This window comes from Salvelinus fontinalis, chromosome 10 (genome assembly GCF_029448725.1).
Source record: "Salvelinus fontinalis isolate EN_2023a chromosome 10, ASM2944872v1, whole genome shotgun sequence".
In the NCBI taxonomy this organism is placed as follows: Eukaryota; Metazoa; Chordata; class Actinopteri; order Salmoniformes; family Salmonidae; genus Salvelinus; species Salvelinus fontinalis.
The window spans coordinates 38922269-38987531 of record NC_074674.1 but is presented as its reverse complement, the minus strand read 5'-3'; the positions used below and the strand labels follow the sequence as shown (position 1 = coordinate 38987531).

The 65263-nt window shown below is 45.5% G+C and overlaps 2 protein-coding genes across 4 annotated transcripts in view; both read right to left on the bottom strand.

Annotated features, from left to right (window-relative positions):
• Positions 1–7441: 7441 nt before the first annotated feature.
• On the bottom strand, positions 7442–30250 carry fhdc3 (FH2 domain containing 3; the record flags this gene model as incomplete). Its single annotated transcript, XM_055935177.1, has 11 exons — positions 7442–9146; positions 9789–9953; positions 11286–11403; positions 13315–13385; positions 14900–15007; positions 15471–15541; positions 15772–15872; positions 16396–16481; positions 17775–17877; positions 25979–26040; positions 29936–30250. Coding segments are annotated over 11 exons (2769 nt in total), but the record flags the coding sequence as incomplete, so codon positions are not given.
• A 21288-nt stretch (positions 30251–51538) lies between these two features.
• Positions 51539–65263, bottom strand: part of LOC129864132 (arfaptin-2-like) — a 71101-nt gene continuing 57376 nt past the window's right edge. For all 3 annotated transcript variants that reach the window (XM_055936781.1, XM_055936782.1, XM_055936783.1), the window contains 4 exons: positions 61138–61359; positions 60465–60622; positions 53452–53626; positions 51539–52720 (listed from right to left, as the gene is read on the bottom strand). In XM_055936781.1, the coding sequence (XP_055792756.1) occupies positions 52565–52720; positions 53452–53626; positions 60465–60622; positions 61138–61359 (711 nt within the window). In that variant the 3' untranslated portion in view covers positions 51539–52564. The remainder of the gene's footprint in view (positions 52721–53451; positions 53627–60464; positions 60623–61137; positions 61360–65263) is intronic.

Here is a 65263-nt window from a genome sequence, read left to right as displayed (position 1 = left end):
AGTGCTATGGTTGGCTGGCAGGTGAGATCAGGCTGGCCAACTCTTCTTTCTTTATCTCCTTTTAGCTGTTCCCTCCCGCTATCCTCCCTCTGTCCTCCCTCCTTCCACCCTATACTCTTCCTTTATCCTCCCTCTAGCCTCCTTCTGTCCTCCCTCTAGCCTCCTTCTGTCCTCCCTCTAGCCTCCTTCTGTCCTCCCTCTAGCCTCCTTCTGTCCTCCCTCTAGCCTCCTTCTGTCCTCCCTCTAGCCTCCTTCTGTCCTCCCTCTAGCCTCCTTCTGTCCTCCCTCTAGCCTCCATTTTATCCTCCCTCTATCCTCCTTCTGTCCTCCCTCTAGCCTCCTTCTGTCCTCCCTCTAGCCTCCTTCTGTCCTCCCTCTAGCCTCCATTTTATCCTCCCTCTATCCTGACTTTATCCTTCCTCTGTCCTACCTGTATCCTCCCCCTATCATCCATTTATTCTCCCTCTATCATCAATGTATCCTCCCTCTATCCTGCCTTTATCCTCCCTCTGTTCTCACTCTATCCCCTGGCATCTGGGTCTACAGCAGTTGTCTGACTGGCTCCCTAGCCGCAGTACTCCCCATAGACAGCCAGTGAGCCAGACAGTCAGTCAGTCAGCTAGATATCCAGCCAGCCAGTCAGCTAGACAACCAGCAAATAATCCTAACAGTCACGCAGCCAGCCAATCAGCTAGACACCCAGAGACAATCTGTCAGCCAGTCAATCAGCTAGACACCCAGAGACAATCTGTCAGCCAGCCAATCAGCTAGACACCCAGAGACAATCTGTCAGCCAGCCAATCAGCTAGACACCCAGCCAGCCAGTCAGCTAGACACCCAGTCAGCTAGACCCCCAGTCAGCTAGACACCCAGTCAGCTAGACACCCAGTCAGCTAAACACCCAGTCAGCTAGACACCCAGCCAGCCAGTCAGCTAGACACCCAGTCAGCTAGACACCCAGTCAGCTAGACACCCAGTCAGCTAGACACCCAGCCAGCTAAACACCCAGTCAGCTAGACACCCAGCCAGCTAGACACCCAGTCAGCTAGACACCCAGTCAGCTAGACACCCAGTCAGCCAGTCAGCTAGACACCCAGTCAGCTAGACACCCAGTCAGCTAGACACCCAGTCAGCTAAACACCCAGTCAGCTAGACACCCAGCCAGCTAGACACCCAGTCAGCTAGACACCCAGTCAGCTAGACACCCAGTCAGCTAGACACCCAGTCACCCAGTCAGCTAGACACCCAGTCAGCTAGACACCCAGTCAGCTAGACACCCAGACACCCAGACACCCAGTCAGCTAGACACCCAGTCAGCTAGACACCCAGTCAGCTAGACACCCAGTCAGCTAAACACCCAGCCAGCTAGACACCCAGTCAGCTAGACACCCAGTCAGCTAGACACCCAGTCAGCTAGACACCCAGCCAGCCAGTCAGCTAGACACCCAGTCAGCTAGACACCCAGTCAGCTAGACACCCAGTCAGCTAGACACCCAGCCAGCCAGTCAGCTAGACACCCAGTCAGCTAGACACCCAGTCAGCTAGACACCCAGCCAGCCAGTCAGTAACCTATCCAGCAAGCCAGTCAGGTAGCTAGACAACCAGTCTGTAATCTAGACAGTCAGTCAGTCAGCTAGACACCCAGCTAGCCAGTCAGTCAGTCAGCTAGACACCCAGCCAGTCAGTCAGACAGTCAGTCAGTCAGTCAGCTAGACACCCAGCCAATCAGTCGGGTAGACACCCAGCTAGCCAGTCAGTCAGTCAGTCAGCTAGACACCCAGCCAGTCAGTCAGTCAGCTAGACACCCAGCCAATCAGTCGGGTAGACACCCAGCTAGCCAGTCCGTCAGTCAGCTAGACACCCAGCCAGTCAGTCAGACAGTCAGTCAGTCAGCTAGACACCCAGCCAGGCAAACAACTCTAGGAATGAAATGACACACATACTCTCTCAGGGCATCTTGAAGGAGGACTGAAGGAGAAATCACATGTTCTATGTGTATGGGGGGCTATTAACCACACAGATGTAGTGAGTGGTCCTCTGTAGCTCAGTTGATGGAGCACGGTACTATTTTATTCACTTCAGGCTGTCAACCATGTTTAATCACCATCTCCATGTCCATGTTTCATAAGTCAATCATGGCTTATGAAACACTCAGTGGCTCCCGAGTGGCACAGTGGTCGAAGGCACTGCATCTCAGTGCTAGAGGCATCCCTACAGACCTTGGTTCGATTCCAGGCTGTATTACAACCAGCTGTGATTGGGAGTAACATAGGGCGGTGCAAAATTGCCCCAGCGTTGTTAGGGTTTGTCCGGGGTAGGCGCAGTGGTCTAAGGCACTGCATCTTAGTGCTAGAGGCATTACTACAGACCCTGGTTAAATTCCAAGTTGTATCACAGCGTCGTTAGGGTTTGGGCGGGGTAGGCCGTCATTGTAAATAAGAATTTGTTATTAACTGACTTGCCAAGTTAAATAAAAATTTATAGGTTCAAATTCACTGGAAGAAGGACACAGTCTATATCTTTCAAAATATGGAGGGGTGTGACGCTATTGGTTGACTCAGCCAACTTGTTTTCCAACAGCAGAATTGAACTTGTGGCTATCAATAGCTGTTGCTTAGCGTAGCTGCCTGGCTAGCTAGCAAGGTAATGCAAAAGTAAAGTTACAGTCTCCCTAGCATTCCTTTTCAATAGTTGCTGCTTAGCGTAGTTGCCTGGCTAGCTAGCTAGCTAGCATGGTAACGGTACTGTAAAGTTATAGTAGCCATAGCATTCATTTTCAATAGTTGCTGCTTAGCATAGTTGCCTGGCTAGCTAGTAGTAGTACTAGCATTAATTTTCATAGGTAAGACAACTGTCAAAGTTGGTAAGATCTAACAGATAATGCAATCTGCTAACGTTATAAAGTTATAAAGTTATAAAGTTACATTAGGACTCACTTTCAATGGGGGGAGCTGTCAGAGTTAATGTCACCTGGGTTTCTTTGGGCCTTTTTAGTAGCTATATTATTATGCCAGCTAAGTTAGGTAATGCATTGATTTTCAGACGACAAAGCTTTGTTTTAAACATGTCTAGCCACAGCTAGCATTACTTACAGCTGAAGTCAGAAATGTACATACACTTAGGTTGGAGTCATTAAAACTCATTTTTCAACCACTACACACATTTGTTGTTAACAAACGATAGTTTTGGCAAGTCGGATAGGACATCTACTTTGTACATGACACAATTTTTCCAACAATTGTTCACAGACAGATTATTTCACTGTATCACAATTCTAGTGGGTAAGAAGTTTACATACACTAAGTTGACTGTGCCTTTAAACAGCTTGGAAAATTCCAGAAAATGATGTCATGGATTTAAAAGCTTCTGATAGGCTAAGTGAACTTGTGGCCTCTTTGCTTGACATCATGGGAAAATCAGAAGAAATCAGCCAGGACCTCAGAAACAAAAACCTGGTTCATCCTTGGGAGCAATTTCCAAAAGCCTGAATGTACCATGTTCATCTGTACAAACAATAGTACGCAAGTATGAACACCATGGGACCACGCAGCCGTCATACCGTTCAGGAAGGAGACGCGTTCTGTCTCCTAGAGATGAACATACTTTGGTGCGAAAAGTGCAAATCAATCCCAGAACATCAGCAAAGGACCTTGTGGCGATGCTAGAGGAAACAGGTACAAAAGTATCTATATCCACAGTAAAACGAGTCCTATATCGACATAATCTGAAAGGCCACTCAGCAAGGAAGAGGCCACTGATCCAAAACCGCCATACAAAAGCCAGACTACGGTTTGCAACTGCACATGGAGACAAAGATTGTACTTTTTGGAGAAATGTCCTCTGGTCTGATGAAACAAAAATATAACTGTTTGGCCATAAAGACCATCGTTATGTTTGGAGGAAAAAGGGGGAGGCTTGCAAGCCGAAGAACACCATCCCAACCGTGAAGCACGGGGGTGGCAGCATCATGTTGTGGGGGTGCTTTGCTGCAGGAGGGACTGGTGCACTTCACAAAATAGATGGCATCATGAGGAAGAACATTTATGTGGATATATTGAAGCAACATCTCAAGACATCAGTCAGGAAGTTAAAGCTTGGTTGCAAATGGGTCTTCCAAATGGACAATCACCCCAAGCATACTTCCAAAGTTGGCTTAAGGACAACAAAGTCAAGCTATTGGAGTGGCCATCACAAAGCCCTGACCTCAATCCTATACAACATTTGTGGTCAGAACTGAAAAAGCGTGTGCGAGCAAGGAGGCCTATAACCCTGACTCGGTTACACCAGCTCTGTCAGGAGGAATGGGCCAAAATTCACTCAACTTATTGTGGGAAGCTTGTGGAAGGCTACCCGAAACGTTTGACCCAAGTTAAACAATTTAAAGGCAGTGCTACCAAATGATACTAGAGTGTATGTAAGCTTCTGACCCACTGGGAATGTGATGAAAGAAATAAAAGCTGAAATAAATCATTCTCTCTACTATTATTCTGTCATTTCACATTCTCAAAATAAAGTGGTGATCCTAACTGACCGAAGACAGGGAATTTTTACTAGGATTAAATGTCAGGAATTGGGAAAAACTGAGTTTAAATGTATTTCGCTATGGTGTATGTAAACTTCCGACTTCAACTGTATGTACCGAGGTATTAGATGTTAGAAGTTCAAAACAGCGATAGAAAGTGCAGGCTATTGAATCATTTTCATGTTATTTTGGATGGTGGGGGATTTAAAGACTATCAGTCTAATCAGGTGTAGGGCCTATAGCCTACAATAGAACATCAGTGTTTGAACTTGTAAAGAGACTGCGTGGGGATTTGTCGGATATAAAGTCAGGTGGTTTCTTTGCATCCAATGGCAGTGTAGGCAATAAGGTAACAGAGGGAGCTGCTTGTGGATGACAGCTCTAACACAGTTCCCACCTCCGACGTCACCAACACAACCGCTGTGCAGGTGTCGACCAATGCTAATCTGATTGATGGATCGTGGCAGATGATTGGATCCTGTTGTGTCAATCACTCAGAATCCATCTGTTTGCAGTAGTGGGAAAAAGTACCCATTTTGTCATACTTGAGTAAAAGTAAAGATAACTTGATAGAAATTTACTCAAGTAAAAGTCACCCAGTAAAATACTACCTGAGTAAAAGTCTTTGGTTTGAGATGGAGTTCATTTTTATTTTTACAGGGACAGTGCACATTAATCAACGTTTCAGTAAAAGGGCCGGTTTTAGCCAGCCGGCTAATTTTCAACCTCAGTCCCTAGGCAGATATACTTGAGACTCGAAAGTCAAATGAATTGCCAAAATATACTTAAGCATCAAAAGTTAAAGTATAAATAATTTCAAATTCCTTATATTAAGCAAACCAGACAGCACCTTTTTTATTTTAAATGTATCTTATTTATGGATGGCCAGGGACACGCTCCAACACTCAGACATCATTTACGAACAAAGCATTTGTGTTTAGTGAGTCCGCCAGATTAGAAGCAGAGGATGACCAGGGATGTTCTCTTGATAAGTGTGCGATTTGGACCATTTTCCTGTCCTGCTAAGCATAAAAAAATGTAACTAGTACTTTTGGGTGTCAGTGAAAATATATGAAAAAGTACATTATTTTAGGAACGTAGTGAAGAAAAGTAAAACTTGTCAAAAATATAAATAGTAAAGTAGATAGTAAAAAAAGCCTACTTAAGTATTAAAAGTATTTTTACTTAGTACATCACACCATTGGTCAATTGCCATACCCACTCATTACCTTGGGCCTCTTGAGGCTGTGTGTGTGTAACATTTCACAACAGGTTCCTTATATTTCAACTGATTGCTTGAATAACTTCTGATTGGTTAATCATTCTTCACTTTTAATGACTAGTATACAGTGTGTCTCGGAGTACATTTTCATACATCCCACTGGTTGAATCAACATGGTTTCCACGTCATTTCCATGAATTACGTTGAACCAACGTGTAATAGACGTTGGATTGATGCCTGTGTCCAGTGGGACGTGATGTATTTATAATTATGCCCAGTAAAATGCAGTCCACAAGAAACGGCAACAGATACTTTAAGATGCTAATGGCATAAACAAGATAATGGGAGAATAGTACAGTAATAAACCAACCTCATTAGAACACTTTATGTTATGGTTATGCTACCATTATCCCTGCCGTTAACTCGGGCCCATTATCCCTGCCGTTAACTCGGGCCCATTATCCCTCCCGTTAACTCAGGTGATTTTAAATTCAATGTGAAAAATAATAACCCTTGGAGACTATAGCGGTTTAGAAATGTTATTTCTGGCCGAGGTTCAAACTGTGGACCCTGGATCCACTCTTCACCTTCCTCAAAAAAAAAAAATATTTTTTTTCAGCTGAATATAAATTAACACATTATTTAGAAGTCTTCCTTCCCTCATTTCTCCTAATGTTTTCCCGCCTTTTCTCCCCGACCTTAACATACTATTGTTCCACAGCGCTGGTGCTTGCAACAGGATAGTGGGTTCAATTCCCGGGAGTAGTCCTATATTAAAACGCATGCACAACTGTCAGTCACTTTGGATAAAAGCATCTTGTTAATGGTATATATTATTATATTAACTGTGAGTGAGACCAAAAAGACAAAGGCTGGAGGTAGAAAAACCCGTTTATTACATAAAAATGACACTTAAGATAACAAATTAAAAATATGTTTTTCAAGTGTGACGGTAGTATATTCTCTTGCACGGTATGTGTTCCACACTATACCTGAGATCATGTACACATAAAAAAAAAAGGAGAACTGTGTTTCGTCTTGTACAAAGACCATTTTTTATCTGGATCTATGAATAATTAAAGTAGTATGATGTGCATACGTGGTTCACTTACTATGCCTCTCAAATGGCACCCTATTCCCTTTGAAGTGCACTACTTTTAACCAGGGCCTACAAGGCTTTGGTCAAAAGTAGTGCACTACGTAGGGAATAGGGTACGATCTGGAACAGTTTTAAAACAAATAAGCCTTTTTTCTCCCAGCCCCTTCAGAGACAAAGGTCTCCCATCCAAGGTAAGTGCATGTTCACCTTGGGCTGTTCATTAAAAGAGCTGTCACTCTCAAATTAGGAGTAGCTCACTTTAAATAAGCTCAACACAAATACTTTAAAAAAAATAAGACAAACCCTCCATCCTCGCCTCTATCCTCGCCTCTATCCTCGCCTCTATCCTCGCCTCTATCCTCGCCTCTATCCTCGCCTCTATCCTCGCCTCTATCCTCGCCTCTATCCTCGCCTCTATCCTCGCCTCTATCCTCGCCTCTATCCTCGCCTCTATCCTCGCCTCTATCCTCGCCTCTATCCTCGCCTCTATCCTCGCCTCTATCCTCGCCTCTATCCTCGCCTCTATCCTCGCCTCTATCCTCGCCTCTATCCTCGCCTCTATCCTCGCCTCTATCCTCGCCTCTATCCTCGCCTCTATCCTCGCCTCTATCCTCGCCTCTATCCTCGCCTCTATCCTCGCCTCTATCCTCGCCTCTATCCTCGCCTCTATCCTCGCCTCTATCCTCGCCTCGTTAAGCATATGTTCTTCGGAAGTCCTGTTCCGCCAAGCTGGCTCATCTCCTCTCCCCAAAGCGTCTGAAGAAAGACCCAATCCCAGAGCTACTGTTCTGCCTCTCCAAGGGTTGCTGAGCCTCTGTCTCAGCCCCAGCTGGGGCCCACAGCGCACTGCGTCTCTGGAACAGGTCCCCGAGGCGGAATCTGAATCCTGGAGCCTGGCTCCCTCCAGTCTCATCCAGGGAGAGAGAGCGAAGCAGGTGGCCCTGAGACAGAGCTCTCTGACTGGGGCAGTCAGGCAGGGACAAGGACCCCCTCCCTGCCTCTCCATGGAGGTCTGAGGGTCCAGGGTGTCCCTCCATAGCCCTCATCCTCCCCAGCAGCACCAGAGGGGGGCAGGTGGCGGTGGAATGGTGGGTGGCGGTGGAATGGTGGGTGGCGGTGGAAGGGCGGGTGGGGGTGGGGGGCAATGACCAGACACCATCGTCAAGGCCATCGTCGGCGCTGGGTGCGAAGAAGGAGTTTCGTCGGTGGGGGGTGTGGTTTTGGGGTGAGATGTGGGGGCTGAGGATGGTCCAAGGAGAGCCCAGGTTCCCCATGCTGTTACAGAGAGCCAGGTCTACCTCTCTCATCTCCCTGGGGCGAGGGGTAGAGGGCTGGGGGGTAGAGTGGGGGCGATGACCTGGGGTGGAGGGTTGAGAGATAGGGTGGGGGTGGAGAGGGTGAGGTGTGGAGTGTTGGGGGGTGTGGTTTTGGGGGACGAGGCTCGCTTTGTCGCGCAACTCTGGCAGTTCAGGATGTTCTAGGTCACCAGATAGCATGCCTCGGTCAGTCTGGTAGCGAAGCATCTTCCTGGACACGACACGCATCCTCTGCACCTCCTTCTCCTCCTTCTTGCCCGCGCTCTTCTCCTCCTTCTGGGTGGGGGGTGTGTGTTTGCGAGGGGACAGGCTGCGGCGGCCAGAGCTCTTAGTGGTCCGTTTCTGGTCGATGGACGACAGGCTGCGGCGGCCACAGCTCTTAGGGGTCCGTTTCTGGTTGATGGAAGAGGCTCTATTTGACCCAAAACATCTCCACTGGTCCTCTGGGGTCGCTGTCTCCCCCTCGTTTTTCTTCTCCTCTTTCTGCTCTGAAGGGGGGTCCAGATCGGAGTCCTCCTCCTCCACCCCCCCATCCAACCTCTCCACCACCGCATCAGGGCTACCCAGCTCCCTGGGCCAGCCCTCCCCCCTCTTCTCCTCCCTCTGCCCCTGGTCTTTCCGGGGTGTCAACACACCTGCCCTCCCACCCAGGGTGCTCCCTCCTGGTCTGGTGAACCGGCTAGGCCCTGGATCAGCTCTAGTCTCTGGCTCATCGGCCAGGGGGTTGTACTTGGGGCAGGGCTCGATGGGCGAGCCCCCGATGGGGGACAACATCACAGGCGGGAGGTGGTGTCTGCGCCTTGCCAGACCCCTGGGGCCCCTGGGTTGTATGGTGTTCAGGAAGCTGTGGAGGATAGACTCCATGGCAGAACCAGGCCCGGCGGGCTCCAGGTCAGAGCAGGTGGCAGTGGAGCGACGCTTGGCCACATTACAGAACCTCTCCCTCTGCCTGCGTCTCAGCTCGGCTGCCTCACGCTCACGGTTCTCCTGATTGAGAGGAGAGACACAGTGATGGGGGTCAGAGAGAGGAGCGAGAGAGAGACACAGTGATGAGGGTCAGAGAGAGGAGCGAGAGAGAGACACAGTGATGGGGGTCAGAGAGAGGAGCGAGAGAGAGACACAGTGATGGGGGTCAGAGAGAGGAGCGAGAGAGAGAAGATGGAAGTGTGCGATGCGTGAAATGTCTAAAACAGAGTTGGGGGGGGGGTTGTGTTTGAGTGACCTAATATTCAACTACATGTGGACAGATGGACAGTGAGCATTGCCTGTCACTGAAGAACACTGTATTCTTTAGGAAATTCAGACTGTCCCAGATTCTTCTTCATCATGTGTTAACACGTCACGTAGCAACATTAAGTTTTATTGTCACATCTACAGTGAGATTCCTTTCTTGCTCTTTCCCAACACTAATCGATATCAGTAGAACTATCAAAACAAATAAATAAAAAAGCCAAGTTAACGTTCCCCACTTTCCCAGAAATCCTGGTTGGAAGACTCCTGGATTTACAAAGGAATGAGCAGGAATCCTCCAACCTGGATTTCTAGAGGGGGGGGGGGGTGGGGGGGAATAGCATTGGGGGAAAGGTTAAGAATAATTTTCCAAACCTATTGTGTTCCGTCCAGTCTCACCTGAACAGCCCTGTTGAAGCGCTCACAGAACGAGTGGAATATGGAGCAGCAAACCTCCAGTTGAAACGTGGCCGGATCTTCACAGAAATACTCTGCTACAGCTTGGCTCAGGGAGTTGAGGTCCAACAGACAGGCACGAATGTCAGCCAGCCTGGCCTCCGCCCTCTGACGAGACACAGAGTTCTACAGTCAGATCACTAGCTTAGCGAGAGAGTAAATATATACAGGGAAACTACTGGGGTTGAAAACCGCATTAGAACAGTGTTTGAGATGAGTAACAGGAGAGTGGGAGAGAGACGACACAACAGGTACAACTCAGTTGCACGTGTTCGTTTTATGGTTAAAAATCTAAGTTCATTGCAACAAAATGTCCAGAAGACCAGTAATTATGTGAGATAGACTATTTGTGGCAGAAAAGTGCCTTCTCATTGATCCAGTGCTTTAACACTCAAGCAATATATTTATTTATTTAGGCAAGTCAGTTAAGAACAAATTCTTATTTACAATGACGGCCTACCGGGGAACAGTGGGTTAACTGCTTTGTTCAGGGGCAGAACGACAGATTTCTTACCTTGTCAGCTCTGAGATTCCATCCAGTAACCACTAGGCTACCTGCCGCCCCTCTAACCACTAGGCTACCTGCCGCCCCTCTAACCACTAGGCTACCTGCCGCCCCTCTAACCACTAGGCTACCTGCCGCCCCTCTAACCACTAGGCTACCTGCCGCCCCTCTAACCACTAGGCTACCTGCCGCCCCTCTAACCACTAGGCTACCTGCCGCCCCTCTAACCACTAGGCTACCTGCCGCCCCTCTAACCACTAGGCTACCTGCCGCCCCTCTAACCACTAGGCTACCTGCCGCCCCTCTAACCACTAGGCTACCTGCCGCCCCTCTAACCACTAGGCTACCTGCCGCCCCTCTAACCACTAGGCTACCTGCCGCCCCTCTAACCACTAGGCTACCTGCCGCCCCTCTAACCACTAGGCTACCTGCCGCCCCTCTAACCACTAGGCTACCTGCCGCCCCTCTAACCACTAGGCTACCTGCCGCCCCTCTAACCACTAGGCTACCTGCCGCCCCTCTAACCACTAGGCTACCTGCCGCCCCTCTAACCACTAGGCTACCTGCCGCCCCTCTAACCACTAGGCTACCTGCCGCCCCTCTAACCACTAGGCTACCTGCCGCCCCTCTAACCACTAGGCTACCTGCCGCCCCTCTAACCACTAGGCTACCTGCCGCCCCTCTAACCACTAGGCTACCTGCCGCCCCTCTAACCACTAGGCTACCTGCCGCCCCTCTAACCACTAGGCTACCTGCCGCCCCTCTAACCACTAGGCTACCTGCCGCCCCATATTATAAAATATAAAACGAACAAATGGTCACCAATAACGTTTCAAAATGTCCAGGATATTGACAGTGAGACTCACTGTAACACACTATACATCAGGGATGGACTTCTAAAGTAAACAGGTGTGTGTGTGTTGGTCATCTCTCACCATGAGGAAGGTCTCCATCTGTAACAGTAGCTCAGGCTGTGTGCTGGCGTCCATCTTGGCTACCTTCACCTTCGCTGCCTCCCTCTGAAAGTCTAACTCCACCTCCTGCTTCTGCACCCTGTGAAGACATTTACAGTAAATACGTTTTGTGTCCCATTTCATCAACATTACTACAGTAAATACATGTACAGTTGAAGTCAGAAGTTTACATACACTTTGGCTAATTACATTTAAACTCAGTTGGACAATTCCTGACATTTAATCCTAGTAAAAATACCCTGTCTTAGGTCAGATAAAATAAAGTGGTGATCCTAAGAATGAGAAATGTCTTTCATCACATTCCCAGTGGGTCAGAAGTTTACATACACTCAATTAGTATTTGGTAGCATTGCCTTTAAATTTTTTAACTTAGGTCAAACGTTTCAGGTAGCCTTCCACAAGCTTCCCACAATAAGTTGGGTGAATTTTGTCCCATTCCTCCTGGCAGAGCTGGTGTAACTGAGTCAGGTTTGTAGGCCTCCTTGCTCGCACATAATTTTTCAATTCTGCTCACAAATATTCTATAGGATGAGGTCAGGGCTTTGTGACGGCCACTCCAATACCTTGACTTTGTTGTCCTTAAGCCATTTTGTCACAGCTTTGGAAGTATGCTTGGGGACATTGTCCATTTGGAAGACCCATTTGCGTCCAAGCTTTAACTTAACGACCGATGTCTTGAGATGTTGCTTCAATATATCCACATTTCCCTTCCTCATGATGATCTATTTTGTGAAGTGTGCCAGTCCCTCCTGCAGCAAAGTACCCCCACAACATGATGCTGCCACCCCCACAACATGATGCTGCCACCCCCACAACATGATGCTGCCACCCCCGTGCTTCACAGTTGGGATGGTGTTCTTCGGCTTGCAAGCCTCCCCCTTTTTCCTCCAAACATAACGATGGTCTTTATGGCCAAACAGTTCTATTTCTATTTCATCAGACCAGAGGACATTTCTCCAAAAAGTACGATCTTTGTGCCCATGTGCAGTTGCAAACCGTAGTCTGTCTTCTTTATGGCGATTTTGGAGCAGTGGCTTCTTCCTTGCTGAGCGGCCTTTCAGGTTATGTCGGTAAAGGATTAGTTTTAATGTGGATATAGATACTTTTGTACCCGTTTCCTCCAGCATCTTCACAAGGTCCTTTGCTGTTGTTCTGGGATTGATTTGCACTTTTCGCACCAAAGTACGTTCATCTCTAGGAGACCGAACGTGTCTCCTTCCTGATTGGTATAGCTGTGTGGTCCGATGGTGTTCATACTTGCGTATTATTGGTTGTACAGATGAATGTGGTACCTTCAGGCATTTGGGAATTCCTCCCAAGGATGAACCAGACTTGTGGAGGTCTACAATTTTTTTTTTCTGAGATCTTGGCTGATTTCTATTGATTTTCCCATGATGTCAAGCAAAGAGGCACTGAGTTTGAAGGTAGGCCTTGAAATACATTCACAGGTACGCCTCCAATTGACTCAAATTATGTCAATTAGCCTATCAGAAGCTTCTAAAGCCATGACATCATTTTCGGGAATTTTTCAAGCTGTTTAAAGGCAGTCAACTTAGTGTATGTAAACTTCTGACCCACTGGAATTGTGATACAGTGAATTATAAGTGAAATAATCGGTCTATAAACAATTGTTGGACAAATGACTTGTGTCATGCACAAAGTAGATGTCCTAACCGACTTGCCAAAACTATAGTTTGTTAACAAGAAGTGTGGAGTGGTTGAAAAACGAGTTTTAATGACTCCAACCTAAGTGTATGTAAACTTCCAACAGAGAACAGATGTTATAAAGAATCCCCAAAACTAAATCAATAAGCAAACATTTCAAGACAATAATAATAAATAATCAAACATTTCATTTGTAGAGCACTTTTCATTTCCAGACAGAAATCGTGAAGCTCTTTACACATTGCGAGCAACCGTTGACAAACAACAATAAGCACATGAGTCTGAGTAAGACAGAAGGAGGTAACGGGTCATAATGATGGTCTACCTTGCAGCCATCCCAATGTGTTGAAGCTGCTCGGGGAAGTTCAACAGGGCAACGTCTATCTCCTGTGCTTGCTGTGGGTGGGGACAGAGAAAGGAGGACAAGTTAGTTTCCTTGCTGTAGAATGTTTTAAATGTTTTATCCTCGGAGCCTGGATGTGTACGTTCACTTTGTTTTCATTTATATTTTTCATATTAATCCCTTTCATCCCGTTCTCAACCTCATCTCTCTGCCTGCCAGCTTCCCCTGTCCTGCCAGCGCCCTCTCCAGCTCTCTCTCCCTCCCTCCCTCCCTCGCCTGCCAGCTCTCCCTCGCCTGCCAGCTCCCCTCGCCTGCCAGCTCTCCCTCCGTCCCATCCATGTCTCCCTCCCTCCCCTCCCCAGCTCTCTCTCCGTCCCATCCATGTCTCCCTCCCTCCCCTCCCCAGCTCTCTCTCCCTCCCTCCCCTCCCCAGCTCTCTCTCCCTCCCTCCCCTCCCCAGCTCTCTCTCCCTCCCTCCCCGGCCCAGCTCTCTCTCCCTCCCTCCCCGGCCCAGCTCTCTCTCCCTCCCTCCCCGGCCCAGCTCTCTCCCTCCCCGGCCCAGCTCTCTCCCAGCTCTCTCCCTCCCTCCCTCCCTGGCCCAGCTCTCCCTCCCTCCCTCCCTCCCCGGCCCAGCTCTCCCTCCCTCCCTCCCTCCCCGGCCCAGCTCTCCCTCCCTCCCTCCCTCCCTCCCCGGCCCAGCTCTCCCTCCCTCCCTCCCTCCCTCCCTCCCCGGCCCAGCTCTCCCTCCCTCCCTCCCTCCCCGGCCCAGCTCTCTCCCTCCCTCCCTCCCTCCCCGGCCCAGCTCTCCCTCCCTCCCTCCCTCCCCAGCTCTCCCTCCCTCCCTCCCTCCCTCCCTCCCTCCCCGGCCCAGCTCTCCCTCCCTCCCTCCCCGGCCCAGCTCTCCCTCCCTCCCTCCCTCCCCGGCCCAGCTCTCCCTCCCTCCCTCCCTCCCCGGCCCAGCTCTCCCTCCCTCCCTCCCTCCCCGGCCCAGCTCTCCCTCCCTCCCTCCCTCCCTCCCCGGCCCAGCTCTCCCTCCCTCCCTCCCTCCCCGGCCCAGCTCTCTCTCCCTCCCTCCCTCCCCGGCCCAGCTCTCCCTCCCTCCCTCCCCGGCCCAGCTCTCCCTCCCTCCCTCCCCGGCCCAGCTCTCCCTCCCTCCCTCCCCGGCCCAGCTCTCCCTCCCTCCCTCCCCGGCCCAGCTCTCCCTCCCTCCCTCCCCGGCCCAGCTCTCCCTCCCTCCCTCCCCGGCCCAGCTCTCCCTCCCTCCCCGGCCCAGCTCTCCCTCCCTCCCCGGCCCAGCTCTCCACATCTCTCCCTGCCATCCATGTCTCCCTGCCCTGCTACCTCCCTCTCCAGCTCTCCCTCCCTGCCAGCTCTCCCATCCATGTCTTCCCTGCCCAGCTCTCTCATCCATGTCTCCCCTGCCCAGCTCTCCCATCCATGTCTTCCCTGCCCAGCTCTCCCCATCTCCCATCCATGTCTTCCCTGCCCAGCTCTCCCCATCTCCCATCCATGTCTTCCCTGCCCAGCTCTCCCATCCATGTCTTCCCTGCCCAGCTCTCCCCCTCACCATGGTGACGTAGTGCAAGAGGTTCATGCCAGGTTTGTTGGCCTTGGTGTCCGCCAGCTTTAGTAGAGATGCCATCCTGAAACCGATGGCACTGCCAGCGTACCCACCCTAAAACAACAGTGTACTTTCACTGCCTACGTACATAGACTAAAAACAACCACACAATAACATATTCACTTTAGTCATTAAGCAGTCAGACACTAACGAATAGACGGCACATTAAAAAACAGTTTGAAAACAAGGCCCACGTACAGTACTATATGATAGTCGAGAATACACATGTATTGTAAGTCTCACATTTACATTTAGCAGACACTCTTATCCAGAGCGACTTACAAATTGGAAAGTTCATACATATTCATCCTGGTACCCCCGTGGGAATTGAACCCTGGTCCCCCCGTGGGAATTGAACCCACAACCCTGGCGTTGCAAGCGCCATGCTCTACCAACTGAGCCACACGGGACCGCAAAGTCTTTGTAATTCGAGAATACACATGTATTGTAAGTCCTTGATAGTAGAGAAAACACATGTATTGTAAGTCTTTGATAGTATATAAATTGTGTTACGTACAGCATTCATGTAGTTCCCAGCCTTCAACACCAGGCGGATGATTGAGTGGAGGTCGTCACAGACCAACAGCTCTGAGGGACAGAGAGAGAGCGAGCAACAGATATTTATTATTCACTTGTTTTGGCAATGTATATATATGTTTCCCCTGCCAATAAAGCCCTTTGAATTGAAAGACAGAGACAGACAGAAGAGAAGAGAGACAGAAGAGAAGAGAGACAGAGAAAATAGAGAGAGACAAAGACAGAGACAGAGAGAGAGAGAGAGAGAATTAACTAGTGGGACAGGAGGAGCAGTGTGTCACCATTTGCTGCTTTAGTCATGACAGCGATGGAGTGTTTCATCTCATCCATCAGAGGGAAGAATTCTTCTCTCAGCATCAGAGTCCTCAGACGCTCCTCATAGCTAGAGATAGACAACACCATCATCACAATGAACCCATTCTCACCCAGGTACTAACCTAGTAGCATCACAATGAACCCATTCTCACCCAGGTACTAAACTAGTACCCTCACAATGAACCCCTTCTCACCCAGGTACTAACCTAGTACCCTCACAATGAACCCTCTCTCACCCAGGTACTAACCTAGTACCCTCACAATGAACCCATTCTCACCCAGGTACTAACCAGCCCAAACTAGCGCCCTCACAATGAACCCATTCTCACCCAGGTACTAACCTAGTACCCTCACAATGAACCCATTCTCACCCAGGTACTAACCTGGTACCCTCACAATGAACCCATTCTCACCCAGGTACTAACCTAGTACCCTCACAATGAACCCATTCTCACCCAGGTACTAACCTAGTACCCTCACAATGAACCCTCTCTCACCCAGGTACTAACCTAGTACCCTCACAATGAACCCTTTCTCACCCAGGTACTAACCAGCCCAAACTAGTACCATCACAACAAACCCCTTCTCACCCAGGTACTTTAACTAGCAGCACCATGAAGAGATCGGGCTCACACAGCTGGGTCAGGTCTCCACTGAACGACCACAGCTTCTTCACCTGGTGGGAGGACAACACATCAGTCCCATCAGACAGACAGCACAAAGGAACACAAAGAAACACATGTAACGACAGTTCGCTGGTAATGTGATGGTTCAGCCCTGGCCTGGAGCTAACAACAGTTCACTGGTAATGTGATGGTTGAGCCCTGGGCTGGAGCTAAACGACAGTTCGCTGGTAATGTGATGGTTCAGCCCTGGCCTGGAGCTAACAACAGTTCACTGGTAATGTGATGGTTGAGCCCTGGGCTGGAGCTAACAACAGTTCACTGGTAATGTGATGGTTGAGCTCTGGCCTGGAGCTAACAGTTCACTGGTAATGTGATGGTTCAGCCCTGGCCTGGAGCTAACAACAGTTCACTGGTAATGTGATGGTTGAGCCCTGGCCTGGAGCTAACAACAGTTCACTGGTAATGTGATGGTTGAGCCCTGGGCTGGAGCTAACAACAGTTCACTGGTAATGTGATGGTTGAGCCCTGGGCTGGAGCTAACAACAGTTCACTGGTAATGTGATGGTTGAGCCCTGGGCTGGAGCTAACAACAGTTCACTGGTAATGTGATGGTTGAGCCCTGGGCTGGAGCTAACAACAGTTCACTGGTAATGTGATGGTTGAGCCCTGGGCTGGAGCTAACAACAGTTCACTGGTAATGTGATGGTTGAGCCCTGGGCTGGAGCTAACAACAGTTCACTGGTAATGTGATGGTTGAGCCCTGGGCTGGAGCTAACAACAGTTCACTGGTAATGTGATGGTTGAGCTCTGGGCTGGAGCTAACAACAGTTCACTGGTAATGTGATGGTTGAGCCCTGGGCTGGAGCTAACAACAGTTCACTGGTAATGTGATGGTTGATCCCTGGGCTGGAGCTAACAACAGTTCACTGGTAATGTGATGGTTGAGCCCTGGGCTGGAGCTAACAACAGTTCACTGGTAATGTGATGGTTGAGCCCTGGGCTGGAGCTAACAACAGTTCACTGGTAATGTGATGGTTGAGCCCTGGGCTGGAGCATGTGATGAAGTGAGAAAAGAGGGTGGTTAGGCTGCGTTTTACACAGGCAGCACAATTGTGATCTTTTTACACTAATTGGTATTTTGACCAATCAGATCAGCTCTGAAAATGATCAGATGTGAAAAGATCTCATGTGGTTGGCCAAAAGACCAAGTAGTGTGTGGGGGGGGGGGGGGGGGTATCAGAATTGTTTAAATGCAGCCCTTGTTACCTCTCCCTCCTCTGGTAGTAGTTTACAGTGTGATGGAGTGAGCATAAGAAGAGAGTTGTGGTTATCTAGTTACTTACCTCTCCCTCGTCTGGCAGTAGTTTACAGAGCTCCTTGAGTTTTCCTGCTCCAAACCTCAGCCAGTTGCCCCTTCTGACGTCATCCACCATGTCCCTCGCCGGCCTACAGCGGGAGAGAAAGAACCGCCCCGGTCACCCTAATCTCACTGCTCCATAGAGAAGTAGTCAGGTCGAAACACAGCGACTGCTTCAGTTATGTACATAAGGAAATATCCAAGCTTCCTCACACCAATAAAACAAGGATGCATTGTCACGCCAACGTCGTCAACCATTCTTGTCTGAACACAAATCTATATAGCATCGATTCCCATAGATTCCATTCGAGGGCAAGATGTCATTGAGAAACACAGAACCACAGTGACGTCTACAGTAGGTACATTTGTTAGTCAAAGTTTGGGCTGGCTGGACATTGAGTTAATGTTATGCATGTGGCAGAAATATAACGTTAAGAGTACAAGATACACTCCTATAGCCAGTTAACTAGGTGATAGACTGGATCAACTATAGCCAGGTAACTAGGTGATAGACTGGATCAACTATAGCCAGGTAACTAGGTGATAGACTGGATCAACTATAGCCAGGTAACTAGGTGATAGACTGGATCAACTATAGCCAGGTAACTAGGTGATAGACTGGATCAACTATAGCCAGGTAACTAGGTGATAGACTGGATCAACTATAGCCAGGTAACTAGGTGATAGACTGGATCAACTATAGCCAGGTAACTAGGTGATAGACTGGATCAACTATAGCCAGGTAACTAGGTGATAGACTGGATCAACTATAGCCAGGTAACTAGGTGATAGACTGGATCAACTATAGCCAGTTAAACTGGATCAACTATAGCCAGGTAACTAGGTGATAGACTGGATCAACTATAGCCAGGTAACTAGGTCAGACTGGATCAACTATAGCCAGGTAACTAGGTGATAGACTGGATCAACTATAGCCAGGTAACTAGGTGATAGACTGGATCAACTATAGCCAGGTAACTAGGTGATAGACTGGATCAACTATAGCCAGGTAACTAGGTGATAGACTGGATCAACTATAGCCAGGTAACTAGGTGATAGACTGGATCAACTATAGCCAGGTAACTAGGTGATAGACTGGATCAACTATAGCCAGGTAACTAGGGCAGACTGGATCAACTATAGCCAGGTAACTAGGTCATAGACTGGATCAACTATAGCCAGGTAACTAGGTGTTAAACTGGATCAACTATAGCCAGGTAACTAGGTCATAGACTGGATCAACTATAGCCAGGTAACTAGGTGATAGACTGGATCAACTATAGCCAGGTAACTAGGTCATAGACTGGATCAACTATAGCCAGGTAACTAGGTGATAGACTGGATCAACTATAGCCAGGTAACTAGGTGTTAAACTGGATCAACTATAGCCAGGTAACTAGGTGATAGACTGGATCAACTATAGCCAGGTAACTAGGTCATAGACTGGATCAACTATAGCCAGGTAACTAGGTCATTGACTGGATCAACTATAGCCAGGTAACTAGGTCATAGACTGGATCAACTATAGCCAGGTAACTAGGTCATAGACTGGATCAACTATAGCCAGGTAACTAGGTCATAGACTGGATCAACTATAGCCAGGTAACTAGGTCATAGACTGGATCAACTATAGCCAGGTAACTAGGTGTTAAACTGGATCAACTATAGCCAGGTAACTAGGTGATAGACTGGATCAACTATAGCCAGGTAACTAGGTCAGACTGGATCAACTATAGCCAGGTAACTAGGTCATAGACTGGATCAACTATAGCCAGTTAAACTGGATCAACTATAGCCAGGTAACTAGGTGATAGACTGGATCAACTATAGCCAGGTAACTAGGTGATAGACTGGATCAACTATAGCCAGGTAACTAGGTGATAGACTGGATCAACTATAGCCAGGTAACTAGGTGATAGACTGGATCAACTATAGCCAGGTAACTAGGTGATAGACTGGATCAACTATAGCCAGTTAAACTGGATCAACTATAGCCAGGTAACTAGGTGATAGACTGGATCAACTATAGCCAGGTAACTAGGTCAGACTGGATCAACTATAGCCAGGTAACTAGGTGATAGACTGGATCAACTATAGCCAGGTAACTAGGTGATAGACTGGATCAACTATAGCCAGGTAACTAGGTGATAGACTGGATCAACTATAGCCAGGTAACTAGGTGATAGACTGGATCAACTATAGCCAGGTAACTAGGTGATAGACTGGATCAACTATAGCCAGGTAACTAGGTGATAGACTGGATCAACTATAGCCAGTTAAACTGGATCAACTATAGCCAGGTAACTAGGTGATAGACTGGATCAACTATAGCCAGGTAACTAGGTGATAGACTGGATCAACTATAGCCAGGTAACTAGGTGATAGACTGGATCAACTATAGCCAGTTAAACTGGATCAACTATAGCCAGGTAACTAGGTGATAGACTGGATCAACTATAGCCAGGTAACTAGGTCAGACTGGATCAACTATAGCCAGGTAACTAGGTGATAGACTGGATCAACTATAGCCAGGTAACTAGGTGATAGACTGGATCAACTATAGCCAGGTAACTAGGTGATAGACTGGATCAACTATAGATAGGTAACTAGGTGATAGACTGGATCAACTATAGCCAGGTAACTAGGTGATGGACTGGATCAACTATAGCCAGGTAACTAGGGCAGACTGGATCAACTATAGCCAGGTAACTAGGTCATAGACTGGATCAACTATAGCCAGGTAACTAGGTGTTAAACTGGATCAACTATAGCCAGGTAACTAGGTCATAGACTGGATCAACTATAGCCAGGTAACTAGGTGATAGACTGGATCAACTATAGCCAGGTAACTAGGTCATAGACTGGATCAACTATAGCCAGGTAACTAGGTGATAGACTGGATCAACTATAGCCAGGTAACTAGGTGTTAAACTGGATCAACTATAGCCAGGTAACTAGGTGATAGACTGGATCAACTATAGCCAGGTAACTAGGTCATAGACTGGATCAACTATAGCCAGGTAACTAGGTCATTGACTGGATCAACTATAGCCAGGTAACTAGGTCATAGACTGGATCAACTATAGCCAGGTAACTAGGTCATAGACTGGATCAACTATAGCCAGGTAACTAGGTCATAGACTGGATCAACTATAGCCAGGTAACTAGGTCATAGACTGGATCAACTATAGCCAGGTAACTAGGTGTTAAACTGGATCAACTATAGCCAGGTAACTAGGTGATAGACTGGATCAACTATAGCCAGGTAACTAGGTCAGACTGGATCAACTATAGCCAGGTAACTAGGTCATAGACTGGATCAACTATAGCCAGTTAAACTGGATCAACTATAGCCAGGTAACTAGGTGATAGACTGGATCAACTATAGCCAGGTAACTAGGTGATAGACTGGATCAACTATAGCCAGGTAACTAGGTGATAGACTGGATCAACTATAGCCAGGTAACTAGGTGATAGACTGGATCAACTATAGCCAGGTAACTAGGGCAGACTGGATCAACTATAGCCAGGTAACTAGGTCATAGACTGGATCAACTATAGCCAGGTAACTAGGTGTTAAACTGGATCAACTATAGCCAGGTAACTAGGTCATAGACTGGATCAACTATAGCCAGGTAACTAGGTGATAGACTGGATCAACTATAGCCAGGTAACTAGGTCATAGACTGGATCAACTATAGCCAGGTAACTAGGTGATAGACTGGATCAACTATAGCCAGGTAACTAGGTGATAGACTGGTTCAACTATAGCCAGGTAACTAGGTCATAGACTGGATCAACTATAGCCAGGTAACTAGGTCATAGACTGGATCAACTATAGCCAGGTAACTAGGTGTTAAACTGGATCAACTATAGCCAGGTAACTAGGTGATAGACTGGATCAACTATAGCCAGGTAACTAGGTCATAGACTGGATCAACTATAGCCAGGTAACTAGGTCATAGACTGGATCAACTATAGCCAGGTAACTAGGTCATAGACTGGATCAACTATAGCCAGGTAACTAGGTCATAGACTGGATCAACTATAGCCAGGTAACTAGGTCATAGACTGGATCAACTATAGCCAGGTAACTAGGTCATAGACTGGATCAACTATAGCCAGGTAACTAGGTCATAGACTGGATCAACTATAGCCAGGTAACTAGGTCATAGACTGGATCAACTATAGCCAGGTAACTAGGTCATAGACTGGATCAACTATAGCCAGGTAACTAGGTCATAGACTGGATCAACTATAGCCAGGTAACTAGGTCATAGACTGGATCAACTATAGCCAGGTAACTAGGTGTTAAACTGGATCAACTATAGCCAGGTAACTAGGTCATAGACTGGATCAACTATAGCCAGGTAACTAGGTCATAGACTGGATCAACTATAGCCAGGTAACTAGGTCATAGACTGGATCAACTATAGCCAGGTAACTAGGTCATAGACTGGATCAACTATAGCCAGGTAACTAGGTCATAGACTGGATCAACTATAGCCAGGTAACTAGGTCATAGACTGGATCAACTATAGCCAGGTAACTAGGTCATAGACTGGATCAACTATAGCCAGGTAACTAGGTCATAGACTGGATCAACTATAGCCAGGTAACTAGGTCATAGACTGGATCAACTATAGCCAGGTAACTAGGTCATAGACTGGATCAACTATAGCCAGGTAAATAGGTCATAGACTGGATCAACTATAGCCAGGTAACTAGGTCATAGACTGGATCAACTATAGCCAGGTAACTAGGTCATAGACTGGATCAACTATAGCCAGGTAACTAGGTCATAGACTGGATCAACTATAGCCAGGTAACTAGGTGTTAAACTGGATCAACTATAGCCAGGTAACTAGGTGATAGACTGGATCAACTATAGCCAGGTAACTAGGTGTTAAACTGGATCAACTATAGCCAGGTAACTAGGTGATAGACTGGATCAACTATAGCCAGGTAACTAGGTCAGACTGGATCAACTATAGCCAGGTAACTAGGTCATAGACTGGATCAACTATAGCCAGTTAACTAGGTCATAGACTGGATCAACTATAGCCAGTTAACTAGGTCAGACTGGATCAACTATAGCCAGTTAAACTGGATCAACTATAGCCAGTTAAACTGGATCAACTATAGCCAGGTAACTAGGTGATAGACTGGATCAACTATAGCCAGGTAACTAGGTCATAGACTGGATCAACTATAGCCAGGTAACTAGGTCATAGACTGGATCAACTATAGCCAGGTAACTAGGTGATAGACTGGATCAACTATAGCCAGGTAACTAGGTCATAGACTGGATCAAGTAAAGAGAAAACACCTCTGAAGAGTGAATTAGTTCCATTGTCCAAGTATGAAGTTTAGTAAGAAAGGCATCGTTTCTCCTTTGTAACTAACAACTTGTCACATTAGCGATACAGTTGAATGCGTTTGAATATGCCCTAATAAGGTCAGTTGAGAAGTTGATGAACTGTGTGTTGGTTTAGTGGCGAGTCTGGAAGTAGACGAGGCCCGTTACGTCATGAGTGACTGATAATCTACAGTCGTGGCCAAAAGTTTTGAATGACAAATATTAAATTTCCACAAAGTTTGCTGCTTCAGTGTCTTTAGATATTTGTCAGATGTTACTAGGGAATACTGAAGTATAATTACAAGCATTTCATAAGTGTCAAAGGCTTTTGACAATTACATGAAGTTGATGCAAAGAGTCAATATTTGCAGTGTTGGACCTTTTTCCAGACCTCTGCAATCCGCCCTGGCATGCTGTCAATTAATTTCTGGGCCACATCCTGACTGATGGCAGCCCATTCTTGCATAATCAATGGGTTTTTGTTTGTCCACCCACCTCTTGAGGATTGACCACAAATTCTCAATGGGATTAAGGTCTGGGGAGTTTCCTGGCCATGGACCCAAAATATCAATGTTTTGTTCCCCGAGCCACTTAGTTATCACTTTTGCTTTATGGCAAGGTTCTCCATCATGCTGGAAAAGGCATTGTTCGTCTCCAAACTGTTCCTGGATGGTTTGGAGAAGTTGCTCTTGGAGGATGTGTTGGTACCATTATTTATTCATGGCTGTGTTCCTAGGCAAAATTGTGAGTGAGCCCACTCCTTTGGCTGAGAAGCAACCCCACACATGAATGGTCTCAGGATGCTTTACTGTTGGCATGACACAGGACTGATGGTAGCGCTCACCTCGTCTTCTCCGGACAAGCTTTTTTCCCAGATGCCCCAAACAATCGGAAAGGGGATTCAGAGAAAATGACTTTACCCAGTCCTCAGCAGTTCAATCCCTGTACCCTTTGCAGAATATCAGTCTGTCCCTGATGTTTATCCTGGAGAGAAGTGGCTTCTTTGCTGCCCTTCTTGACACCAGGCCATCCTCCAAAAGTCTTCACCTCACTTTGCGTGCAGATGCACTCACACCTGCCTGCTGCCATTCCTGAGAAAGATCTGTACTGGTGGTGCCCCGATCCCGCAGCTGAATCAACTTTAGGAGACGGTCCTGGCGCTTGCTGGACTTTCTTGGGCGCCCTGAAGCCTTCTTCACAACAATTGAACCGCTCTCCTTGAAGTTCTCGATGAGCCGATAAATGTTTTATTTGGGTGCAATCTTACTGGCAGCAATATCCTTGCCTGTGAAGCCCTTTTGTGCAAAGCAATGATGACGGCTCATGTTTCCTTCCAGGAAACCATGGTAGAGAGAGGAAGAACAATGATTCCAAGCACCACCCTCCTTTTGAAGCTTCCAGTCCGTTATTTGAACTCAATCAGCATGACAGAGTGATCTCCAGCCTTGTCCTCGTCAACACTCACACCTGTGTTAACGAGAGAATCACTGACATGATGCCAGCTGGTCCTTTTATGCCAGGGCTGAAATGCAGTGGAAATGTTTTTTGGGGATTCAGTTCATTTGCATGGCAAAGAGAGACTTTTCATCTGATCACTCTTCATAACATTCTGGAGTATATGCAAATTGCCATCATACAAACTGAGGTAGCAGACTGAAAATTAAAATTTGTGTCATTCTCAAAACTTTTGTCCACGACTGTACACTGAACAAAAATATTTAAAGAAATTCAACAAAATCGGTCAAATTAAATAAATTAGGCCCTAATCTACGGAGTTCACATTACTGGGAATACAGATATACATCGGTTAGTCACAGACACCTTAATTTAAAAAAAAAATATATATATATATATAAATGGTGCATGAGGCAAATATATGTATATATATATATATATATATATATATATATATTAAGTTAGGTACATGGATCAGAAAACCAGTAAGTATCTGGTGTGACCACCATTTGCCTCATGCACCATTTGTGACATCTCCTTCCCATCGAGTTGATCAGGCTGTTGATTGAGGCCTGTTGTCCCACTCATCTGCAATGGCTGTGTGAAGATGCTGGATATTGGCAGGAACTGGAACATGCTGTCGTACACGTCGATCCAGAGCATCCCAAACATGCTCAATGGGTGACATGTCTGGGGCATTTTCAGCTTCCAGGAATTGTGTACAGATCCTTGCGAGGTGATGGCAGCGGATGAACGGAACGACAATGGGCCTCAGGATCTCGTCACGGTATCTCTGACAGTTTGTGCAGACATTCTTTGGTTGTGCAAACCTACAGTTTCATCAGCTGTCATGGTGGCTGGCTGGTCTCAGACGACCTCGCAGGTGAAGAAAATGGAAATGGAGGTCCTGGGCTGGCATGGTTACACATGGTGTGGTCGTAAGGCCAGTTGGACGTACTGCCAAGTTCTATAAAATGACGCTGGAGGTGGCTTACGGTAAAGAAATTAAATTAACATTCCATTCTCTGGCAACAGCACTGTTGAACATTCCTGCAGTCAGCATGCCAATTGCCTACTCCCTAAACTTGAGACATCTGTGGCATTGTGTTGTGTGACAAAACTGCACATGTTAGAGTGGCCTTTTATTGTCCCCAGCACAAGGTACACCTGTGTAATGATCATGCTGTTTGATTAGCTTCTTGATATGCCACACCTGTCAGGTGTGACCTTGTTGCCCCGGGTCCATACCCTCCCACCCCTGGTCCTTGTTCCCATACCCTCCCACCTCTGGCCCTTGTTCCCCCGGGTCCATACCCTCCCACCCTTGGCCCTTGTTCCCCCGGGTCTATACCCTCCCACCCTTGGCCCCACTTTACCTCTTGAACTGCTTCAGGAAGATCCCAACATTCATACTCTTCTTAGAGTTGAGGATTAAGACCTACAGAGAGAAGATGAAACACAACCTAGTCAGACATAGAAACAACGGCACTACTAAAATCACGCTACTAAAATGAACCGGGGATCCAATTACCTGTTGACTCTTGGTGGTTCCCAAGTTAGAAATCTTAAGACTTTTAGGGGGGGGGGGTTCACATTGGTATTAGTGACACAGATTTCTAACACCAGTTAGCAATATGAGTTTGCAATTCAACAAATGGGATGAATTCTTAAGAAACCTTCCTACTATCTCTTTAATATGGGTGAAAATTGTGAAATTCCAATAAAAATACTGTTAAAAAAAAAGAAAAAAAGAAACCTTCCTACATAACCTTATAATCAAAGTAAGTTTAATAAGGACGCGCCATCAACACTCACACAGCACTGGGTATGAGTAACAGGGTTCGTAGAGAGAGGCAAGTCAAATTCAAGGACTTAAGTACTTTAAGCACTAATATTTATTTTCAGGGACCATCAATTTGTAATAGTTCCTATTATGCAATTGTTTCTAGTCGACACCAGATGGCAGTATATCGCCACAAACTAAAAAAAACTAACTTAGTATTCATCACTACCTCACAATTTCTACTCAATAATATGTTTCACTACTTAATTACTACATACAGTAAAATTGTTGCATTTTTATTTTTGTTCAGTGTATATAATATGATAACAAAATTGTCTTTATATTTCAAAGTTTTGATCCCACAGGCTGTCCCAACACACAATGACATGAAAGTGAATGCTGACAGTGTAAAAGGGACTTAGTTTGACTCTAAAATGTTGTTCTCTGTAACCATTTCAAGAGAAACAAGTTATTTACGTGTTTGATAAGATTAAAAGACTCTGAGGACTCAATTTAAATTTTAACGGACCCCAAGTTTGAGAACCAATGTACTACTAACCTCTCCCTGCTTGCTTCAATACTTCCTCCCGCTCTCTACATCTCCTTCATTGCAGCCTGACTCACCACTGTCTCTCACTACTCTCTATAAAGAAAAGGTATTTTGTAATGAGAACTTAAGAGTAGCCCATCTTTTGAATATAACTAGCTTAGTTATAACTAGCTACCCGGCTAACAGCCAGAGGTAGTTCATTTCACCGGTCCGTTGGACAGAGTGGTGAGTGAATGCCCTGCTAACAAGGAAAATCCATGGGAGCAAGCGAACATATCGAGCATACATGAATCAATCATGATTCCACTTGTTCTCAGTGGTAGGCGTGCTTAGAACTCAGATAATTATCTAAATAAAATAAAAAAAGAGTCAATAACATTTCACAAATAAAATGTTGCGTAAAGCAGTGGCAATGTAAATAGTCCGGGTGACCATTTGATTAGTTGTTCGGCAGTCTTATGGCTCGGGGGTAGAAGCTGTCAAGGGGACTTTTGGAGCTAGACGTGGCCGCTCTGGTACCACTTGCGGTAGTAGAGATTACTGTCCGACTTGGGCGACTGGAGTTTGACAATTCTTTGGTCCTTCCTCTGACACCGCCTGGCATAGAGGTAATGGATGACAGGAAGCTTGGGTTGTACGCACTACTCTCTGTCATCAAGGAAAATAGATTTGGATTTGTTTTACCTTTTTTTGGTTACTACCCTGGAATGAGTAGGCGTATCCAAACTTTTGACTGGTACTGTAATGATTGTGTCATCGCAAAACAACTACATTTTCCTTAAAAAAAAAAAACTTCCACTTCAACCAGTAAAATGGCTCTTTGGCTAACTTTTGCTACAGCCTGTCAATGAGCGTTAGCATTCTAGCTGACAACTGCTGCATCCAATAAAAGTTATTTTGTAAGATCACAAACAAATATAATCTTAGCAACTGTTCAAGCAAGAATCAAAACAGAGGGAAGCGTATGAGAACCCCAAAACATTATTTTGTTTAGAAGTAATGAAAATGTTAATGGGTGCAGATGGCAATTGGCTTTCTTACTGCAGCCAAGAGTCACACGCATCTGTGTGTGTCGTGTGCTGAAAAAATGTCTATTGAATGCAAGGGAAGCCAGCGAGCATTTGGCCTCCCTTGATAATAAAAAAAATAAAAATAGCCTATCAGCATTGGCCTAAACTGAGTGAGCTCAAATGTGAATGGTCCTGACGCACCAAACATAAAATAGTGTCAAGGGAAGCCAGCTTGGATTTGGCGTCACTCCTATCAAATCACATTGAGAGCATAGGTCATTGAGAAACAACTTGAATTATTGCATATCGTTGTGTTGTTGTCCTCCGGTGGCTGGCAAGCTAGCTAAAATCGGCCCTTTTCTAAATTAGCCATGGATGGAGATCGAGATTTGGACTTGCGGTTTTACTTAATTCTCCGTACTGGCAAATGATTATAAAAACAGCAATTTTGATCCAACCATTGATTCATACATTGTTGTGCCCCTGGATTGAGAGGATGGAAGTTCAATATGTAGCTAGAAGGCTAACGTTAACTAGCTAACGTTTCCCCATGAATGGAAGTTAGGCTAGCGAGCCAACATATTAGCCAGGTAGCAAAGGGACAACAAATTAAAGCCTGTACTGTATGACCGAGTGATAGACCGAGTCAACATGGTTTTCTTGTCACACACACACGCCTCAAGTGGGACTACATTGTTTTGGGTATATTTTAGTTGTCACTGTATTAGACTAAGCAGAGGTGATTTGATCATGTTCAAATGGTGCTGGAATAGTGGAGGCAGCTCCTGTTTCCTTTGCGACTTGAAGTAACTCTCCGGTTCTAAATCAAATAGTTGTTTAGTGGTCTGAAAATGTCCGAAACACTAACTTGCTTGACCGTGCTGTTGGTCATGTAATGGTTTGTTACATGCTATATGTTTGGTGGACTTCACCGGACAGATGTTTCTCGCCTGGTTTTGTGATAAAAAAAAAAAAAGGTGTGGTTGAATTTATTCTCCCACTGTCTTCTTATTGTCTCGGCCTTTAGGACTATATATCACAGTCTCAAGGCATGTGAACTAACAGGTTATATAGCAAACAAAGCTATTATAATATGGCTCCCCCACCCCCTTGCTTCGCCAGTGATTTAACCCATGCACCGCTACTGGTGTAAACAGCGTTTCCATGAGTTCACCCTCCACTACATCCCTGGTTGGGTCTGGAAAAACCCATTCATAAAAACAACAATATCCTGCCAGGCAAGATGAATCTACATTTGCCCGGCATTTTAGCTATCGATGTGACATTTGGTGGCGCCCAATCAGTCTGTTCTGTACCTGCCTGGCCAGGTGGTCGTGTGGGTGGTATGAGCGAGCTCGCCTGACATCCACAGTGTGAAACACGTGAGGAAATAAAACTCGTCAGTCTGCCTGGAAATTAATTCGGGAAGAGTAAATATATTTTTCATATTTGATCATTTTCTGTTCTCTCATTTTAATTCAAATAATTTTCAAGTACCAACTTGAGGAAATGTCTAATTTTCAAGTGATTCAAGTACTTTAAGCATCTTGTGCGAACCCTGGAGTAAGAGATCTTTAATTCTGTCTTTATCACATAGCCTGTGGATCATGGCAAGGTGTCACCTCACCTTTCATGAATATTAAGTAGTTTACACCATCTACGATCTAGTAGCCACACAGACTGTGGATCATTCTTCATTAGTTCAATCAGTCTACATTGGCAGAGAGGGGAAGTGAGACAGAATGAGGGGAAGTGAGACAGAATGAGGGGAAGGGAGACAGAATGAGGGGAAGGGAGACAGAATGAGGGGAAGGGAGACAGAATGGGAAGAGCAGAGAGGGGAAGTGAGACAGAATGGGTGTTGGTAACTTAGTCCCAGGGGTGTTCAGACCTCTCCTCCATGTATTTGACCTATTCCAGCCCTAGCACACACTCAACCCCCCCCCCCCCAACTTTCCGCTCGCTACACACACACCCTCCCTGTACTCACCCTTTTTAGGCCCTGTGTGGATAGGGACAGGCCCCTGACTGTCTTCTTGACAGATCCAGTCTTTCGTAGAGGCAGTTGAGTGTCAGACCGGCTAAACATCTCCTCCATCCTCTGGGTGTCCAGCTCAAAATCCACCATGGGCCTCTGGGACGTCCACACGTTCTTCTTCCCAAGGACTGACTGACGGGGGATGGCATCCCAGTTAAAGTTCCTCATCTTGGAACGACGATGTACGCTACGGGAGAAGGCATCGCAGCCTCCTCTTGGGGAGGCGGGGGGAGGTGGGGGTAGGGGAGGTGGGGGCGGAGGTTCAGGGGTGGGATGGAGAGATGACCCCTGTGCGTTTGGAGGTGTGTGAGGGAGTTGAGAGGGGCCAGGGGGATGAGGGGGATGAGTTGCTATGACTACAGCTTCTTCCATCAGTGTCTTGAGGTCAGATATCTGTTGTCAATCCAGAGGGGGGGGTTAAAAGTTATATAGGGCAAGAAGAAGAGCACAGATCACTGACGAGAGATGGGACAGAGGGACCTGTGAGAGAGAGAGAGAGAGAGAGAGGAGAGAGGAGAGAGGCTTCTGATGAATTTACATATTTATTGCCCAAGCCTACACGGCACAGTGACGCTACTTCTCTCCATGTCAATGCTAGTCCTGTGCCAAAATGTGACCGCAGTATCTGATGGAACTTTAACTATTTGAATATTCAGGGTTGTAATAAAATGTTCTACTAACCATAGAACACGTCGCTCTAGGGAGGACAACGATGGCAGTTCACACAAAGCATCCAATAGACAATTGACACATTTAAAATGAGTATTTGCCTGGAGAATTGGTGTTGTATGTTTTCAGAAACTTGCAGGTTTCAAACGTAAGTTTGTCAAATAGAACGAGGCTACAGTATAGCAAGTAAAAAACTCGACTGGTTTCAGTCAAAACAGATTAAAGTAATGAAACGTACAATACAAAAATAGGAAGGTCAATATAAGTCAACTAAGTAAAAGTTCGAAAATTCAACAGTAGCCTATAACAAACTAACTCCATTACATAGTCCAACAACTACACAAAATTGTGACTAAGAAATCAAGTTCTATTTTTTCCATTATAACATAGCAACCGGTTCAATCAATTTATCTTGTTTCTTTAGAACATAGCGACAGTTTTCAATTGATTTCACTCAAGGGCCACCAGCAAGTTGCAACAAACACACAGCAAATCTGTTTCACACTGGCATACTGCTTAAATGAACAAATGAAAGGGTAAAATCCGTCATTAGCTCGGTTTCCATCCCAATTAGCGCCAACGTTCCATGCGAATAATCTAAAATCCACATAAAAACAATATGCGCATTTTCCCACCTGAGATGCTTCCATCAAATTGACTTGCAATTGTGGATCAAAGCCTGTGCGTGATGAGGTATGCACATAACTTGTTCGGTTTAAATTACCAAGTTAAATGGGTTTCCATTGCATTTTCAACTATACTGATGGTTTTGTCACTAAACATTTTTGCGTTGACAGGTAGGCTACATTTTTTAAATTCACCTACCAGTTTAGATCGTATTCCAAACGCAGATGAACAATATACTCCGCAAATCGCTGATCAGCATTTCATTCTGCAACAAACCGTCTTTCATCTGGAACTCAAACTTCGGGTGCTGTATGGCTGCAGTGCGCGCGGCACAGTGAAGAGCGCATGCATACATAGACACAAACATGCACTCTCACCTGATAGGAGCGTGCCCATCAATCAATCAATCAACTTCCGGACAGGATAACACGCCCTAAATGGATTTCCTGGTTTATAATATGAATTCGGTTGTGTGAATAACGGTTAAGGTATTCTAGATCTTTGCGTCAAGGAGCGATTGGACGAAACCATATTGAGTATGTCTACATTCTGAAGAAGAAAAACAATCCACATTAATTTATTCAACATAAAAAAATATGAATATCTAAAAATTAAAAAAAATACCCATTTTATTTAGCTTATTTTTTAGACATTGTCTAGAACATACATACATAACGCGTCCAATATCCAGTAAATGTTCCCTCCTGTGGTCAACATCAGTTTTACAGGACAAGGCTACATGAGATGAATCGGAGAGAAAGAGGCGAATTGAATCTGTCCACAAAAACAGTAATTTTGTGGACAACACATGCTCTGCCTATGACAGAAGTGAGGGTCGGACGAGTGACAGTAGAGATGGTGTCCCTTCCAGGAAGCAATAAAGATATTTCGATGCTATTTTCACAAGGAGTTGTTTAATTGAATTTCGGGGGAGATAAAAAGAGAGGAAGAAGAGGTTGAAGAGAATGAGGGAGGCAGAGATTGAAGAGAATGAGGGAGGCAGAGGTTGAAGAGAATGAGGGAGGCAGAGGTTGAAGAGAATGAGGGAGGCAGAGGTTGAAGAGAATGAGGGAGGCAGAGATTGAAGAGTGAGGGAGGCAGAGGTTGAAGAGTGAGGGAGGCAGAGATTGAAGAGAATGAGGGAGGCAGAGGTTGAAGAGAATGAGGGAGGCAGAGGTTGAAGAGAATGAGGGAGGCAGAGGTTAAAGAGAATGAGGGAGGCAGAGATTGAAGAGAATGAGGGAGGCAGAGATTGAAGAGAATGAGGGAGGCTGAGGTTGAAGAGAATGAGGGAGGCAGAGGTTGAAGAGTGAGGGAGGCAGAGGTTGAAGAGAGTGAGGGAGGCAGAGGTTGAAGAGTGAGGGAGGCAGAGGTTGAAGAGTGAGGGATGCAGAGGTTGAAGAGAATGAGGGAGGCAGAGGTTGAAGAGTGGGGGAGGCAGAGGTTGAAGAGTGAGGAAGGCAGAGGTTGAAGAGAATGAGGGAGGCAGAGGTTGAAGAGAATGAGGGAGGCAGAGATTGAAGAGAATGAGGGAGGCAGAGGTTGAAGAGAATGAGGGAGGAAAGAAGTTGAAGAGAATGAGGGAGGCAGAGGTTGAAGAGAATGAGGGAGGCAGAGGTTGAAGAGAATGAGGGAGGCAGAGGTTGAAGAGAATGAGGGAGGCAGAGGTTGAAGAGAATGAGGGAAGCAGAGGTTGAAGAGAATGAGGGAGGCAGAGGTTGAAGAGAATGAGGGAGGCAGAGGTTGAAGAGAATGAGGGAGGCAGAGATTGAAGAGTGAGGGAGGCAGAGGTTGAAGAGTGAGGGAGGCAGAGATTGAAGAGAATGAGGGAGGCAGAGGTTGAAGAGAATGAGGGAGGCAGAGATTGAAGAGAATGAGGGAGGCAGAGATTGAAGAGAATGAGGGAGGCAGAGGTTGAAGATAATGAGGGAGGCAGAGATTGAAGAGAATGAGGGAGGCAGAGGTTGAAGAGCGAGGGAGGCAGAGGTTGAAGAGAATGAGGGAGGCAGAGGTTGAAGAGAATGAGGGAGGCAGAGGTTAAAGAGAATGAGGGAGGCAGAGATTGAAGAGAATGAGGGAGGCAGAGATTGAAGAGAATGAGGGAGGCTGAGGTTGAAGAGAATGAGGGAGGCAGAGGTTGAAGAGTGAGGGAGGCAGAGGTTGAAGAGAGTGAGGGAGGCAGAGGTTGAAGAGTGAGGGAGGCAGAGGTTGAAGAGTGAGGGATGCAGAGGTTGAAGAGAATGAGGGAGGCAGAGGTTGAAGAGTGGGGGAGGCAGAGGTTGAAGAGTGAGGAAGGCAGAGGTTGAAGAGAATGAGGGAGGCAGAGGTTGAAGAGAATGAGGGAGGCAGAGATTGAAGAGAATGAGGGAGGCAGAGGTTGAAGAGAATGAGGGAGGAAAGAAGTTGAAGAGAATGAGGGAGGCAGAGGTTGAAGAGAATGAGGGAGGCAGAGGTTGAAGAGAATGGGGGAGGCAGAGGTTGAAGAGAATGAGGGAGGCAGAGATGGAAGAGAATGAGGGAGGCAGAGATTGAAGAGAAGAGGGAGGCAGAGGTTGAAGAGAATTAGGGAGGCAGAGATTGAAGAGAATGAGGGAGGCAGAGATTGAAGAGAATGAGGGAGGCAGAGGTTGAAGAGAATGAGGGAGGCAGAGGTTGAAGAGAATGAGGGAGGCAGAGGTTGAAGAGAATGAGGGAGGCAGAGGTTGAAGAGTGAGGGAGGCAGAGGTTGAAGAGAATGAGGGAGGCAGAGGTTGAAGAGAATGAGGGAGGCAGAGATTGAAGAGAATGAGGGAGGCAGAGGTTGAAGAGAATGAGGGAGGAAAGAAGTTGAAGAGAATGAGGGAGGCAGAGGTTGAAGAGAATGAGGGAGGCAGAGGTTGAAGAGAATGAGGGAGGCAGAGGTTGAAGAGAATGAGGGAGGCAGAGGTTGAAGAGAATGAGGGAGGCAGAGGTTGAAGAGAATGAGGGAGGCAGAGGTTGAAGAGAATGAGGGAGGCAGAGGTTGAAGAGAATTAGGGAGGCAGAGATTGAAGAGAATGAGGGAGGCAGAGATTGAAGAGAATGAGGGAGGCAGAGGTTGAAGAGAATGAGGGAGGAAAGAAGTTGAAGAGAATGAGGGAGGCAGAGGTTGAAGAGAATGAGGGAGGCAGAGGTTGAAGAGAATGGGGGAGGCAGAGGTTGAAGAGAATGAGGGAGGCAGAGATGGAAGAGAATGAGGGAGGCAGAGATTGAAGAGAAGAGGGAGGCAGAGGTTGAAGAGAATTAGGGAGGCAGAGATTGAAGAGAATGAGGGAGGCAGAGATTGACGAGAATGAGGGAGGCAGAGGTTGAAGAGAATGAGGGAGGCAGAGGTTGAAGAGAATGAGGGAGGCAGAGATTGAAGAGAATGAGGGAGGCAGAGGTTGAAGAGAATGAGGGAGGAAAGAAGTTGAAGAGAATGAGGGAGGCAGAGGTTGAAGAGAATGAGGGAGGCAGAGGTTGAAGAGAATGGGGGAGGCAGAGGTTGAAGAGAATGAGGGAGGCAGAGATGGAAGAGAATGAGGGAGGCAGAGATTGAAGAGAAGAGGGAGGCAGAGGTTGAAGAGAATTAGGGAGGCAGAGATTGAAGAGAATGAGGGAGGCAGAGATTGAAGAGAATGAGGGAGGCAGAGGTTGAAGAGAATGAGGGAGGCAGAGGTTGAAGAGAATGAGGGAGGCAGAGGTTGAAGAGAATGAGGGAGGCAGAGGTTGAAGAGTGAGGGAGGCAGAGGTTGAAGAGAATGAGGGAGGCAGAGGTTGAAGAGAATGAGGGAGGCAGAGATTGAAGAGAATGAGGGAGGCAGAGGTTGAAGAGAATGAGGGAGGAAAGAAGTTGAAGAGAATGAGGGAGGCAGAGGTTGAAGAGAATGAGGGAGGCAGAGGTTGAAGAGAATGAGGGAGGCAGAGGTTGAAGAGAATGAGGGAGGCAGAGGTTGAAGAGAATGAGGGAGGCAGAGGTTGAAGAGAATGAGGGAGGCAGAGGTTGAAGAGAATTAGGGAGGCAGAGATTGAAGAGAATGAGGGAGGCAGAGATTGAAGAGAATGAGGGAGGCAGAGGTTGAAGAGAATGAGGGAGGCAGAGGTTGAAGAGAATGAGGGAGGCAGAGGTTGAAGAGAATGAGGGAGGCAGAGGTTGAAGAGAATGAGGGAGGCAGAGGTTGAAGAGAATGAGGGAGGCAGAGGTTGAAGATAATGAGGGAGGCAGAGGTTGAAGATAATGAGGGAGGCAGAGATTGAAGAGAATGAGGGAGGCAGAGGTTGAAGAGAATGAGGGAGGCAGAGGTTGAAGAGAATGAGGGAGGCAGAGGTTGAAGAGAATGAGGGAGGCAGAGGTTGAGTCTGAATCCAGACCCGAGTTTGGGAGTTTAAATGAAAATGATTTGAGGGTGAGTTAAGTGAGTTGGAAGGTGTGGCGAAGAGGACAGAGTCCGAGCCTGGCATCGATGGACATGATGAAGAAGAATCTGGTCCAGTAGGAGGGAAGTTTTTGGGAGGAAGTTTTGCCTTTTGGCAGATCTATTTGTGGTTTCAGGGTGGATGGGAAAGGAGTTGGGTGTAGTTGAATCAGTAAAGGTAACCTGTAGTGGACTTGTGATATTTGTTTATGTTTCTTCTGCCCAGAAGGAGCAGGTGCTCTGTGTCACGCAACTTGGGTCAAGATCTGTTTTTTTTTATTTGCCCTTAGGAACGCGGCACTATTGAAAGGAGTGATTTGTAGCGTTAAGTGTGAAGGTGGAGCAATGGAAGTTGAAGATTCCTGGTATTTGTGATGCCTGCCGTTTGGTACGACGCAGACCAGGTGGTGAAACTGAGGAGTAAACTGTCAGAGTCTGTCTTACCAGACAAAGTCATGTTAGGATATATCAGTTATCCTGCTAGAGAGTTGAGAGTAATCAGCTGAGAGTTGAGAGTTGAGAGTAATCAGCCAATGAAGAAGAATAAAATGTACTACTTTAAAATGGAGATAGCCTCAATGGCTCTGCCCATATGCTGTGTCAGCCACTATAATGGTACAGATACAAAGATGAGTCCTCTATCTATCTCTATGGCTTGTTGTTTACACAAGTATCTGCCCTCTCATTGGCTAGAATGGTCCTACCTGTTCTCACCTGCTCCCCTCTCTTTGTGTGTGTTTGTGGGATAACTAGATCCCATCTCTTTGTGTGATCTTGTGGGATAACTAGATCCCATCTCTTTGTGTGATCTTGTGGGATATCTAGATCCCCTCTCTTTGTGTCTGCTTGTGGGATATCTAGATCCCCTCTCTTTGTGTGTGCTTGTGGGATATCTAGATCCCCTCTCTTTGTGTCTGCTTGTGGGATATCTAGATCCCCTCTCTTTGTGTGTGTTTGTGGGATAACTAGATCCCATCTCTTTGTGTGATCTTGTGGGATAACTAGATCCCATCTCTTTGTGTGATCTTGTGGGATAACTAGATCCCCTCTTTGTGTGTGATTGTGGGATAACTAGATCCCCTCTCTTTGTGTGTGCTTGTGGGATATATAGATCCCCTCTCTTTGTGTGTGCTTGTGGGATATCTAGATCCCCTCTCTTTGTGTCTGCTTGTGGGATATCTAGATCCCCTCTCTTTGTGTGTGTTTGTGGGATAACTAGATCCCATCTCTTTGTGTGATCTTGTGGGATAACTAGATCCCATCTCTTTGTGTGATCTTGTGGGATAACTAGATCCCCTCTTTGTGTGATCTTGTGGGATAACTAGATCCCCTCTTTGTGTGTGTTTGTGGGATAACTAGATCCCATCTCTTTGTGTGATCTTGTGGGATAACTAGATCCCCTCTTTGTGTGTGATTGTGGGATAACTAGATCCCCTCTCTTTGTGTGTGCTTGTGGGATAACTAGATCCCCTCTCTTTGTGTGTGCTTGTGGGATAACTAGATCCCCTCTCTTTGTGTGTGCTTGTGGGATAACTAGATCCCATCTCTTTGTGTGATCTTGTGGGATAACTAGATCCCCTCTTTGTGTGATCTTGTGGGATAACTAGATCCCCTCTTTGTGTGTGTTTGTGGGATAACTAGATCCCATCTCTTTGTGTGATCTTGTGGGATAACTAGATCCCCTCTGTGTGATCTTGTGGGATAACTAGATCCCCTCTTTGTGTGTGATTGTGGGATAACTAGATCCCCTCTCTTTGTGTGTGCTTGTGGGATATCTAGATCCCCTCTCTTTGTGTGTGATTGTGGGATAACTAGATCCCCTCTCTTTGTGTGTGTTTGTGGGATACCTAGTGGTTTTGCTGAAGCAAGCTCACAAACAAGGAAAACAGACAAGTAGACAATGCGACAGGGTTTTTCTTTAATTATGAAATAGCAGATATTTTTATTCACCAAGTATGACAGTAGTAACCAGTTTATAATAGCAATAAGGCACCTCTGGGGTTTGTGGTACAAGGCCAATATACCACAGGTTAAGGGCTGTATCCAGGCACTCCGCATTGCGTCATGGATAAGAACAACCAGTAGCTGTCACATATTGGCCATAAAGTCTGAATCAAACTTTTGTCCGAACCGCACCGTATTCCTGCCGTTTTGTGGTATGAGATCACACATCAAGTGCGTGGTCTAATGGCTGCCTGCTGTCTAAATCAACAAGTGTATCGTGTTGTTCGGGACAAAAATTGGATTCAGTCATTTATTTAATAGCGAGGGACACATTTCACTTTATGTCTGGTAAGTAGAGTTCCTACAGATTATACCATGTGCCTTTGTGGACTGGAAACGTTTTTTTTTCTTGGTTTAGCCAGCTTTTTTGTTGCTATATTGTGTCCCAAAGCTAGTCTGAGAACATGTTTTAGTTGGGGTCTGAGTGGGGAATGAAGGCAAAATATCAACCACATCGACCAAAGATACCACGTTCATCTCTTAGTGTAACGGATGTGAAATGTCTAGCTAGTTAGCGGTGTTGCGCGCTAATAGCCTTTCAATCGGTGACCTCACTCGCTTTGAGACCTTGAAGTTGTGGTTCCCCTTGCAGAGTAGTGGTTCCCCTCGGCTTTTGTGGAGCAATGGGTAACGATGTTTCGTGAGTGACTGTTGTTGATGTGTGCAGAAGGTCCCTGTTTCGCGCCCGGGTCGGGGCGAGGGTACGGACTAAAGGTATACTGTTACATTGTCATCTTCAATAAATATCAGTACATATGTACACACATTCATACACTATAGTACCACACACACAGCATCCCACAAAATACACAAATCCATTGGCTTTATTTTTATAAACCTCAATGGTCTTTCTCTAAAAGACTACTTTTAAAGACTGATGTCATTATCTGTCACATTTTAAAACGTTGTTAACTCATTCACTATATAGGGAGCCTACCGTTGTTAACAATGCCCTGTATAGTGAATGAGTTAACAACGTTAGGCTCCCTATATAGTGAAGGGGTTAACTGACATCAGTTCTAACATTGCATTGTGGGGACAGTGAAGTGTGTGTCCAAATCAAATTTGATTTGTCACATGAGCCGAATACAACAGGTGACCTTACCGTAAAACAGGAGACCTTACCGTGAAATGCTTACTTAAAAGCCCTTAACAAACAATGCAGTTAAGAATATAGAGTTAAGAAAATATTTACTGAATAAACTAAAGTTTAAAAAGTAACAATAACGAGTCTATAAATACAGGGGTATCGGTACCGAGTCAATGATGTGTGGGGTACAGGTTAGTCAATGTAATGTGTACATGTAAGTAGGGGTAAAGTGACTATGCATAGCTAATAAACAGTGAGAAGCAGCAGTGTACAAAATGCAAATAGTCTGGGTGGCCCGTTGATTAGATGTTCAGGAGTCTTATGGCTTGGGGGTAGAAGCTGTTAAGGAGCCTTTTGGTCCTAGACTTGGCTCTCCGGTACCGCTTGCCGTGCGGTAGCAGAGAGAACAGTCTATGACTAGGGTGGCTGGAGTCTTAATTTTTAGGGCATTCCTCTGACACCCCCTGGTATAGAGGTCCTGGAAGGCAGGAAGCTTGGGCCGTTCACACTACCCTCTGTAGCGCCTTGCTGTCGGATTCCCGAGCATTTGCCATACCAGGTTGTGATGCAACCAGTCAGGATGCTCTCGATGGTGCAGCTGTAGAACTTCTTGAGGATCTGAGGAACCATGCCAAATCTTTTCAGTCTCCTGAGGGGGAATAGGTGTTGTGCCCTCTTCAGGACTGTCTTGGTGTGTTTGGACCGTGATAGTTCGTTGGTGATGTGGACACCAAGGAACTTGAAGCTCTCGACCTGCTCCAATACAACACCATCGATGAGAATGGGGGAGCTCTCCTGTAGTCCACGATCAGGGAGAGAGTGGGTGGGAGAGAGAGAGAGGGTGGGTGGGAGAGAGTGGGAGGGAGGGTGGGTGGGAGAGAGTGGGAGCGGCACCATGAAGACCAAGGTCAGGGACAAAGTTGTGGAGATGTACAGATCAGGGTTATAAAATATATGGCACCACAACAAACCTGCTAAGAGACGGCTGCCCGCCAAAACTCATGGACCAGGCAAGGAGGGCGTTAATCAGAGGCAACAAAGAGACCAAAGATAACCCTGAAGGAGCTGCAAAGCTCCATTGCGGAGTATCTGTCCATAGGACCACTTTAAGCCGTACACTCCACAGAGCTGGGCTATACGGAAGAGTGGCAAGAAAAAAAGCCATTGCTTAAAGAAAGAAAATAGCACACACATTTGGTGTTCGCCAAAAGGCCTGTGGGAGACTCCCCAAACATATGGAAGAAGGTACAGCCTTTCGGTTACAAGTCCAACGCTCTAACCACTAGGCTACCTGCCGAGCTGACACGGCCAAACAGTTCTATTTTTGTTTCATCAGACCAGAGGACATTTCTCCAAAAAGTACAATCTTTGTCCCCATGTGCAGTTGCAAACCATAGCCTGGCTTTTTTATGGCGGGTTTTGGAGCAGTGGCTTCTTCCTTGCTGAGCGGCCTTTCAGGTTATGTCGATATAGGACTCGTTTTACTGTGGATATAGATACTTTTGTACCCGTTTCCTCCAACATCTTCACACGGTCCTTTGCTGTTGTTCTGGGATTGATTTGCACTTTTCGCACCAAAGTATGTTCATCTCCAGGAGACAGAACGCGTCTCCTTCCTGAGCAGTATGACAGCTGCGTGGTCCCATGGTGTTTGTACTGCAATACTATTGTTTGTACAGATGAACGTGGTACCTTCAGGCATTTGGAAATTGCTCCCAAGGATAAACCAGACTTGTGGAGGTCTTGGCTGATTTCTTTTGATTTTCCCATGATGTCAAGCAAAGAGGCACTGAGTTTGAAGATAGGCCTTGAAATACATCCACAGGTGAAATACATCCAATTGGCAGTTCGATATTGGGAAAGAGATTAATGAGTTGGAAGAATATCCAGCCTAACAAAACTCTGAGTCACAGGTTTCTTGAAAGTTTACCATAGTGTCTGAAATGCCAGCACTGTCTCTTCTACTCTCAGCATGATCCGGGTATGTGTAACGTTCAATTTAACTTCATAATAGTCCCTATATTGTTTCCTCCCTCTCCTACAAGCTATCTCCTGTAACAATATACATAGTCTCTGGGAATGATACCACTATCACCACAACCTTAATTTATGAGCACAGATCTCCACCACAGTCACATTCCATTCCACTTAACAGCCCTATGTAAACATTCAGTCTCAAACACAGGTCTCATGTGTACCTCACCTCCTGCTACAGATACATTTGCACACATATCATTCCATCTAACCCAAAACACACTAGTCCTAATGCACTTCTACAGTTATTAACATTCTCAAATCAATTAGTCAACATACATCAGTCCCTCCTCTGGAACACTGTTCACTCTTATGTTCCACGAAACCTAAAAACATATTGACTTGAACAGGGAAGAGACAAAAGTACATGTTTAATAACTTCACACCACCCTTGATGTCACACCACCCTTGATGTCACACCACCCTTGATGTCACACCACCCTTGATGTCACACCACCCTTGATGCGACTAAAACTGGGGAAAGAACCGTCCATCCGTTACATTCTATACCCATGTGATGCTGGTCTCCATGCCCTCCTTCATTTTTCATCCTTGGGTGTTATCGTTATCGTTAATTGTATACAATTAATTGTACCATATCATCCAGCAATCTCTATTTATCGATGCGATTTAACATTAACATTGTGATGACATGTTAAAACAAAAGAGCACAACAAAACCTTCATGGTTGAACCAAGCTGTCATCCAGTGAGTTCTCTAATAACCTCCTTGTCAGAGGACACTTAGAGAGAAGGTGTCTGGACCTCTCTCCCCCTCTCTCTCGCCCTCTCAGGGTTTTGAGGTTCACACACATTGTTTGTGGTCAAATTATTCCTACCATGCATTATGGCACGATCTGACATCACCTTCCATGATAACCCCAAGAGAGGACAGATCAGAACAACAGTTTAGTTCAAGTAATTTCTGTTTTAGGAAATCCAGACAAGCATTGACTATATGACAAATTATTACATTCCCAATTTTCTTAATAACATTATTTCTACGAAATGTCAAAGAGCATAACAACATACTGTTACTGTTGAAACCATTTTCTAAATTAGTTCATACTCCCTTATTTGACTGGTAACCTTTCGGAAGAGTTACCAGATCAGGGAGTTAGCAACCTAACCCCTCAGGGAATCCCACACTCCAGTAGTCCCAATCTGGTGAAATGTGTATCGAAACAAAGACAAAAAATGAAATCAGCAATACACACATCACAATCCATTTGGAGTAACGGTCATCCCTTATTAACATATTTTCCTTCTATATGCAGACTGAACAAAATACATTTGTATATTTACCCAAAGACCAGGACCCTAGCAAACTGGTAATTTTCCCTTCGGACATATGATTCACATCGTGATTAAAAAACATGTTAAATCAAAAATAAACTAATTCAAATTACCAATCAACTTAGAATTACAACTCTTGATAACTCCATAAGGAAATAATAGTATCTCATGAAGTAATGGTAAAATAGAATAGAAACTGGTGTTTCTCATTAATTTTATAATTAAATCCCACCTGTTTCGATCATTTATAGTGAGATTGATCAGGCCTCACCAGAAAGTCAGGATACAGGGAATTCAACACCATTAAATATTTTCTCTCCATTTTCTTTCCCTGTCCTTCAGAAACAATTTAAAAACCTTTCAAACATTTCCATCCTTCTGCATACCCAATTTAAAACCAAATTGGAAAGACTCCACTAAATAAATCCTCCGGTATCAACACCACCATATTCATAACCGGTAAGTTGTGTGCGTGTGCTGGTGTGTGTGTGTGTGTGTGTGGTAAACCGTAGGTCAAAAATACACATGAACCGGCCTTACTTATCTGAGAAAGTGTACATTTCGTTAGCATTCACTATGCTACATCTTAATCAGCAATCCGAAAGTATTAATTATAAACCAAACATGATAATGGTAAATCCACTGTCCTTACTCCAATCATTTGTTTTCATCCACCCCATAATTTATGTATCTTTTATTTAGCACTTATTTATTAATATTTATTATTTATATTATTATTATTATTTAGTACTTCCCTCTAACACGGCGACTTTCTCGCCACCGAGTCACTGTTCTCCTTTCCCGCTCTGATTCTCCATAACCACCACACCAAAATGTTCATGAAAAAAAAAATGTAAAGTTAATTTTAGGTTTAGTAACCCCTTTTGCTAAATTCCTCATTACAACCGCCACCCTTTTCATCCAGTCTAGAAATCTATTTCAGAATAAGACGACATAAAATGTAAATCTATTTCATAATAAAAACACAAAATGTGTCATTATATCCCCCCTAAAAAAACCAAGGTTTTCTGAGTTTGCAAGGAGTGTTTGGCCAGATCATTTTAAATTTGTTACCTCTTTAGAATCCATACCCTTGGAATTTTGTCCTAGATTCTTCAACCCAAAATACTTTTTCCAGTGGCAAATTTTGCCAATTTCTCATAAGGAATCCGCAATATTTGATCCCTGGCCTCTTAAAAAGTTGTCTCAGAACCACTATTGATCGAACCGAGGCCATACACCGCTATGTGAAAGTTTGCATGGCAGCATTTCCTCCAAATGCAGCAAGGTCCATTCCTACTTTACACTCGTTCTTCCAAAGTCCCATAGTCCCACATCTAAAACAGGGAGCCATCTCTCTACACTTTGATGTTTTTGTTTCATTACGTTTCTTTGTTTTACCTTGGCCATTGAAACCACTGCTAGTGACTTTCACTGTGCCCATATTAACCGCTCGCACGTCTGCGAAGTTATATTCCACTCTCAAAGCATCTTGCTCTATTTCCTCCACTACCCCCGCAATTACCGTTTTGATCAACAGGTTTCAAACCTGCCATCAAAGCCAAAGTACAAGTTCTATCAATGTACTCACGTACCCAGTCTTTTTGCAGCTGAGTACCTCTACTAATTTCCCGTATTCGAGCCAAAGTGAGCATTATTGAAATCCTCTCGCACCGCTTGGAGAATCGGGACCGTCTGTCGCCATATGAATAGTTCTTATTCCCAAACCTCTCCCATCAGTGTTTTAGATTTCTTCACTCCCATCTATAATACACACCGTCTATTAACTATTTTTTAAGGTAACGCTACCCACTTCCCAGGAGAATAGTTATGGTATTTGTGCCTAATTAATTGGTCACAACACTTAATACCTTCTATTAGAACCAATACTATAGCGTCTGCTAATGTATTACTGGAGAATACATATGACTTAATGTCTTATTCCAGTATTGCCGCACACTCAGATGCCAAAATTTAATGACCAACGTTTCGACAGCCAAGCTGCCTTCATCAGGGTATCAGCTTGGCTGTCGAAAACGTTGGATATTACATTTTGGCATCTGAGCTCCTAGAGTGTGCTGCTCTCCTTTATCTTCTAGTGTTCTACTCCGCTAGCCGGCACCTCGCCTACATAGGTGTGCGTTTCTTTTTCTTCTAGAATATTCCAGTATTGCGCCTCAAATATCACTGCTGTTGATAACACACATTACCAAAATTATTCACACTTTGGTTTTCCTATTTTCACATAATCTGTCATGGTTCACCACCCCGACAGGGCATACAACCAACTTTATTGCTACTGCTAATACACCCAAATCCAACAGCGTTCAAATATCTTACCGCAGTTGTAAATGAGAACTTGTTCTCAACTAGCTTACCTGGTTAAATAAAGGTGGGAAAAAATTGATAAAATAACCATTGAATGGCAACTTTTTATCCTAGTACACAAGCATGTTACTTTATCCATCCACACACATTCTACTGCCGCATGGCCACCGCGGTTTAGACTTTCACCGTCTCGTTACAGGTTTAGCAGGGAACCAGCCCACTCTGGATTTATCCCCTAGGAGTTACCCTACAGGTACCAGCCTGCTCGAGTTCACCTTCCGGTACTCACCCTATTCCTATAGTAGTCACATTAACTAACCCACTCTGGATTTATCCCCCAGGAGTTACCCTACAGGTACCAGCCTGCTCGAGTTCACCTTCCGGTACTCACCCTATTCTTACAGTACTAGCAGGAACCAACCTATTATCTACACCACAAAGCTACGACCGGCCGTAACACAATGGGTCTACTGAATAAACTCAGGTTTTCTAGGTCCGTATCCTATAATTGTTCAGCCTTTACGATTCTCATCTCCCCGAGATGTCAAAATGAGTGGAAACAAGTGTAGGAACTGTGCCTACCTTGTTTGTTGCCAGATCCTGCTCAACTGATATGGTTTGACTACACATTGTGGTAAACCCTGCTCGCGGCGCCAACTATTAGGGTCTAATTCTCTACGGACACTATGAAAGCTTAACCAAGTTTATTCTTACCAGAGGATCAATACAGCTGCATTAGACAACAAAACATTCACACAAGTACTGATATTTAACCGTTCCTCCTAGGCTGAGTCTCCTCCTACTCATCCATACAAACATTGTCTTTATTGCTAGGCAGGACACCAAGTGATATGGGCCATAAACTTTTATTTCTCCCTGAACTTGACCTGATCTCGACCGTCCTTCACCAGTCCATGGCTCTCTCCCCTTTTATCGATGCCTGCCACGTGATCGCTTCCCTGCACTGATTATTTCAATAGGATACCTATCATAATGTAACGTTATACATTACCCTTTCTCCCTCAGTAACATGAATAAGTATATTTCATATTCTCAGAACCCAACAATATTTTCAAGCATAGTGGTGGCTGCAACATGTTATGGGTATGCTTGTAATCGTTAAGGACTGGGGAGTTTCAGGATAAAAAAAGAAACGGAATGGAGCTAAGCACAGACAAAATCCTAGAGGAAAATCTGGTTCAGTCTGCTTTCCACTAGACACTGGGAGATGAATTCACCTGTCAGCAGGACAATAACCTAAAACACAAGGTCAAATCTACACTGGAGTTTAAAAAGAAGACCGTGAATGCTCCTGAGTGGCCGAGTAACAGTTTTGACTTAAATCTACTTGAAAATGGGTGTCTAGCAACCAACCATAGTGTTGTTTGGGGCAAACCCAATACAACACATCACTGAGTACCACCCTTCATATTTTCAAGCATGGTGGTGGCTGCATCATGTTATGGGTATACTTATAACTCATTAAGGACTGAGGGTATGAATACTTTCTGAAGGCACTTTAGCCTTTAAATGTTGATATTTGGTTGCATTGTCAACCAAACACAATTCAATATTACTTTAGTAATACAGTAGATAGCTTAAAGTTAAAAGGTTGAAATCTCATTGATCAATGTCTCACCCAAATATTACTAAAATTTCCATTTTGGGAATCTCCAACACATTAATGTTTCTTATAAAAACAAGAAGTGATGCAGTCAGTCTCTCCTCAACTCTTAGCCAAGACAGACTGGCATGTATAGTATTTATATCAGCCCTCTGATAACAACTAAGAGCAAAACGTGCTGCTCTGTTCTGTGCCAGCTGCAGCTTAACTTCTTTGGGGTAGGGGGCAGCATTTTCACTTTTGAATAAATAGCATGCCCAAATTCAACTGCCTGCTACTCATCCCCAGAATATAAGATATGCATATTATTAGTAGATTTGGATAGAAAACACTCTGAAGTTTCTAAAACTGTTTGAATCATGTCTGTGAGTATAACAGAACTTATGTAGCAGGCAAAACCCAGAGGACAAACTATTCAGATTCTTTTTTTTTTAGGTCACTGTCTTTTCAATGAGTTTTCATTGGGAAACTAAATTTCTAAGGGACTTGTTTGCAGTTCCTACCGCTTCTACTGGATGTCACCGGTCTTTAGAAATTGGTTGAGGTTTTTCCTTTGTGTAATAAAGAAGTACGGCCATCTTAAATGAGTCACTTGAAGTGGATTGTTTGAGAGAGGCACATTACCAGAAAAGTTGGTCAGTTTGTTTTCTTTTTGTATTGAACACAGATAGTAGTTTGGTAGTTTGAAATGTTTTGGTAAAGTTTACATGTAACTTTTGATATATTTTGTAGTGACGTTTCGCAAGTCGGAAGCTGTGTTTTTCTGGATGAAACGCGCCAAATAAATGGACATTTTGGATATATATAGACGGAATTAATCAAACAAAAGGACCATTTGTGATGTTTATGGGACATATTGGAGTGCCAACAAAAGAAGTTTGTCAAAGGTAAGGCATGAATTATATTTTTATTTCTGCGTTTTGTGTCGTGCCTGCAGTGTTGAAATATGCTACTCTTTGTTTACTGTTGTGCTATCATCAGATAATAGCATCTTATGCTTTCGCCGAAAAGCCTTTTTGAAATCTGACATGTTGGCTGGATTCACAACGAGTGTAGCTTTAATTTGGTATCTTACATGTGTGATTTAATGAAAGTTAGATTTTTATAGTATTTTATTTGAATTTGGCGCTCTGCATTTTCCCTGGGTATTGGCCAGGTGGGACGATTGCGTCCCACCTACCCCATAGAGGTTAACAAGGCAGTTAACCCACTGTTCCTAGGCCGTCATAGAAAATAAGAATGTGTTCTTAACTAATTTGCCTAGTTAAATAAAAGGTAAAAAAATAAAGGAATGATTTGTACCAAATACAATGGTCTTAGTTTTAGAGATGTTCAGGACCAGTTTATTACTGGCCACCCATTCCAAAACAGACCTCAACTCTTTGTTAAGGGTTTCAGTGACTTCATTGGCTGTGGTTGCTGATGCGTATGTGGTTGAATCATCAGCATACATGGACACACAGGCTTTATTTAATGCCAGTGGTGGCAGGTCATTGGTAAAAATAGAAGAGTAGAGGGCCTAGAGAGCTGCCCTGCGGTACACCACACTTTACATGTTTGACACCTGCTGTATCAGGCACTACACCTGCATTGGGCATCATACCCAAGAAGACTCTAGGCTGTAATCACTGCCAAAGGTGCTTCAACAAAGTACTGAGTAAAGGGGTCTGAATACTTATGTAAATGTGATATCAGTTTTTTATTTTTAATAAATTAGCAAACATTTCTAAACTTGTTTTTGCTTTGTCATTATGGCGTATTGTGTATAGATTGAGGGGGGAAAAAACAATTTAATCAATTTTGGAATAAGGCTGTAACGTAACAAAATGTGGAAAAAGTCAAGGGGTCTGAAAACTTTCCAAAAGTTCACTGTACATACATACACACTTCATCGGGACACTAGCAGTAGTAAACCGTGTATCTCTTAGTAAAGTGGAGCTGGGAGTCTTGGTGTGGGTAGTGCTCAGGGACTTCTCCCGACTGTCTCTCAGTCTTAGGACAGGCGTCTGGACTAGATCATTGAGGATCCTGTTTAGTTATTGTGGCGAGGGATACAGACTGTATGACCTTCACCACTTTACCAGGACTGTTTCTGACTACTGTTGTTGCTGTCATTATTGATGCTGTTGTTGCTGTCATTATTGATGCTGTTGTTGCTGTTATCATTATTGATGCTGTTGTCATTATTGATGCTGTTGTCATTATTGATGCTGTTGTTGCTGCTGTCATTATTGATGCTGTTGTTGCTGCTGTCAATATTGATGCTGTTGTTGCTGCTGTCAATATTGATGCTGTTGTTGCTGCTGTCATTATTGATGCTGTTGTCATTATTGATGCTGCTGTTGTCATTATTGATGCTGTTGTCATTATTGATGATGTCATTATTGATGCTGCTGTTGTCATTATTGATGCTGTTGTCATTATTGATGCTGTTGTTGCTGCTGTCATTATTGATGCTGTTGTTGCTGCTGTCATTATTGATGCTGTTGTTGCTGCTGTCATTATTGATGCTGTTGTTGCTGCTGTCATTATTGATGCTGTTGTCATTATTGATGTTGTTGTTGCTGCTGTCATTATTGATGTTGTTGTCATTATTGATGCTGTTGTTGTTGCTGTCATTATTGATGCTGTTGTCATTATTGATGTTGTTGTTGCTGCTGTCATTATTGATGCTGTTGTTGCTGTTGTCATTATTGATGCTGTTGTTGCTGCTGTCATTATTGATGTTGTTGTTGCTGTTGTCATTATTGATGCTGTTGTTGCTGTTGTCATTATTGATGCTGCTGTCATTATTGATGCTGTTGTTGCTGTTGTCATTATTGATGCTGTTGTTGCTGTCATTATTGATGCTGCTGTTGTCATTATTGATGCTGTTGATGCTGTTGTCATTATTGATGCTGTTGTTGCTGTTGTCATTATTGATGTTGTTGTTGCTGTTGTCATTATTGATGCTGTTGTTGCTGCTGTCATTATTGATGCTGTTGTTGCTGCTGTCATTATTGATGCTGTTGTTGCTGTTGTCATTATTGATGTTGTTGTTGCTGTTGTCATTATTGATGCTGTTGATGCTGTTGTCATTATTGATGCTGCTGTCATTATTGATGCTGCTGTCATTATTGATGCTGCTGTCATTATTGATGCTGTTGTTGCTGTTGTCATTATTGATGTTGTTGTTGCTGCTGTCATTATTGATGCTGTTGATGCTGCTGTCATTATTGATGTTGTTGTTGCTGCTGTCATTATTGATGCTGTTGTTGCTACTGTCATTATTGATGCTGCTGTCATTATTGATGTTGTTGTTGTTGCTGTCATTATTGATGCTGCTGTTGCTGTTGTCATTATTGATGCTGTTGTTGCTGCTGTCATTATTGATGCTGTTGTTGTTGCTGTCATTATTGATGCTGTTGTTGTTGCTGTCATTATTGATGCTGCTGTTGCTGTTGTCATTATTGATGCTGTTGTTATCATTATTGTCATTATTGATGCTGTTGTCATTATTGTCATTATTGATGCTGCTGTCATCAGTGATGCTGCTGCTGTCATCAGTGATGCTGCTGCTGTCATCAGTGATGCTGCTGCTGTCATCAGTGATGCTGCTGTCATTATTGATGTTGTTGTTGCTGCTGTCATTATTGATGCTGTTGTTGCTGTTGTCATTATTGATGTTGTTGTTGCTGTTGTCATTATTGATGCTGCTGTTATCATTATTGTCATTATTGATGCTGCTGTTGCTGTTGTCATTATTGATGCTGTTGTTATCATTATTGTCATTATTGATGCTGCTGTTATCATTATTGATGCTGCTGTTGCTGTTATCATTATTGATGCTGCTGTTGCTGTTGTCATTATTGATGCTGTTGTCATTATTGTCATTATTGATGCTGTTGTCATTATTGTCATTATTGCTGCTGCTGTCATCAGTGATGCTGCTGCTGTCATCAGTGATGCTGCTGCTGTCATCAGTGATGCTGCTGCTGTCATCAGTGATGCTGCTGCTGTCATCAGTGATGCTGCTGCTGTCATCAGTGATGCTGCTGCTGTCATCAGTGATGCTGCTGCTGTCATCAGTGATGCTGCTGCTGTCATCAGTGATGCTGCTGCTGTCATCAGTGATGTTGTTGTGGGGTACACGCTGGTCCTGGATTGTTTGGGAAGTGGGGGGCATTGAGTGGTGACAGTAGAGAAGTGACTAAGATACAAACTCAGGAGAAAGAGGGAGAGAGAGAGAGAAAGGGAGAGAGAGAGAGAGAGAAAGGGAGAGAGAAATGAATAAAACAGATCAGGTTAGAGGTCCTCTGTAGCTCAGTTGGTGCTTGCAATGAGGAGGAGGAGGATAGGAGATATCATTATATTTTAATACAAAGGGTGGGTCTAATCCTGAATGCTGATTGGTTAAAACCGCATTCCAGCCGGTGTCTATTCCACAAGTTACCGCAGGCTAAATCAATGATGTTAAAATGTCTATTTACTCTGTTCCATTTGACTGCGCAATCCACTGTCTCATCAGCCCAGCCAGGCAATTTATAAACTTGATCTCCACTATAAAAAAAAAGCATAGTATAAACCTTTCCGTCTGTCTCTCTGACCTTTTCAATTTTGAACTGTGATCTGCACCGTCCCATATAAAGTGAATGGGTCCGAACGACACTGACAGCAAATTCAGATGGTTGTCATAACATCATACCAAATGTTTTTTTCCCCCCCAGTTGACTGGCTAAATCAATACTTTGTTTTGCGAAAACTAAAATGGATGACTGGAAAATGTATTTTGCTCTTTTCGGCAGCATGAATATGGATGAATGGGGGGGGGGGGGGGGGGGGAAATACAACCGAGGCATGCAGATGTGAAAAATAAGGTAATGAATGACCAAGAGAAAACCCCCAACAAAGAAAACAACATTAAGAATACAAACTGGGCTGTGTGGTGCTTCGAGGGTTGGTTAGAAGATAACAAACAAAAGTTGTCGACTTCAGAAATGTCACTAAAGGAAGAGTTTAACATCCATTCTCCCGACAGTTTTATAGAAATGTAAGAAATGGGAAGGGAGAGCGGTACAGTATAATGAGATACCTGGCACTCCGTAGTGGGCTCAACCGGTTTCTAAATGACTCACCCATCGGTCGCAGCTGGTGTATTATAAAGGAATTTACCACCTCCAATCAGGTATTTCTGGGTAACATCAAAACAGCTAAGATATCACAAACAGCCACCCTCCCATCACCGGTAAGGACAAGGCTCTGAATCCCGGTAGACCAAGGGCTCTGGTCCAGAAAGTGTGCTTCAACCTCCAGGTACAGCGGTGTCCAAGAGGACAACAGACAACCAACTCATTCCTTGTAAAAAAATAACCAAGAGAACACTGCAGCACCATCAACACCCTAAAGAATTACGCTAGGCAGCAACAGTAGTAGCACAGACTCTGACAGAAATGTACAAGATGTAGATATCTCAGCTATTGTGAATAACAAAGATAATGTTTGATTTCATTTTATTAACATCAGTTCAAATTGATGTTATGGATTGTATTTCTTTTGTCTGAACAGTGTCCTGACAAGTGAGCACATTTTATCTGCCAGGCAAAATTGTGCATCATTAGTTCATTGTTATGGTTGTGTCCAAAGAAATCTCGCTAGAAAACAGCTACTTTGTTGTCATTCTGGCTGCACTTTTTGACATGACTGTAAGTTAGCCGTAGTTGGCTAGCTAGTACGCTAGCCAGTATGGACTAGCTCGCACGCTAGCCAGTATGGACTAGCTCGCACGCTAGCCAGTATGGACTAGCTCGCACGCTAGCCAGTATGGACTAGCTAGCACGCTAGCCAGTATGGACTAGCTAGCACGCTAGCCAGTATGGCAATGGAACATTTAGAACGAACGACTGGGTCGCGTCCACAGATACAGAACAAAAAGACTGAACGACTGGGTCACTGGCAGCCGAACCGAAAGAACGAACGACCAGCCGGCTTGGGTAGCAACCCTAGATTTTGTGTCAGGACTATATATAAATATATCTTGTGGAAGGATGAAATAGTATGAATAAATTCATCAAAATAACGTTTAATGAAAATATGTCAATCATTATTTGAATATGTTGGTAACCCGTTGTGTAAAAGTGATAATGCCAGAGAAGCCGGTGTTTGAGGATATAAAAGACTTCGTCTCGGGGCCTAACAACACCCGTGCCAATATATCACCCAAACACCGGCTTCTCAGGCATTATTACTTACATAGAGGACAGGAGATAATATTTTATACAGAAGAGAGAAAAAGACAGATCATGAAAGAGAGGAAAATAAGACAAGTCCCTGATCATGACACAGTCCTCTATAGATACAAGGCCCTTGGCCCATTCATCCATCCATCCATCTCTACGTAGTCCTGTCCATCTGTCCGTCCGTGGTCCACTGTAGTGGATAGTAAGGGGTTTTGGGGGGTCCGCTGTTTCCCAGGTTAGGAGGGCCTCTCCTGGGCTGCCCTGTCTCCTGTGGCTCCCTCCCTCATGGTTCCTCAAGCCAGGAGGGTTTGTCGGCCCCTGGGGGCCTCAGCTTGATGTTGAACTGCTTCAGGGTCTGCTCCAACTGCTGCTGGTTACCAGCGAAGTAGGCTGAGATGGCATTATGGAACAGGAGCAGCTGTTTATGCATCACCTTTACCTGGAGAGAGAGAGAGAGATAGAGAGAGGAAGGAGCGAGAGAGAGAGAGGAAGGAGCGAGAGAGAGAGAGGAAGGAGCGAGAGAGAGAGAGGAAGGAGCGAGAGAGAGAGAGGAAGGAGCGAGAGAGAGAGAGGAAGGAGCGAGAGAGAGAGAGGAAGGAGCGAGAGAGAGAGAGGAAGGAGCGAGAGAGAGAGAGGAAGGAGCGAGAGAGAGAGGAAGGAGCGAGAGAGAGAGGAAGGAGCGAGAGAGAGAGGAAGGAGCGAGAGAGAGAGGAAGGAGCGAGAGAGAGAGGAAGGAGCGAGAGAGAGAGGAAGGAGCGAGAGAGAGAGGAAGGAGCGAGAGAGAGAGGAAGGAGCGAGAGAGAGAGGAAGGAGCGAGAGAGAGAGGAAGGAGCGAGAGAGAGAGGAAGGAGCGAGAGAGAGAGGAAGGAGCGAGAGAGAGAGGAAGGAGCGAGAGAGAGAGGAAGGAGCGAGAGAGAGAGGAAGGAGCGAGAGAGAGACGCGAGCGAGAGGCGAGAGAGGAATCAACACACTGATACGCAAAGAGAGATACAGACAGGCCTCTGTGTCTGTGTGCTGGTGTCATTGCCTGTCTGTGTGTGTGTGTGTGTGTGTGTGTGTGTGTGTGTGTGTGTGTGTGTGTGTGTGTGTGTACTTGTCTAGAGGTGTGATGGAGGGAGGGAATAAGAGGAGAAGAACAAAAGCAAAGAGGAACAAGGAGGTGTATCCTACCTTGTTTTCATCCAGGAAGTTGAGTTTGATAGTGACGTCAGAGCGAAGACGTTCATATTTGTCCTTGTGGATCTGGTACTGCTCCTGGGCTGTATCTATACGGGCCATGTTCACCACATCCCTGGGGCCAACGCTTAATTCCTCTAGGTCTGCCCTGTACGCATCAAACTCCAACCTGACAGCGAGAGGAGAGACATAACAAGCTATAACCCATCATACTCAACTCTGCAAAATCTACCCTGAGGGGTACACTACAAAGCAGGATCAATGAGTTAGCCAGCTAACTTTGGTTAACAACCTGAGGGGTACACTACAAAGCAGGATCAATGAGTTAGCCATCTAACTTTGGTTAACAACCTGAGGGGTACACTACAAAGCAGGATCAATGAGTTAGCCAGCTAACTTTGGTTAACAACCCGAGGGGTACACTACAAAGCAGGATCAATGAGTTAGCCAGCTAACTTTGGTTAACAACCCGAGGGGTACACTACAAAGCAGGATCAATGAGTTAGCCAGCTAACTTTGGTTAACAACCTGAGGGGTACACTACAAAGCAGGATCAATGAGTTAGCCAGCTAACTTTGGTTAACAACCTGAGGGGTACACTACAAAGCAGGATCAATGAGTTAGCCAGCTAACTTTGGTTAACAACCTGAGGGGTACACTACAAAGCAGGATCAATGAGTTAGCCAGCTAACTTTGGTTAACAACCTGAGGGGTACACTGAAAAGCAGGATCAATGAGTTAGCCAGCTGAGGGCGTGTGACAGAGAACAACCCACTAGAGAGGTGACCACAGCCCAACTCGGCTCCCGACAAAAGTCTCGACAACACAGCGGGACAGTCCATCCCAGACCATAGCGTCGACAACACAGCGGGACAGTCCATCTCAGACCATAGCGTCGACAACACAGCGAGACAGTCCACCTCAGACAATAGCGTCGACAACACAGCGAGACAGTCCACCCCAGACCATAGCGTCGACAACACAGCGGGACAGTCCATCCCAGACCATAGCGTCGACAACACAGCGGGACAGTCCACCCCAGACCATAGCGTTGACAACACAGCGAGACAGTCCACCCCAGACCATAGCGTCGACAACACAGCGGGACAGTCCACCTCAGACCATAGCGTCGACAACACAGCGGGACAGTCCACCCCAGACCATAGCGTCGACAACACAGCGGGACAGTCCACCCCAGACCATAGCGTCGACAACACAGCGGGACAGTCCATCCCAGACCCTGACCATAGCGTCGACAACACAGCGGGACAGTCCATCTCAGACCATAGCGTCGACAACACAGCGGGACAGTCCACCCCAGACCATAGCGTTGACAACACAGCGAGACAGTCCACCCCAGACCATAGCGTCGACAACACAGCGGGACAGGCCACCCCAGACCATAGCGTCGACAACACAGCGGGACTGTCCATCTCAGACCATAGCGTCGACAACACAGCGGGACAGTCCATCCCAGACCATAGCGTCGACAACACAGCGGGACAGTCCATCTCAGACCATAGCGTCGACAACACAGCGGGACAGTCCATCTCAGACCATAGCGTCGACAACACAGCGGGACAGTCCACCCCAGACCAGCGAGACACCCTCCCAGACCTATAGGACCCCCCCCCCCCCCCGGACCTACACGTCGACAACCCTGACCACATCAACACCATTATCCCAGAAACAATAGACCCACTCCAATTTGCATACCACCCCAACAGATCCACAGATGATGCAATCTCTATTGCACTCCACACTGCCCTTTCCCACCTGGACAAAAGGAACACTTATGTGAGAATAATATTCATTGACAACTGCTCAGCGTTTAACACCGTAGTGCCCACAAAGCTCATCACTAAGCTAAGGACTCTGGAACTAAACATTTTTTCTCTGCAACTGGATCCTGGACTTCCTGACAGGCCGCCCCCAGGTGGTAAGGGTAGGTAACAACACATCCGCCATGCTGAACCTCAACACAGGGGCCCCTCAGGGGTGCGTGCTCAGTCCCCTCCTGTACTCCCTGTTCACTCATGACTGCACGGCCAGGCACGACTTCAACACCATTATTACGTTTGCCGATGACACAACAGTGGTAGGCTTGATCACTGACAACGATGAGACAGCCTATAGGGAGGAGGTCAGAGACCTGGCCGTGTGGTGCCAGGACAACAACCTCTCTCTCTCAATGTGATCAAGACAAAGGAGATGATTGTGGACTACAGGAAAAGGAGGACTGAGCACACCCCCATTCTCATCAACAGGGCTGTGGTGGACCAGGTTGAGAGTTTCAAGCTCCTTGGTATCCATTTCACCACCAAACGAACATGGTCCAAGCACACCAAGACAGCCGCGAAGAGGGCACGACAAAACCTATTCCCCCTCAGGAGACTGAAAATATTTGGCATGGGTCCTCAGATCCTCAAAATGTTCTACAGCTGCACCATCGAGAGCATCCTGACTGGTTGCATCACTGCCTGGTATGGCAACTACTCGGCCTCCGACCGCAAGGCACTACAGAATCAGCAATACAAAAATCGGCTTAATTATTTATTTCCTAAACACCTAAATAAATCACAGAATTACATATACACAGGATGGATCATACATGGATTACTAATCATGTCATAAAAGAAAAAGTCCCTAGCGGACAAAACCGATATGATGGCTGGTTACACAAAGAAAAGGGGTTGGGTTTGAATGAAAGAGTGGGAAGACTGAGGGACAAAGGGGATTGGGTCTCTATCGGACCTTGAGAAGCTATGCTACCGTAAATACAGAATCTTATGCACTCTAATAACCGTCCGTTCGGGAAAAGGAAAATGCAAGATAACTATTTACTCTGAGCTGCGCTTCGATAGATGGGTCGAAGATGGAAGACTGGTAGAGTAGATACGTTGAAGTACCCTGTCGTTCTCAAGAGATTGTCTGTCTTTTCCTGTTTCTTTTGCAGCTGATTACTCGACTTCTATAGGATGCATCACTTCTTCTTTAGTGACTAAGAGTTCAAAGTTCATACCATTTTGCCATAATCAGCTCGTGCTGTATTCTGGCTGGTCTAGTAGAAATTCATCTTTCCAGCGTGGTGATCATCACCTCCACGTGATCTGGTCTCATGTACATTTTGTTATGTAGGAGTGGCTATTCAACCATTCTCAACCACAGCTCACGCTGAGGTTTGCTTAGTCTGATGCGAATTAGGTCACGGGGGCTTTTATACCGGAGAAGAGAAGGGCGTGTTTTATCCTTCTCCAACCAATGTCTGTTCACTTGGGCGTGGCCACTGAGTGAGCATAGTTTACTTATGAAAACAATTCTCTCATTTAGAAGGCTAAAATTACATTTAATCTTTTCACAAATAGTTTCATATTTAAACATTTAAAATTTCACATTCCATGTGAATCTGGATGTGTAGACTTTCCCAGATACAATTTCTGTCGTCCTGTCATCAGATATAATGTCCCAGACAACAACTGATCTGACATCATATTCTTTAAGTCAACAGATACTTTCAACTGGTTGATTACAGAAATATTGTTCCATTCCCAGCCTTTTGATGTTACCAGACTCTATGTTAACCAAGGGCTTTCCAAGAGTCCATTCACATCTATGCATAGTCACTTTAATAACTCTACCTACATGTACATATTACCTCAACTAACCGGTACCCCCTGTATATAGTCTCACAATTGTTATTTTACTGCTGCTCTTACTTGTTACGTTAATTTCTTATTATTTTTACTTCATTGTTGGTTAGAGGCTTGTACGTAAGCATTTCACTGTAAGGTTGTAGTATTCGGCGCATGTGACAAAACATTTGATTTGATATTCAAAGGGAAATGATATTAACAGAGAAAAATGTCCACCTGTGTGCTACCTATATCCCCATGAAGAAAATTAACAACAATGACAAATGGTTTGATCAAAATGCAAAAAACCTAAGAAAGAACTTGAGAAACCCATCCAAACAAAAACATAGAGACCCAGAAAACCTGAGCCTACGCCTTCACTGTGGTGAATCACTAAAACAATCCAGAAGACCTGAGTCTATACCTTCACTGTGGTGAATCACTAAAACAATACAGAAGACCTGAGTCTACGCCTTCACTGTGGTGAATCACTAAAACAATACAGAAAACCTGAGTCTACGCCTTCACTATGGTGAATCACTAAAACAATACAGAAGACCTGAGTCTACGCCTTCACTGTGGTGAATCACTAAAACAATACAGAAATACACTACGGAAAAAGAAGGAACAGCACATCAGAAATCAGCTCAATGTAACTGAAGAATCGATAGAATCTAACCACTTCTGGGAAACAGGAAACCACTAAACAAACAACAGGAAGAGTTATCTATCCAAAATGGAGATGTATTGGTAAACAAATTCTCCAATCTTTTTGGCCCCATAACAAAGAATAAACAGCAAAAACATATACATGATGAAATACAAATTTTAGAATCAACTATTAAAGACGACCAGAACCCACTGGATTTTCCAATTACCTTGAATGAGTTACAGGACAAAATAAAAACCCTCCAACCCAAAAAGGCCTGTGGTGTTGATGGTATCCTTAATGAAATTCTAAAATATACAGACAAATTCCAATTGGCCATACTTAAACTTCTTAACACGATCCTTAGCTCTGGCATCTTACCCGATACTTGGAAACAACGACTGATCACCCCAATCCACAAAAGTGGAGACAAATTTGACCCCAATAACTACCGTGGAATATGCGTCAACAGTAACCTTTGGAAAATCCTCTGCATTATCATTAACAGCAGACTCGTACATTTCCTCAGTGAAAACAATATACTGAGCAAATGTCAAATTTGCTTTTTACCAAATGATCGTACGACAGACCACGTATTCACCCTGCATACCATAATTGACAAACAAACAAACCAAAACAAAAGGCAAAATCTTCTCATGCTTTGTTGATTTCAAAAAAGCCTTCAACTCAAATTTGGCATGAGGGTCTGCTATACAAATTGATGGAAAGTGGTGTTGGGGGGTAAAACATTCGACATTATAAAATCCATGTACACAAACAAGTGTGCGGTTAAAATTGGCAAAAAACACACACATTTCTTCCCACAGGGCTGTGGGGTGAGACAGGGATGCAGCTTAAGCCCCACCCTCTTCAACATATATATCAACGAATTGGCGAGGGCACTAGAACAGTCTGCAGCACCCGGCCTCACCCTACTAGGCTCTGAAGTCAAACGTCTACTGATGATCTGGTGCTTCTGTCCCCAACCAAGGAGGGCCTACAGCAGAACCTAGATCTTCTGCACAGATTCTGACAGACCTGGGCCCTGACAGTAAATCTCAGTAAGACCAAAATAATGGTGTTCCAAAAAAGGTCCAGTCGCCAGGACCACAAATTCCATCTAGACACTGTTGCCCTAGAGCACACAAAAAAAACTACACATACCTCGGCCTAAACATCAGCACCACAGGTAGCTTCCACAGAGCTGTGAACGATCTGAGAGACAAGGCAAGAAGGGCATTCTATGCCATCAAAAGGAATATAAAATTTGATATACCAATTAGGATCTGGCTAAAAATACTTGAATCAGTAATAGAACCCATTGCCCTTCATGGTTGTGAGGTCTGGGGTCCGCTCACCAACCAAGAATTCACAAAAGATACAAACAACAAATTGAGACTCTGCATGCAGAATTCTGCAAAAATATCCTCTGTGTACAACGTAGAACACCAAAATAATGCATGCAGAGCAGAATTAGGCCGATACCCACTAATTATCAAAATCCAGAAAAGAGCCTTTAAATTCTACAACCACCTAAAAGGAAGCGATTCCCAAACCTTCCATAACAAAGCCATCACCTACAGAGAGATGAACCTGGAGAAGAGTCCCCTAAGTAAGCTGGTCCTGGGGCTCTGTTCACAAACACAAACAGACCCCACAGAGCCCCAGGACAACAGCACAATTAGACCCAACCAAATCATGAGAAAACGAAAATAATTACTTGACACATTGGAAAGAATTAACAAAAAAACAGAGCAAACTAGAATGCTATTTGGCCCTAAACAGAGAGTACACAGTGGCAGAATACCTGACCACTGTGACTGACCCAAACTTAAGGAAAGCTTTGACTATGTACAGACTCAGTGAGCATAGCCTTGCTATTGAGAAAAGCCGCCATAGCTTGTCTTCTCTTGAGAGCCAGGTCTGCCTATGTGCACACTGCCCACAAAATGAGGTGGAAACTGAGCTGCACTTCCTAACCTCCTGCCAAATGTATGGCCATATTAGAGACACATATTTCCCTCAGATTACACAGACCCACAAAGAATTTTAAAACAAACCCATTTTTGATAAACTCCCATATCTATTGGGTGAAATACCACAGTGTGCCATCATAGCAGCAAGATGTGTGACCTGTTGCCACCAGAAAAGGGCAACCAGTGAAGAACAAACACCATTGTAAATACAACCCATGTTTATTTATCTTCCCTTTTGTACTTTAACTATTTGCACATAATATGACATCTTTTGGAACTTCTTTTGGAACTTCTGTGAGTGTAATGAGTGTAATGTTTACTGTTCATTTTTATTGTTTATTTCACTTTTGTTTATTATCTATTTCACTTGCTTTGGCAATGTTAACATATGTTTCCCATGCCAATAAATGCCTTTGAATTGAATTAAATTGAGATGAGACAACTCCAACCTGACAGAGAGGAGACGAGAACTCATAACAACTGACTCTAAGGACAGATCCATTATTCTAGACATGAGACATGGGTCAGTGTGTCTGCAGTAGATCAGGGTACGGGGCAGACACACTCAGTACTGCCTGGCTGGAACAGACCGTCTGGGCACGGTCTTCTCTTTACATCTGCCATGGAGACGGTGGTGTGTGTTACCTAGCAGCCTCGTAACATCTTGGTCGGCATGGAGACGGTGGTGTGCGTTACCTAGCAGCCTCGTAACATCTTGATGGTCGGCATGGAGACGGTGGTGTGCGTTACCTAGCAGCCTCGTACATCTTGATGGTCATCAGCGTGTCCTCCATGGTTTTGTTAACCAGCGTATTGATGCTGGACACAAAGAAGTTGATGGCTCCCAGCAGTGTCTCTCCATTCTTACATAATAACTTCTGGGTCTCTGCGTTGTACCCAAACTCATCCTGGAGGACACATCAGGTCATTAAACACACACACTGATCAATCTGATCAATCTGATCAAATCAACCAATACATCAATCAGTCCATCCAACAAATCAACCAATGTAATCATGACACTTTTCAGATTCATCACAAAGTGCTTAATTATTTTTTTAATTTTTTTAATGACCTGAGCTAAAGCCCCCAAAGACCAAACAGTGTTAAGTGGCAGCCCTACCTCTTGATTAAAGGTCAGTATTAAAGGTCAGAGGTTAAAGGTCAGGGGTTAAAGGTGATTTCTGGCTGAGGGGTCAGTCTAGAGGTTAGAGGTCAGGTTCTAACCCGTAGCTCAGGTGATTCCTGGGTTAGGGGTTAGAGGTCAGGTTCTAACCCGTAGCTCAGGTGATTCCTGGGTTAGGGGTTAGAGGTCAGGTTCTAACCCGTAGCTCAGGTGATTCCTGGGTTAGGGGTTAGAGGTCAGGTTCTAACCCGTAGCTCAGGTAATTCCTGGGTTAGTGGTTAGAGGTCAGGTTCTCACCCGTAGTTCAGGTGATTTCAGGCTGAGGTCGGTGAAGGTGTCCCCGAGGGCGTGTTGCGTCTGCACCATGCTGTACAAGTGATTGGTCAGGGCTCTGGCCAATCGCAGCACATTCTCATACTTCCTCTTGGTGTCCCGGAGGACTTCTATCTGAGCCTCCAGTTCTAGATCCACAGTCCTAGAACCACGACCAAACCGCTCTGCGATCATCTGTTTAGTGCACTGGAGAGAACGAGGGAGGGAAGCAAGGAAGGAGAGAGAAGGAAGCGGGAGAGAGGTGGTGAGTTCAATGGAAATCATTAAAACACGGACTAGTTAACACGACCTAGTTAACACAGACTAGTTCACACAGGTAAGTTAACACAGACAGGTAGAGTGTCGTACTGGAGGTATGTGTGGCTCTAGGTATTCTAAATACAGGCCCAGGTATTCTGACACACATGCAGATTACATTAGCGTGTAGGCGTCGAGGTCGATTCCAGTAGCGCGTCGAGGTCGATTCCAGTAGCGCGTCGAGGTCGATTCCAGTAGCGCGTCGAGGTCGATTCCAGTAGCGCGTCGAGGTCGATTCCAGTAGCGCGTCGAGGTCGATTCCAGTAGCGCGTCGAGGTCGATTCCAGTAGCGTGTAGGCGTCGAGGTCGATTCCAGTAGCGTGTAGGCGTCGAGGTCGATTCCAGTAGCGTGTAGGCGTCGAGGTCGATTCCAGTAGCGTGTAGGCGTCGAGGTCGATTCCAGTAGCGTGTAGGCGTCGAGGTCGATTCCAGTAGCGTGTAGGCGTCGAGGTCGATTCCAGTACCGTGTAGGCGTCGAGGTCGATTCCAGTACCGTGTAGGCGTCGAGGTCGATTCCAGTACCGTGTAGGCGTCGAGCTAGATTCCAGTAGCGTGTAGGCGTCGAGCTAGATTCCAGTAGCGTGTAGGCGTCGAGCTAGATTCCAGTAGCGTGTAGGCGTCGAGCTAGATTCCAGTAGCGTGTAGGCGTCGAGCTGGTTAAAAAGAACAGTTTGGGGCGAGCGGTCGCATTTGCAAATGCGAGCGGTCGCATTTGCATTCGCTCTGCATTCGCTCTGCAGGTAGTATAACTTTTATAACTTTTCATTACATTTCATTATAGTACAACGATTTAATTTGTCCAACCTTAGCAATTTCTTCTTAACTAGCTACATAGCCGTCTGTGTATCAAAGATAACTGCGTAATTATCGTATTTCGTCGTCTCGTTGTCCACTGCTATCTGCCCAGCAGCTAGCTAACGTCCACCGTCTACCGAATAGTAGTATAACTTTTCATTACATTTCATTATAGTACAACGGTCTGATTTTCATTTTCATTACAGTACAACGGTTTGATTTGTTTGATCTTAGCTAGCTACATAGCCGTCTTTTATCAAACATAATTGCGTCGTTATTGAGGTTCGCTAGCGAGCTATTTTCGTTCGAAATTAACGCAACGTAGCCATCACTGCTAGCTAGCCAGCTTGCCACCGAAGAGCATTGTAGAAACGATTACAATACAACGGAACGACTTGTTTTGTGTAGTGTTAGCTAGCTACATAGTTTTCTTTGCTAGCTTTGTATCTAAGATAATTGTGTAACTTTGAGTAATTATCGGTTAGCTAGCCAGCTAGTTTCGCCTGCCGCGCTGCTGTCCTCCTACCTAGCCAACACTGCTAGCTAACACTGCTAGCTAGCCAACTTCTACCGAATAGCAGCACTGTAGAAACTTACATTACAACGGAACGACTTGATTAGCGTAGTGTTAGCTAGTTGTCTTTGCTGTCCTTGTATCCATGATAATTGTGTAGTTTAGAGAAATTTAGAGAAACTGTCGAGGTCACCTAGCCAGCTTCACTTTCAACAACGCAGCTACTGCTAGCCAGGCTACTTCACCAGCCAGCAGTACTATATCATTTTAGTCAATAAGATTTGTAATTTTATTGATTTTTTGCTACGTAAGCTTAACTTTCTGAACATTCGAGACGTGTAGCCCACTTGTCATTCTAATCTCCTTTGCTTTAGCGTAGCCTCTTCTGTAGCCTGTCAAATATGTGTCTGTCTATCCCTGTTCTCTCCTCTCTGCACAGACCATACAAACGCCTCACACCGCGTGGCCGCGCCCACCCTAACCTGGTGGTCCCAGCCCGCACGACCCACGTGGAGTTCCAGGTCTCCGGTAGCCTCTGGAACTGCCGATCCGCGGCCAACAAGGCAGAGCTCATCTCAGCCTATGCCTCCCTCCAGTCCCTCGACTTCTTGGCACTGACGGAAACATGGCTCACCACAGATAACACTGCTACTCCTACTGCTCTCTCTTCGTCTGCCCACGTGTTCTCGCACACCCCGAGAGCTTCTGGTCAGCGGGGTGGTGGCACCGGGATCCTCATCTCTCCCAAGTGGTCATTCTCTCTTTCTCCCCTTACCCATCTGTCTATCGCCTCCTTTGAATTCCATGCTGTCACAGTTACCAGCCCTTTCAAGCTTAACATCCTTATCATTTATCGCCCTCCAGGTTCCCTTGGAGAGTTCATCAATGAGCTTGATGCCTTGATAAGCTCCTTTCCTGAGGACGGCTCTCCTCTCACAGTTCTGGGTGACTTTAACCTCCCCATGTCTACCTTTGACTCATTCCTCTCTGCCTCCTTCTTTCCACTCCTCTCCTCTTTTGACCTCACCCTCTCACCTTCCCCCCCTACTCACAAGGCAGGCAATACGCTTGACCTCATCTTTACTAGATGCTGTTCTTCCACTAACCTCATTGCAACTCCCCTCCAAGTCTCCGACCACTACCTTGTATCCTTTTCCCTCTCGCTCTCGTCCAACACTTCCCACACTGCCCCTACTCGGATGGTATCGCGCCGTCCCAACCTTCGCTCTCTCTCCCCCGCTACTCTCTCCTCTTCCATCCTATCATCTCTTCCCTCTGCCCAAACCTTCTCCAACCTATCTCCTGATTCTGCCTCCTCAACCCTCCTCTCCTCCCTTTCTGCATCCTTTGACTCTCTATGTCCCCTATCCTCCAGGCCGGCTCGGTCCTCCCCTCCCGCTCCGTGGCTCGACGACTCATTGCGAGCTCACAGAACAGGGCTCCGGGCAGCCGAGCGGAAATGGAGGAAAACTCGCCTCCCTGCGGACCTGGCATCCTTTCACTCCCTCCTCTCTACATTTTCCTCTTCTGTCTCTGCTGCTAAAGCCACTTTCTACCACTCTAAATTCCAAGCATCTGCCTCTAACCCTAGGAAGCTCTTTGCCACCTTCTCCTCCCTCCTGAATCCTCCTCCCCCTCCCCCCCCCTCCTCCCTCTCTGCAGACGACTTCGTCAACCATTTTGAAAAGAAGGTCGACGACATCCGATCCTCGTTTGCTAAGTCAAACGACACCGCTGGTTCTGCTCACACTGCCCTACCCTGTGCTTTGACCTCTTTCTCTCCCCTCTCTCCAGATGAAATCTCGCGTCTTGTGACGGCCGGCCGCCCAACAACCTGCCCGCTTGACCCTATCCCCTCCTCTCTTCTCCAGACCATTTCCGGAGACCTTCTCCCTTACCTCACCTCGCTCATCAACTCATCCCTGACCGCTGGCTACGTCCCTTCCGTCTTCAAGAGAGCGAGAGTTGCACCCCTTCTGAAAAAACCTACACTCGATCCCTCCGATGTCAACAACTACAGACCAGTATCCCTTCTTTCTTTTCTCTCCAAAACTCTTGAACGTGCCGTCCTTGGCCAGCTCTCCTGCTATCTCTCTCAGAATGACCTTCTTGATCCAAATCAGTCAGGTTTCAAGACTAGTCACTCAACTGAGACTGCTCTTCTCTGTATCACGGAGGCGCTCCGCACTGCTAAAGCTAACTCTCTTTCCTCTGCTCTCATCCTTCTAGACCTATCGGCTGCCTTCGATACTGTGAACCATCAGATCCTCCTCTCCACCCTCTCCGAGTTGGGCATCTCCGGCGCGGCCCACGCTTGGATTGCGTCCTACCTGACAGGTCGCTCCTACCAGGTGGCGTGGCGAGAATCTGTCTCCTCACCACGCGCTCTCACCACTGGTGTCCCCCAGGGCTCTGTTCTAGGCCCTCTCCTATTCTCGCTATACACCAAGTCACTTGGCTCTGTCATAACCTCACATGGTCTCT